The sequence below is a fragment of the Paramisgurnus dabryanus genome, chromosome 17 (assembly GCF_030506205.2).
Source record: "Paramisgurnus dabryanus chromosome 17, PD_genome_1.1, whole genome shotgun sequence".
In the NCBI taxonomy this organism is placed as follows: domain Eukaryota; kingdom Metazoa; phylum Chordata; class Actinopteri; order Cypriniformes; family Cobitidae; genus Paramisgurnus; species Paramisgurnus dabryanus.
In genome coordinates this window covers 15,443,971-15,516,059 of record NC_133353.1, presented here as the reverse complement: position 1 = coordinate 15,516,059, position 72,089 = coordinate 15,443,971, and the positions used below count along the sequence as shown (strand labels likewise).

At 42.3% G+C, this 72,089-nt stretch overlaps 1 protein-coding gene across 1 annotated transcript; it reads right to left on the bottom strand.

The window, feature by feature from the left end:
- Positions 1–29,888: 29,888 nt before the first annotated feature.
- On the bottom strand, positions 29,889–59,831 carry LOC135737375 (SH3 and cysteine-rich domain-containing protein-like). The gene is made up of 4 exons (XM_065255162.2): positions 59,756–59,831; positions 54,871–54,971; positions 30,191–30,272; positions 29,889–30,106 (listed from the first exon to the last, which is right to left on the bottom strand). The coding sequence occupies exons 2-4, from the start codon at positions 54,928–54,930 to the stop codon at positions 29,973–29,975; spliced, it is 276 nt and encodes a 91-aa protein (XP_065111234.2). The 5' UTR covers positions 54,931–54,971; positions 59,756–59,831; the 3' UTR covers positions 29,889–29,972.
- Positions 59,832–72,089: the final 12,258 nt, after the last annotated feature.

Genomic DNA, 72,089 nt, shown 5'->3' with positions numbered 1-72,089 from the left:
GCTGATACTCTCAGTCAGTGGATTCTCTGAGCGCTATTCAACACCTTGCGCTGTCCAGCCGCAGTGCGCTGTCCAGCGCGTAGTTCTGCTGAAGACGCTGACTGCATCTCTCTCTCTCTCTCTGTGCCCCGCCAGGAATCACTCTCCGTGCCTAGCCAGTATTCCCTCCCTGTTCCCCGTCAGGATTACTCTTCTGTGACTACGGAAATTGTGGATGTCCTACAGCCCTGCTGTGTTTTCCACATTTGAGACCTATCGAGAGGATATCGATGTGTTCCACCTCTTCAGTGTTTTTCTATTTCATCGCACCTTTCACACATGGACTCAGAGTGTTTTTCTATTATACATATTTACATTTCATCTGATAACATTGAGTGTTTTGTCTCCTATACATACCTTGAATTAAAGACCCTCTGCACTGGGATTCCTGTGTTGTGTAGTTCCTAACAGTACGGACACTAATGTCTATATTTAAATGTATTACTACAAACAGATACTGCATATTAAATTTCTTATCCATCTGTATTTTGATCTTATTGAGTTACTCTGTTAAACGGAGCTTTATCCTGTCATATTGTGTTTATTCTTTCTCTTTCATTTATTCTCTCCCGTTATTGATTATATACAGTGGGACTTGAAAGTTTGGGCACCCTTGGCAAATATGAGCAAAGAAAGCTATAAAAAATAATCTATGTTTCTTCTTTGAAGCTTTAATAAAAAAAAATCACAAAAATATAATGTTTCATTGAAGTAAAACAATTGAAAGTAAAGGGGAAATTACATTACAAAATAAATAATTTTCTTTAATACTCACTGGGCATAAATATGGGCACCCCATGGTATATGCTGGAATCATAGAGATGAATTTACTAACTTTTACTACCTTTTTACCACACTCAAAAAAATAAAAAGTTGGATTTACTTAAAAAACCTTCGTCAAGTGGGTTCCACATAGCATTGTTAAGTAATGTCAACAAATAAAATTTAAGTTGTATTTACTAAAAACGTTTGTGTAAAATTGACAATTTAAATGTTGCATGGACTAAAGAAATCCTAGTAAAGTCACTATTATGAAACATTTAATTGATGAAAAAAATTATGATTTAATAACTCCACAACAACGAATCAATCAATCAGAGTGCAGCTGCTCAATACAACCTTTATTTAATTACAGTTTATCAAACATATTTGAAATGCAATGTAACATTTCAAACCATTTGTTGGTTTGTTTTGTTCTAAAATATATCAGAACAAGTTAATTAACTAATATTTGGCTGCTTATTACTCAGGTACCTATCTAATTGTGCTACACTTTTGCAAGAGGGTACAACAATTCTGCCAGAACAACAATTTACCCATAATACACTGCAGCATCATCAGCCAATGAGATGCAAGTCTGTATTGGTTTTATTAATCTGTTACTTTTACGCAACAATGTTTTATTGGCTGAACAAATAATTTTGGAGTAAAGCTGACAAGACAGTCTTTTGTTGAAATTACTAAGTTAAATTAATCATATGCCATTACTTGTGTTTGTTAAGTAAAGTGAACAAGAAATTATTTAGTAAAACTGACTCCAACCAAGTTCATTTTTTTGAGTGCACCTCCACAATATTTTTTACTACCAACACAACATCAAGCAGCAGCCCTTTTTTTGGGCGGTGTGGGAGGGGTATGCAAAGCATCACTTACTACTTACTATAAGATATAAGTGTGACACTGGCTGCGTCCGAAAACTCTAAATTGCTGCCTTCTGAGGCAGCATTCCAAAGGCAGGAAGGCATCAAGGCATGTCCGAATCCAATGTTAGTTTTACTTCCTGACTCCTGAGATATCTCCATCTTCCTGTCCCACAATTCTATGCGTGTGTGCGTATATTACACATACAAAATGACTCAAACATTGGATGGAAAAAAATGCTCTTATGGATACTGTACGTACCACTATAAAATTAAGTCTATCCCTATCTCAAATAATAAAAGCAGTTGTTTCTGGCATTTCGATTCACTTTCAAAATTACTAGTTAAAATAACACTGGATTTTTAAAAAACACTGAATTTTTAGACTACTTGGAGGGCTTTCACAAACATCTTCTTGAAAGTTTCATTGTTCTGCTTATATACGAAAAATGTTAACGTTGTAGCAAATGGCTCGGAGTCAGATTGAGGCCATTTGGCGTCTGGACTGTAACAGCCCTAAAATTGTGATAATTAGATAACCCTGTCTCCTCTATCACCTATCAAGGCTGTAAAGTGGGCGACAATTAAAACAAATGCCGTCGTAAAAGGAGGTTCAAAGGAATTCCATCAGAGCCGATCGAACGACGATCGCCAGAGACACAGCAGGGGGCACAGACTATATGTCTGTGCCGAAACCACATTTAAAGATCACAATGAGCTGTTTAAATGTATATATATTTTATATCCCTTTACTGCATGATCGTGTATATGTGATGTAACTGTGTGTTAACACTTTAGTTAGATTTTGTTCACCGTAGCATGGTTCATATCTTACGTATGAAATTTTTATTCAACGTGATCCTAAACCCATGTCTTGTCTAGTATCAAATTAATCTACTTTCTATTTCCTAATCATTGCTATGTATCATATTACCTAGGGGTGGCACGGTTCACAAAACCCCCGGTTCGGTTCGTATCACGGTTCTATGCTCACGGTTCTCGGTTCAGTACGGTTCTTGTTGTTATTTTTTCTTTAAATTTTTAACACTCCAGAAATGTATTATCTTATTAAGTTATTAATTATCCATAATTTAGGATACAGTATTAAAAAAAAGTTATAGCATGTAATCATGCACAAACTGAATTTGACTTTAAGCACATTATTGGGACCATCTCTGAGGAAAGCCAGATGAGATTTTGATAGAGCAAGACGGAAGACATTGATGATTTCAACATGCTTTTCATTTATTTGGCAAAAAAGAGAATGTGTATTGCCATCTACATGAACTTTATGTGCATTTTAGCACACAAAGATAACTTGCATGTATTAAAATGCCAACTTCAGTGTAGCTCTTAGGTTTATCACTGAGAGGCTGCTTTAATACTGCAGAGAGTATATGTGGACGAGAGAGAAACACAACGTTTACACCTGTAATATTCAAATCCGTCTCTTTTGTGCACTTTTTACCACTTCTGTCCTGATTACTTTGAGGGGCAATTTCTGAAATAAGATCGCGCAACTTTCACACGCAAGCAAAATGAAACTACGCGGAAATCAGCCGCTTTCGTTTTTTCAATGAAAGGCTAAAAATAGCGCTGAATACGAAAAGACGTAAAATGTGTTCAGTACCTCAGGTAAATGTTCGGAGAGAGGGCGATCTCCTGGGGCTGTTCGAACACATTCAACCCATAGACTGCAGTTCTAACTATTGTTTTATTTCCGCTGTCATCATAGGTAACATGAAATAAAAATGTTTTCACACACCAAAATTATACGACGCTTGCGCATCCTCCAACTCCGGGCAGACTTCCTTTTCTCTCCCACTTGCAATTTCTACACGTAACATAACCTGCAGTACTTATACTCCAAACCAGTCACCTCTTCTTTCGCGCGAAAGGGAAACACGCTATCTGAGGTCACATACAGGGCATGAGACTACATTGCGCATGCCATGAACTGTTGAACCGTGCGGCACACACGCGCTCCGAACCGAGACAAGCGAACCGAACGGTTCAGATTTTTTTCATGGACCGTGCCACCCCTAATATATATATATATATATATATATATATATATATATATATATATATATATATATATATATTTTATTGCCGTAGCTCGTTGAACTGTGCGGACTCGCATTGGCTCTTTGTGTTTTCTCTTCTATCAGTGTGTCAACATGTCCAGATCAGGGGCGGTTCTAGGGTCAGTGGATATCCGGGGCTTAGCCCAAAGACATCCTAGCATGTGTAAAAAATACACTTTTAATAGCTTAAACATGATAAACGTTTTCTAAGTGGTATTATTTTTGCCAGATTAACTTTTTAATAGTCCTCATTAAAATAACAATGTTCCACTTAGTTAAACTGAGAACACTTTACACTGATATCAAAGTAGTTGTTCACCTCAAAATGAAAATTCTGTCATCTTTTTCTCCACTAATTGTTATTTTAAACCTGTATGACTTCTGCAGAACACAAAATAATATATTTTGAAAAATATTGGTAACCCTAACACTACTCCCCCATGACTTTGACTAATGTAAGTCAAAGGGGGGGCAACAGTTTTTTTAACATAAAATAAAATATGTAATTTCTGTAAATTACATATTTTTATATTATTTACCACAGAAAGCACTATTTATATTGCACTGTATATTTAACAGTATAAATATTTTCTTAACCTTATCTTAAATAACTTTATATTAAAATTTGGCACTAAACTAACACGTTAAATTCCTGAGTATGAATGTATTAATGATAATACATTTTCTGCAACCAGGTAGTGTGTCTGTTTTGATTTATTTAGGATTTTTTAAGTTACAGACTTGACTTGGTTATGTTCAATCTCTGTAAAACTGAATAAGGCTTCTGCTCTATGAGTAACTTAAGCACAGACACAGCAAGCAAAGTAATGATATATACTTCATACAATTCTTATATTGAGATGAGTGAGCTTCATAGCATACAGTCTTTTATTTTTGCACCTTTCTCCTCATCTTTCCTCTTTTCTTAACCTGGGCACTGATGACTCTATTTTTAATCCGTGTTTAGTATGTGTTACATCTCCATCTCTACAGTATTTGAGGTGTTGCCATTGAAGCTGTGACTTGGCGTGAACTAACCCCGCGCAGCTCTTTGAGTAACAGCTGAGTAACCCCACACAGGGGCGATTCCAGGATTTTATAAATGGGGGGGCACAGGGGGGACCAAGAACCAGTCAGGGGGGCCAATCAAAAAATTCAAATGAAAATAAATACTGGTTTAGAAAATATTAAGCATGGTTCTTGTGCAATGCAACGTGCTCTAATATAGATGGTATTAATTTTTTGTATTTTGCATGGATTAAACAACAGTTCTGTTCCAGAATAGTTCACTTTAAATAAATTGTCATAATTTACTCATCCTAAAGTTATTTCACACCTGTATGAGTTTTTCTTCTGCTGAACACAAAATAAAATATTTTGAAGAATCTTAGTAGCCAGAAAGTTGATGAACCCCATTGACTGCATGTTATTTTGTTCCTACATATGAAGTCAATGGGATCCATCAACTGATTTTGGTTACAGACATTCTTAACTCTTTTCTTTTGTGTGTTCAGCAGAAGAAAGAAACTCATACAGGTTTGAAACAAGTTTATGTATATGACCATTTAAATTAAGTGAACTGTTCCTTTAAGTACATTGCGTGTAGCTGGTATTAGTTAACATTCTGACATATCAGGATTTTGTTTTTCTACTCTGTCTGATCTGACTTTCATTGTTTATTAAGCTATATTGTATTTTAACACAACTGAATGCTATTTTTTACATATTATCTGTTCTGTTGTCAGACAACAAGAAAGAGTTTAAGCTAGTGACTAACACGACCCAATAACACCTCGTGTTTAATCCAACCAGCTGTTACTTTATACTGCTAAAATCCTAATTTAAATGTGACATTGTCTGATACAATTTACATTGAAGAGCTGACACGAGGTGATTTCGGATTACCTGTGTGTCTCATGCAAGGTTGCTCTTCTCATCTGATTGTGTTTATGAGCGCTTTTAATTTTAAATGCGAGTGATAGTTTTATTGTAGATCGCGCATAGCAATTCAGCGCAAATTAAAAAATATCAGAGAATACTGTTAAGCGTGCGCGCGCATACCGCACCATAGGGAGGGAGAGAGAGAGCTCGTACACAGAGAACTGGTGTGTGTGTGTGTGGGGGAAAACACTAACCTTTCGTTAAGTCATAATACTCGATCAACCGTATTCTCTATCAGTAACATCTGTTGGCTGTTAACTTTTACGTGAAAAGACAACAGAGGAACCCAGGTGGAAACACCGCCAACTTTTAACTCCCTCACTCAGTGTCAGAGAGGCACTGTCGAGGTTCCGCACGCAGCAGTGAGAAAGCGTGCACGCGAGAGAGAGAGAGAGGCGCTGCTGAGCGCTTGCAAAAGCACATGAAGCCGTTTTAAATAGTAAAATAAAATGTAAATGGTAATCATGGAAAATCTTTTTGATTTGTGCCAGTGTTGAGTCTGTGGCGGCTGTTGAGTCTGTGGCGGGGCGCCCTCCTTCTCGTTTGCACGAGTCTCAAATCAAACAGTGATTGACAACTGGTCCAATTGTGCGGTGGGTGTCGTGGTGTCTTTTTCTTCCTGTTTTAAAAACGCGCAACTACTGTGCTCGCTTCGCCTTCGCGTTCGAGCGAGTCTCAAATCAAACAGTGATTGACAACTGGTCCAATGGTGTGGTGGGTGTCTGACAACTGGTCCAATGGTGTGGTGGGTGTCATGGTATCTCTTTCCTCCTGTTTTAAAAACGCGCAACTACTCTGCTCGCTTCGTCTTCGCGTTCGCGCGAGTCTCAAATCAAACAGTGATTGACAGCTCTCTGTTCCAATGGTGCGGTGGACATTTTCAGGTTGACAGTAAATCTAGCTGGCCCAATGAGATTGGAGGGGGGGCACCAGGGGGGGCCAATCATATTCCAAGGGGGGGCGGTGCCACCCCATGCCCCCCCTCTAGACACGCCCCTGACCCCACAGACAGAGACATCTTCTCTAGACGAAAACTCCAAAGTCCCGACAAGATTAACTGATTGCATGGTGGCAATGATATGATTGACGTGTGGTGCATATGAGCAATTTAAATCCGATCACGCATTTAGTTTACTCGCCGTCACGGAGAGCGTGCTCACGGTTGCGTAGCAACGAAAGACGCGCTACCTCTCACGCGCTTTGGAAGGGAAAAGAAAAGTCTATAACACGCGTTTTAACCGTTTACATAAATAATCAAACGAGCAAGTTGACAGTTCTTGACGAGAGATTACAGTTCGGCTGTAATAGAAAATATTTTAACATATTAAAATTAGTGATGCCCATATTATAACAATCGGGGCTTTACAAAATAGGTCCGGGGCTCAAGCCCCGCTAGCCCACCTCTAGCGCCGCCCATGGTCCAGATCACCAAGCCCTGTCAACCACTGGGACCAGCTAGAGGCCTGGCTCAGCGCTGTGACATCGGAACTCCTGCCCAACCTCGCCAATGAACTGCAACACTTGGAAAGAGAGCAACTCGACAGCACCCTGGACAAATTCATAGCCCACGACCCAACGAGGAGCTACAGTCACAAGGATATAGCCAAGATCACAGGTGCCATCGCTCACAACCTCATCATCCAGCTTAAACTGGGCGAAAGGAACATCGCCCAACTGGAACAGGATGCAGCAGCTCTACAGCTCCAAGCGGCAGAGGCACGGAGGAATGAGGAGGACGTGCAGTATCGTCTAGATCAGCTGACACAGGGATTAGAGGATCAACACCCATCGACGGTGGAGGAACACTGGAGGCTAAAGGACGAGATTGGACAACTCCAAGAGGCCTTGTCAAAACTCCGCACAGACACAGAGCACAAGGAGCAACAGGAAAAGACAGCCAGAGAAGAGCTGTCTGGAAAGCTTCAGCAGGCTGAACATCTTCTGGTCAGAGCAAAGGTAGAACTGAAGGAACGTTATGCCAAGCTGAAGGCCTGTGAGAATCACCTGCGAGCGGCTCGAGATGAAGGTCGAGCTCTGGCTCAGCAACGAGACCAGGCTAGGGACGACCTTGACTCCGCCCAAAGAGAACTCATTTATGCATATAAACTGCAAGCTGGGCGAGTAAGGGAAAAAGCAACCTTTCCCTTTCATTCAACAAGTGAGCCTGCACCCCCCCACCAAAGCTTTTCTGTTGAAAAGGGGGGCGGGAGCCCACTGTTAAAGACATCAGCCAGCATCCCAGAACCTCTCACTACCACAGAGGGGTGGGGACAAACAAATTTCCCGAGGTCACTTGCAGACATGCCCGGCGTGGCACCCAAAGACCTTGACAAGCTGGCTAGAAATATCCCAACATTTACCCCAGACCCTGCAGGTGGCCATGATATCCACTCTTACCTGCAGGACATTGACTTTTATGTGCAAACACTGCCAAATGTAACCACAAGAGACAAACTGTATCTGCTACGGGTTACTTCCAGTCATGAGGTGAGGAGTTTCCTTGACCGGCAGCCAGAAAACGTCAAGATGGATTACGATCAGCTGCAAAAGGCTTTAATAGAAGAGTTTTCGGATCCAGAGTCAGAACAAGGACTAGTTACAGCAATGGACCTCGAACAGAGCAGAAACTCCACAGGCCTACTACAACAGACTCAGGCGAGCTTACTTTGGCTCACGGAATGAGCCAGGAATGGAGGAGGACTTTAACTTCAGGACCCTTTTCCTGCGAAATCTTCATTTCACAGTAAGCCAACACTTAGGGATTATGGCCTGCCCTCGCACGATGACAACCAGGCAGCTGCGGGACTTGGCCCATAAAGCTTATGGTAAACAAAGAGCGGCCTCTGAAAAGACTGTTAAAAACCCTGTCATTCTCCCTGTCTCTGAACTGTACCCTGAACTACCACTGGAGGGCGCTCGACAGCGCCACAGTGAAAGACCTTCCAATAGAGGGTCAAGAGACTTTACAGCCAGCCAGGAATGGTACGGCCATGAAGGGGCTCGTCCCATGCACCAAATGGGACGCGCCAAGAGGTCATGGAGCCGGCTAAACTCAGCAGACAACCAGAAGGGTGGCGGCTCGTGGGAACCTGGCCGACGACCTAGAGGTAACCGTCCTGCACCTGGCAGATCAAATACTGGTAACAGTCAACAGAGAGATCAGTCTCGATACACACAGAGCAAGGCTAAGTTTGAACTACCCCAGAAACAGAGTGACACAGACACGTCTGAATCAGCAGAGATTCTGAGAATATTGAAGGAGTTAATCCAAAAGAGGCCCCACAGGGAGGACCACGAAGACAACCCCGACTCCTTATTCATTTCACAAACCAAAGACTTTGGCGTACAAACAATATCTCAGACACCAACCAACCAAAGCCTGCAAGTACCAGAGAGTGCTGTGTTAACTGTCTCCTTCCCTACAGAGTCACAGGAAACCAGCCTTAACTGCCTTCCTGTTAATACAACAGCCCCAGTACCAAGCCTCCTGGGAAACCTGATCGAAAGAGGAGAAGCCAAAAAGCTATATCTATCCATCACCTTGGAAAATGAGGTCGAACTAGAAGCCCTCGTCGACACTGGAGCTGACCTAACGCTGATGTCATCCCAGCTTTTCACCAGACTCCAGAACAGAGCTAAGGCCCAAAATCTGACCCTTAAACCCTAAAGGTGTATGCTGAATGTGCAGTCTTACAGCCAGACTGAAGTTCAACTGCAACAGGTGATTCCCATCCACCTGACAATCGGTCCTATGAGCATCATACACCCTGTGTACATCTCACCAATCATATCCTCTCCTCATAGGCAAAGACCTGCTTGACCGCTTTGAACCCTAAATGGACTTTAAACAGTTAAAAATTTGGGCTCAAGTGCGAGAACCTTTACCTTTTCAATCAGCCAGATCATCTGAGGTAAACTGCCAGGTCACACAGGTCATGGACGACCCCCCAGCCAGCCGCGGGAACTTCGTCTCAGACCAAAACTCCAAAAGTTCACTGCTCTGCACTCTGCATCCAGCCAAAGACTCAGAGCCATACCCAGGATTTGAGGCACAAGTTCAACAAAATTTAAAAGATGCAGATGCCATGCAGGATGATGTAGATCATCAGAAACTACAAGCCTCTAACATTGCTATCCAAGCTATGTTAAACCACCTCTCAGACCCCTCCACCTACCCTATCACAAACTCTGACCTGTCTGCTGCTCCATCCTTCAAACGCCTCAACGATATCAAGCACCTGCTGCATATAGAACACGACATCCTCTGGTATGTCCCTGATGACCGCACTACACCTACGCTTGTGGTACCTCAGGGCCATAGGGGGGTCCTACTGATGTATGCGCATGACACAGCATGTGCTGGACACCATCACACAAAAGTCACGTATGAAACACCGAAACAGGTGGCATACTGGCCTGAAATGCAGCAGGATGTAGCACAATACATCAAGGGATGTCTGGTTTGCTGCCAGTTCCAACCGGCTAAGCCAAACCACGGAGCACCATTGCAAATAAGAGGTGTCAACTTCCCATTGTCAGACCTCCAGATAGACTGGGTTGGACCATTACCCAGGTCAACGAACACTTTCTTTTTTTGCAAACTTTATTTAACCAGGAGAAATCATATTGAGACTTATAGTCTCTTTTTCAAATGATCCCTGGCCAAGAAAGGCAGCACTTAAAATCTAATAACATCCCAGTAGAACATAACACAACATCTAACAAAACAAAAATCAATACAACAAAGTTTAAAATAACATAATAATCAAGACAGACAAAAACAACAATCTATATACATTCACAAATATAGCTGAAGGTTTCACAGATATATGATTTAAAATCCTTAAGTGATATAATAGTGCCTAAATTTCTCACGGTCATCTGCCAATTCACAAAGTTGGTAGAATGCTTTCCAGCACCCAATGACACCACCCAGACCACAGCATACACCACTCACCAGTATCTGGATGAACTTCATCTGGGAACGACCTTCGCTTTTCAAACGACCAAGATCTGGTACTACAGTTTCGCCCCGCCAATTCAGACAGCTCACCAGCAGCTGTCAAAGAAATTTCTGCCACACTGGACAGGACCTCATGAGATTGTGGACAAACTCTCTCCCGTTGCATACCGGATCAAGATGGGCAGGAGTCAGAAGGAACCAATTTTCAGAGGGGTCCACCGGTACCAAGTCAAGAGACACTCAACATTGTGGCATGACAGTAGAGGGGGGACTAGAACTAACCAGGTCAAACTCCCTCCACACTGCCCTCTTCACTAGAACTCTGCCACCTAGGGAACAGCCGCTAACGAAAAGACTCCTGGACTCCTGATCACGAACTGCAGAACACATAGCCAAAAAGTCTATGTCCGACTCAACCCCCGTGATGTCTACAGAGCACACTACACAGCATCAGCACCAGAAACCAGTTGGGCAGGGGAACGATGGGCGCAGAACGCTATGTTTCACGCAGAGGCTGACATCAAACACATGCTGTACCAACTTCAGAAGATGACTGTCACACAAGCAGATCTCAGCAGACAAACTAAGCGCCCCAAGCGGTTCCTGGGGGCCCTACTCGGAGCCGCCGCAGCAGTCGGAACTTTGTTCAACATTGGAGTCACCAGTGTCAATGCAGTCAGCATAGCCACGGTGAGACGACATGTGAATGAGATCCAGGAGGAAATACCTCAACTGAGAGAACAACTGACAGCTCAGAGCAAATCACTGCAAACCATGGGAAAATCCTTAAAAGATACTGTCGTAATTCTCAACACACACAGTGTCGCACTGAAACAAACAGTGAACTCTTTGAAACAGATTTTCTCAGTACTGCAGGTGGATCATGCCTATTCTCAACTGGTCGCAGCTCTGATGTCAGACATGCTGCGCGATGTGAGCTCCTCTGTGGACAGTCTAGCCATGGATAGAATTCCACCCTACCTGGTACCGCTAAGCCTGGTACAGACCATTTTATCCTCTGCCACTGCAGGGCCAACAAACACTCTGCAGGCGCATCTGGCCTACTCCCTAGGTAGCGCAATTCCCTTAAGCATAGCCCCTGAACAAGGCGAACTTGCTTTTCTGATAAACCTGCCAATCATCGAGTCACACAACATCTACAGACTCAAAGACATTGTCAATGTTGGCTTCTGGCAGGGAAACACCCACATCAGAATACGCACCCCCGCCGTTGTGGCTTACCATGACAGCAACGAACAGCTGTACCTTGCACCAAACCTGCACATGTGCAGTCTCACTAAAGACATTCATTATCTCTGCCCCAGCAAACCTTTCCTTCGGGACAACACTGACGGCATCTGTGGGCTGCGGCCCATGAAGATTGAATCTCGTTGTCCTGCCTCAGCTAAACCACGAGCCGAGGTCACTGACACCCAAGTTGAAATCATAGGTGACCGATGGCTGGTCAACACCCCAGCCAGCACAGCCATTTTGACCTACGACCAACACGACACAGCCACCCGCATCAGTCTACCAAACAAGACGATGTGGATTCAAGTTCCAAAAGATGCGATTCTTCACATCGATGAAGTCGCACTCTATCACCTTCCCAGTGAGGAGTACCACACCGAACTGGAAATTTCAACCTTTTTCAGGGACCACAACTTCACTTTAGACCCTGAACTGGAGATGAGGATTGCAGAAGGGGGGACCCAACTAATTGATGTCACGCCCATCGACACTGCCCTCCAGGCACTTGCTCGGATGCCAGCTATGCACAGCCTCCCTGTTGTCAGAGCCTGGACCGCCGCTGACACTGTACTGTGCCTCTCCACAGGAGTAGGATACGCCCTTACCCTTGGCCTCACTTTCATCCTGTACCGAAGAGTCAGCGGGATGCAGGAGACAGTGAACAAGTGCACAGCTGCCCTCCCTCGAGCCTTCAAGCGGAACCGTGGGAAGCAAGACACACAAGCCGACGAAGAGCCCAACCTCATTGAAATCACCCCTCTGCAGGCACGCCGCAGCGCTGCAGAAAATTAAGATACACCTGCCATCCAGACAAAATGACCTGTCCAACCATCGCCTATTGAACCATCGCCCACCAAGGTCTCTCAACACCTTTGTGGCCGTGAAAGGGGGGAATATGTAGCAAATGGCTCGGAGTCAGATTGAGGCCATTTGGCGTCTGGACTGTAACAGCCCTAAAATTGTGATAATTAGATAACCCTGTCTCCTCTATCACCTATCAAGGCTGTAAAGTGGGCAACAATTAAAACAAATGCCGTCGTAAAAGGAGGTTCAAAGGAATTCCATCAGAGCCGATGGAACGACGATCGCCAGAGACACAGCAGGGGGCACAGACTATATGTCTGTGCCGAAACCACATTTAAAGATCACAATGAGCTGTTTAAATGTATATATATTTTATATCCCTTTACTGCATGATCGTGTATATGTGATGTAACTGTCTGTTAACACTTTAGTTAGATTTTGTTCACCGTAGCATGGTTCATATCTTAGGTATGAAATTATTATTCAACGTGATCTTAAACCCATGTCTTGTCTAGTATCAAATTAATCTACTTTCTATTTCCTAATCATTGCTATGTATCATATTACCATAAGCCGCATCAATGTCATTTAATATCAATTTGAAGAGTTATGGAAACAACTTTTATCATTATGCAATTACGCAAATAATGATGTCTGAAAGAACAAAGGCTTGTTTCCCGCGCGATCGAACACTTCGCACATTGGTCATTCACCTAAAATGGGCTGGGCGCGTGAAAGGTCAAAACAGCCTATCGCCCAAGCCATCATAGCTCGGTAGCTCAGTAGCTCAATCGCTCAATCACTCAGGAGCGCTAAGTCGCTCGGTTACTCAGGTAACCCGTCAGCACAGTTTGGAAACTTGCTGAGACTCACCCAGAGTCCCTCGGATTCATCATCTTTTCTCTGAGCCCTGTCCTACTCTTCGGGACAGTAATTTCCTGGCTTGCACTTTGCACTTCGAGTTCGGACAATTTACGCGGAACAATCCGCCATACGAAACAACCAAACGGACTTACGAACACACCTGGATTCTCCCTCTCTCTCTCTGCTCGCACCCGCGCGCACCAGAAACTTCGTACTACATCACAAAGAGCCAAATGCAAGTATTAACCTTGTTCTACTCGCTGATGTTTAAGCTTTACCCCTTATGAAAATTAAGGCGATCCTTAGAGATTTTCCGATGGTTTGTGCAGATGTTAAGCAATAGTGCTATTGCCAACCTTTTACTCTCTCTCTAGCTTTTCAGTCTTTTCTTTCTCATCTATGTTTTATGTTATTGTATATGTGTATGTTTAGTTAGTCGTTGTGTGTACTTTGTTTTGTAGTTAATAAACAGGTTTTGCATTTTCACAATTGAATTGTTTCTGTGTTCAATGCTCACGAAATTAAAGTCACTATTTCTACCTTTTGATCCAGCTACAAGCTGCGAGAAGCACTGTATATCAGTGAGAAGGTTAATTTTAAAGGCCATGAAATTAACATTTCTTAGACGTTAATATACGATTATGGATATATGTCTTCGGTGGACGAACATATTAATTAATTGTTATTATTAATTCTGCTACGCCAGGTAAAACCTGATAAACTTGTATAGTTAATTACAGTTAATTATACATAATATTCCCTTTTGAGCTAAAATCTAAGATTCCCTTGGGAATCCCAGTAGTATTTCGGTCGGAGGTTTATAGTGTTTCAAATAACGTTGTTCCCCTCCTCCCGCTGAATCGCTACAACGTAAAGCAGCCTATCTCAGTCCTGCAATGGATACATTAACATCACATAACGTGTCATTTGAGAAAATTTCAAACATACACTGATGTTTTTCTGACAGTTAACATAGTCTTTATATTCACGTTCACAACACAAACTTATCAGCATCTGCCTTTAAACAAGCTATCAGTGTCAGGAAAAACTTCAGAGTCAAGTGCAAGTTAACAATATTTATTTAGAAAATAGAATGAGAGATCTGGAGAGCAAAGTCACTGGTAGATCCACACACGGCACACGCCCGTTGACTCACTCTGGATGATAACACTACTGTGGGAATGAAGCACTCCCACAGTAGGAGAGAGTGAGTCGGCGCTACACGATAGTCCAGTACAGATCCGAAGGGAGAGAGAGAGCCACCCACGCACTCCGTCGAGAACACCAGCACAGTCACCACACGCAACAGAAGGATGAGACACGCCGCCCTGAAGGTGGATGACAGGCGGAGATGGAAGGTGGTAAATCCAAATTCTCAGACGGGTAATCCACTGTGAAATCCTGATGTAGATGGAGCCACCCGGAAACCACTGGTCACCGCCTAAAAAACGAAGCGAACCAGCGGTTCCGAGAAACAACAGTCATTAAAGTCAATGTAATCCACAATGGTAAAAGGTGTACTCCACTCACGGGCGATGATGCAAACCGATGAGAAACAGAGACAGCTGGAATACCGCCTAGAAACGAAGCGAACCAGCTGTTCCGAGAGACAAACAAAGTCAATGGCCCTCATTTATCAAAAGTGCGTACAACAATTTTCCAGCGTACACCTGGCGTACACCCAAAACCACGGTGACTTTGAGATTTATCAATATGGACGTTGGCGTACGGCACGCTCAAATCCTACGCCAGCTCAGGAGGTGGTGTACGCACATTTTGAGTTAGTGCAGAAATGCGCAAACACTTCCTAACACCACAACGCACTGACAAACTAAAATATATGATATATTATGACCCACTGTAAAAAGAAAAAACTAAAACATAGTAATTATAAACTTCAGTGTTTATTTTTATGCAACATGAACTTCAATGTTGTGTGACTTTACCAAAGCATTTGATTTGTATGCATATGTATTCCTTAAGTTGCGAGCCGTTTCAGGGCAGAGCACGTGAGCGATCGGAGCGTTGAGCGGTGCGGTAATACCATCAGAGCGCCTTTTTCCGAAAATTCCGTTCGCTCAGGACCGCTCGTTTAATCCAGAACGCCCTTTGATAATTTGTTCGAGAATCTGTAGAAACGTCTAGCAATAAGTTATGGAATTCAAGCCTTATACATAAATGTAAAGTGAAATTCAAAGTTAAGATTGGACAGGAAGAAAACATTGAAAGGGACTGCGGAGAGACTGTAAAAGTTTAGTGGAATCTGAAGCGGCACATTGCAAGAAAGCACAAGGATCTGCTACGAAAACATGGTAATAATGCATCAAAAGGTAAGCTAGTTACATACCATTCGATGATAAATAAATAGCTACACATTAATAGGAAAGGTAAAATGCTTGTGTTGAATGGAGCCATAAATCCGATCATAACATGCGGACAAAATCATGGCCACGAATTATCTTTTATGCTACATTATGGACACTTCATTTTCTTATTTAGTCTAAGTATGGCCATAAATATAAAATTCGTTCCCAATATTCAACAGTTTGTTCCTTGGAATTAATTATTATAATATTTTGTAATTACTATTACAAGTATTATTACTTCAAATTATGAATTAGCCTAGTAAAACATGTGGATGTCTTGGAAACAAATTGTTAATTTGAATTATATCCGGAGCTCCGTATCAAACTGGATCTTAGCTAACAAACAACTGTATGTAAATACAGAAAAACACACTACAAAAGTTACTAGGCCTACATCATTTTAAAATATTATTTTTAAAAAACTTAAAGGTATAGCGGAGGATTTTCTTTTTCCGGGTGGATCATCAAGACTATTGGTCCTCCTAGTTGTCAATCAGGAGTGTTGCGCAATTGCATTTTTTTAAAAGTGGAGAAGGCGGTTCTTTTCTAAAATTTGAGAAAATCCTCCGCTATACCTTTAACCGAACCATTAAGCAGACATATAATTTAGATGTAGGCAACAGTAAATAATAATGATAATAATAATAATAATAATAATAATAATAATAAATAATTATTCTTCTAAATATCATTTAAGCGTCATTAATAATAAAAATAATAATACAAATATTACAAAATGTCATGCAATTATTAATGTCTTTAATCCCGCTCTTTAAACTCCCAAATAAAATAATTTTGTTTCTTTCCACTTCCCCGGTTTGTCTTCTTTGCTGTCTTCCTTGTGTCAATGTCGTAAAATGAGGGCGTGGGGGAGGCGGAGACTTGAATTTATATGGGCGTGTTATTCTAATGACGATCGTTTTCAGCCGCGGCATTTATGAAGGGCAGATATTGCGTACACCTGAATATCATCGGTACGCACAGTTTCATAAATCAGGCGGTGAGAGGAGTGTAAGCATAATCTTACGCCAACATATACGCCCGTTTCTACGCAAGAATGATAAATGAGGGCCAATGAGTTCCAGTAATCCACAAGCGAGCGGTCCGGGCGAAGACGAGTCCCTGAACGCCGAAAACCAAACCTGGGGTAACAAGAGGAAGAGACAGAGAGCGACTGACAAGACAAGGCAGGGCAGCAGGACTGTGATAAAACAATGAGCGCGCAACGAAAGACAGGACTACGTGCAATATAAAGGAAAAGGTAAACGAGACACCACCGGTGAACAATTACCGAAACAAGGGGGCGGAGTTAGTGAACACACGAGGAACCGGCACCACAGGTAAACAACACACACACACAGATCACACAGCCATCAATCACCCAGCAGTCATGACAGTAGCCCCCCCTCCACGACCGGCACCAGACGGACCGGGAGACTCACCCTGTCGCCGACGGAAGTCCTTGATCAGCCCAGGATCCAGCAAATCCCGACCCGGAACCCAGCTCCTCTCATCCGGACCGTATCCTTCCCAATCCACTAAATACTGAAATCCTCTGCCCCTGCGGCGGGAGTCTAGTAACCTCTTAACAGTATAGACAGGGGCACCATCCACTAGACGAGGGGCGGGGGGATTAGGGGCAGAGACAGGAGGGTTATAGCGAGCAAACATCACAGGTTTAACCTTGGATACATGAAAAACAGGGTGAACCCGACCAAGAGAAAGGGGTAACTTAAGCTTTATCGTCACCGGATTAATGACCTTAGAAATACTGTATGGCCCAATGAATCTCGGAGCCAGCTTACGAGAAGGCTCACGGAGAGACAGATCCTTGGTAGAAAGCCATACCTTTTGACCACAACTGTAACGGGGTGGAGGTCGCCGATGACGATCAGCTGCAGCTTTGGTTCGTCTGGAATTAGATAATAACAGTGTCTTAGCTCTCCTCCAGGTGCGTCTGCACCTGCGTACGAAAGCTAACGCAGACGGAACCGCTGCCTCGGGCTCCTGTGATGGAAACAGGGGAGGTTGATAACCGATGGAAAGTTCAAACGGGGATAAATTGGTAGACGTAACGGGAAGAGAATTATGAGAATACTCAACCCACGGGAGCTGATCGCACCAGGAATTCGGATATTGTGACGACAGACAGCGGAGCGTTCTACCGAGATCCTGATTAGCCCGTTCGCATTCCCCATTGGTCTGCGGGTGATAACCAGAAGACAAGCTGGCCGTGGCGCCAATTTGTCTACAAAACTCCTGCCAAAAACGAGAGATGAACTGAGGACCCCTATCTGACACTACGTCAGTCGGAATACCATGTAACCGAAAGACGTGATTAATCAAAACCTGAGCCATCTCTTTTGCAGAAGGTAGCTTGGGCAGGGGAATGAAATGAACCGCCTTCAAAAAACGATCCACCACAGTTAGAACAACAGTGTTACCATTAGATGCCGGTAAGCCAGTGACAAAATCAAGGGCTATATGAGACCAGGGGCGGGAGGGCACGGGCAAAGATTTAAGCAGACCAGCGGGTGGTAAATTAGATGCTTTATTACGAGCACAAACCAAACAGGCTAGTACAAACTGTCTGACGTCAGTGGACATAGAAGGCCACCAAAAACGCTGACGGACGGCAGCCAACGTTCTCCGAATACCTGGATGGCGGACAAACTTGGACTCGTGACCCCACCGGATGACATCGGAACGTAACCACTCAGGAACCCACAGGCGACCCGCTGGACACCCCTCCGGAACTTCCCCCTCCCGGCCGGCCTCTCTCACCCGCTGTTCGATTCCCCATACGAGGGCGCCGACCACCCTCCCCTCCGGGAGAATGGTCTCCGCCCTCTCCGAATCGAACTTCTCGAACAGACGGGAGAGAGCATCAGGTTTGGTATTTTTCGAGCCAGGCCGGTACGAGAGGGTGAAGTTGAAACGATTAAAGAAGAGTGCCCAACGAGCCTGCCTAGATGTTAGTCTTCTGGCCGAACGGATATATTCAAGATTTTTATGATCCGTCCAGACCAGAAAGGGCTCCGAGGTTCCCTCCAACCAGTGACGCCATTCACCCAAAGCGAGTCTAACCGCCAACAGCTCCCGATTCCCTATGTCGTAATTACGTTCTGCTGGGTTTAACCGGTGAGAGAAAAAAGCACACGGATGTACTTTCCCATCAATAGACGATCGCTGTGATAAAACGGCGCCTACCCCGACATCAGATGCATCCACTTCCACTATAAATTGTTTAGCCGGATCGGGAATAGAGGACAGGCGCAGAGATGAACCGGGACTTTAACACATCAAAGGCCTCCTGAGCCTCTCTATTCCAACGGTAACATACGTTAGGTGAAGTGAGAGCAGTAAGAGGCTTAGCGATCTGACCAAAATTTCTGATGAAACGCCGATAAAAATTGGCGAACCCCAGAAATCGCTGAAGCTCCTTCCGAGTGTCGGGTACTGGCCAATCGGCAACCGTCTTAACCTTAGCGGGATCGGGACGAATTTCTCCCTCGGCAATAACAAAACCCAGAAACGAAACCGACTTCCTGTGGAACTCGCACTTCTCCGCCTTAACGAATAGTTGATTCTCTAAAAGCCGTTGTAAAACCATGGGAACGTGCTGAGTGTGTATCTACATGGAGGGAGAAAAGATGAGAATGTCATCGAGATACACAAAGACAAATCTGTTAATCATGTCACCCAGCACTTCATTGACCATGGTCTGGAAGACAGCTGGAGCGTTACAAAGACCGAACGGCAGAACGGAATATTCCCAGTGTCCTGAGGGTGTATTAAAGGCTGTCTTCCACTCATCGCCCTCTCTAATACGTACCAAGTGATAAGCGTTGCGCAGATCTAGCTTGGTAAATACGCGCGCTCCCTGTAATAACTCGAATGCTGATGACATTAATGGCAAGGGGTACTTATTCTTAACAGTAATGTCATTCAGCCCTCGATAATCAATGCACGGACGAAGAGACCCGTCTTTCTTCTTTACAAAGAAAAATCCAGCACCAGCTGGAGACGAGGAGCGGCGAATGAGACCGGCTTTAAGAGCGTCATTAATGTATTTATCCATAGCCTCTCTTTCTGGTTTAGCTAGGGAAAATATACGACCCTTAGGCGGAGAAGTGTTGGGAAGTAGTTTGATCTCGCAATCATACGACCGATGAGGAGGCAGAGAAGTGGCCCGGGACTTACTGAAAACCTGATACAGATCCGAGTACTCCGCCGGGACCCCTGAGAGATCGACAGCCGGAACCTGCAAGACAGAACAAGAAACAAGAGAAGGAGCAGGACCAAGACAAGAAACATAACACGAAGACTTCCAAGATAACACAACATTGTTCTGCCAATCAACGTGAGGATTATGTTTGGATAACCAGTCATGACCTAAAATGACTGGTGATTGTGAATCCTCTAAGATGTAAAACTCAATTTCCTCACGATGATTGCCAGAAACAAATAAACTCACAGGGGGTGTGCGGTGCGTGATCACAGCCATATGCTGGCCCTTCAATGTCCAGGCAGACAAAGGAGAGGAGAGAGGGATGAATGGGATACCCCAGGACTTGGCCAACCCAGCATCCAAAAGACACGCCTCCGCACCGGAATCCAGCAACGCCTGTGAATGGAAGGAATTAATAATGACAGGAAGTGTTGTGCTGCTTACGGGAGACTTAAATGACGATGCGCCCACCGAGACTCCCAAGTTCATCGGTGGGCGTGAGCTTTTTACCGGACATGTGGCCGCCAGGTGCCCCGGCTTGCCACAATATAAGCAGAGGCCATTAGACAGACGACGATTTCTCTCACCAGCAGAGATACGAAACTTGCCCAGCTGCATAGGCTCCTCGGAGGGCGTCTCTGAAGCGGTCTCCCCTGGTTCCGACATCAGATGGCGAAATGAGCGACGCAGATCTCTCAACCCTTAGAGCCAGATCGATGGCAGCGTCCAGTGACGTGGGTGGCTCCCTCAGTGCAATCTCGTCTTGAATGCCCGGTGTGAGACCCTCGAGAAATTGCGCTCTTAATGCCGCGTCGTTCCAGTTGCAGCAAATAGCGAGAGTCTTAAATCTTATAGCAAAGTCAGTAACGGAGTCATTACGTTGCCGTAATCTCACCAACTCAGCCGCTGCCATGTCTCCCTTGAGTGACCGGTCAAACAATCTTAACATCTCCTCCTCAAGAGCCTCGAATGAAAATGTAAAAGGAGCTTTAGCCCCCCAGGCGGCCATACCCCAGTCTCTCGCTCTTCCCGTGAGTAACGTCAGAACATAGGCCACCTTGGAAGTGGATGAAGAAAATCGACGGGGTTGGAGAGCAAAGTCACTGGTAGATCCACACACGGCACACGCCCGTTGACTCACTCTGGATGATAACACTACTGTGGGAATGAAGCACTCCCACAGTAGGAGAGAGTGAGTCGGCGCTACACGATAGTCCAGTACAGATCCGAAGGGAGAGAGAGAGACACCCACGCACTCCGTCGAGAACACCAGCACAGTCACCACACGCAACAGAAGGATGAGACACGCCGCCCTGAAGGTGGATGACAGGCGGAGATGGAAGGTGGTAAATCCAAATTCTCAGACGGGTAATCCACTGTGAAATCCTGATGTAGATGAAGCCACCCGGAAACCACTGGTCACCGCCTAAAAACGAAGCGAACCAGCGGTTCCGAGAAACAACAGTCATTAAAGTCAATGTAATCCACAATGGTAAAAGGTGTACTCCACTCACGGGCGATGATGCAAACCGATGAGAAACAGAGACAGCTGGAATACCGCCTAGAAACGAAGCGAACCAGCTGTTCCGAGAGACAAACAAAGTCAATGAGTTCCAGTAATCCACAAGCGAGCGGTCCGGGCGAAGACGAGTCCCCGAACGCCGAAAACCAAACCTGGGGTAACAAGAGGAAGAGACAGAGAGCGACTGACAAGACAAGGCAGGGCAGCAGGACTGTGATAAAACAATGAGCGCGCAACGAAAGACAGGACTACGTGCAATATAAAGGAAAAGGTAAACGAGACACCACCGGTGAACAATTACCGAAACAAGGGGGCGGAGTTAGTGAACACACGAGGAACCGGCACCACAGGTAAACAACACACACACACAGATCACACAGCCATCGATCACCCAGCAGTCATGACAATCAGTAAACAAAAAGACTGTGTGTGTCTGTTTGTTATCATGTTTTTATATGAATAGGTTATTTTCATTCCCATTACTGAACATAAACAGGAGCTTGATAAAAATGCTGATTTTAGAATTTCATATGGAACTTATCTGTTTTTGCAAATCAACTCAATAAATTTATTATAATATATAATACATGTTTCTTTAAAAACATACTTTATTCTTTTATTTTTATAAGTATATACATACTTTAGAAAGGCTGTAAACAAAATAAAATCCTGTTTTTATTTGTATGTATTTTCTACACTTTAGTGAGGTTTCCAGATTTGTGTATAAATGTAAGACGTCACATTATGCTTTTCATTTTGTTTAGTTTTCTGAGGAAAGGATATTGAAATGTGCAGATGGGAATGTGTGTTGTTTCTAAGGTTTACAGGATTTGCTTGTACAAGACCGCATATGACAAAACACTTGGACAGTGTGTGAAATAGTTATACAATAATAAAGTGCCAATAGTTACCTCATGAGGCAGTGAGATAACAAGTCAGCTGCCTAAGTTTTTGGACGCACCCACTGTCACACCCATCATACATATTAGGTACACTAATGTATTTATTTATCGTAAATCTTATTAATTTTAGCATTTTAATTTAACTCTTAACATTAGTTAATGCACCTCAAACTAACATTAATTACTGTAATGACATAAACAAGAATTAAATAAATGCTTATATACAATATAATGTTATTTTTTTGTTAATAATGCATTACTAATGTGAACAAATACAACCTTTTTGTAAAGTGTTACAGAAATTTGTATTTCATATTATTCAGTACAAATAAACATATAATTCAGGGTCTTTTTTCACAGTCATAGCTCTAATACAGTATGAATATGAACCTTGAACAACCAACTCAAATCAAACTTGTGCACAATTCGACGTACTACAAAGATAGAAAAGTGATTTAGTTAAGAGCAGTGACAGATTTTCTCTCAATCCTGTTTGATTAACACGAGTGACAGACAGGAGCAAAATTAGGTAACTTCCCCTTTAAGGCCAAAGTCCAGATCTATACTGTTACACATACGTTTTCTCTTTTAACTGTGTACTTTCTCTTAAGACCTAAATTGTCGTGTTTATGAGGATACTAGCAAAAGCCGGGAATTTTGACGCATGTGTGTATTTAAGGCTAATACAGCGGCAAAAATACTCACAAGCTCAGTGAGAAGCGGATGCGCGATGCTTGCACATTCCTCTCAAATAGAATCAGCGTGCGCATATAGCACTGTTGTTTGTGTTTCAATGGCTTAAAATCATTTAATTTAAATCTGCGGTGCTTAAATATGTATACAAATGTTAAGCTTTTGTGACCACGCGCACAGCAACGAAACATTGGGCGCATGACGTAAAATGAGAAAATACTAAGAGTTAAGTGTGTGCGCTCAATCTGCACAGACTGCTTAAACTTTAACTCCGACTCACTCAGGTCCTGTTAGCACCATATTTTTAAATTATGCTAGATGAAGTTAAAACATTATTAAGCAAAATTACAAATATTAAGCAAAAAAATATACTACCAAGTCAAATTGTGTTTGTTACCTTTTACTGCCTTTCAAGGGCCTTTATTTTGGTAGATTCTTTTTACTACTTTTTACTCCTGCGCAGACACCCTGCATCCCTTTATTTAATCCTCTTTGCTACCTCCATTTATACCAGCTCAGAGGTTGATGAGGTTTAAGAATTCATGGCAGGTGATCCTAGATTATTCCTTCATACAGAATTTCTCCAGACCCTTCATATGTTGCTGCTCTCTACTCTTCAGTCATTTTCTGTATGGTTCAGGTCAGGGAACTGGGATGGCTATGGCAGGATCTTGATTTTGGGTCAGGGACAGCATTTTTTATTTACTTTGATATTTGTTCTCAACCAATGTCTTGATGAAAGATCCACGACCCATTACAAGATTTCTAGCAGAGCAAGTCAGGTTTTGACTCTTTTATCTGTGGGTATTTGATATAATCCATTAAGCCATGTGTCTGAATAAGATGTCCATGACCTCTGGTATAAAATTTGGTTAAAAACAATAAAGATCCAGCAGTATATTTAACTGTAGACATGGAACACTTTATTGAAACATATGTTTTTTTTATTTAAGCTTAAAAGAAGAAACTTTATAGATTATTTTTTATTGCTTTCATATTTACAAAGGGTGCTTTGAAACTTTCGAGCCCCACTGTATGTTCTAGAGAGGCATTATCTGACACTGACCATTACTTCCTTTCAGGGCGTGTATCAGAATGTTCCTGTGTTTAATTCAAACCATAAAACAATATATCTGGTCCATTCGGATGACCTGTTTTTTCACAACTGTACAGTAACATTAGCAAGTGGTGCTAATGTTCCAACCCAGACTTCAATACACTGTTCTAACCAATTTTTTTACTCAAATCATAAAATCAGGCAAAAATGATTCTAGAGATTATTTTGACATGTGAAATAAAAAGAAACACAGAGTATATTTATAACAACAATATAAACAGTTTACAGTGCATTTTTGTTTTTAACGGATGGCAGTAGAGAACAGCATCCCTGTGGTTTTCCTCTGTTCAAATTTTATATAGAGATTGCAGAGAAAAAATTATGTTGTTAATTTAGACTTGAGCAGAGAGCAGCTTGGGGATATATAACTAAATTGTCTAAAATAAATTATAAACCCGATGGCCATTTTGACACCTAGTTTACTGTAAACAAGTTCACTGTTTGCCCAAGCTCACCAAATATTATTTTGCCTTGCTTTGTTTACTAAGATCAACCTTGCCAAAATGCTCTCCTGCCTACACAGTAAAACACACTCACTCTAGCTAGTAACACTCTAACAGTAACACAAGCAAGGCACTTAAAGGAATAGTCTACTCATTTTCAACATTAAAATATGTTATTACCTTAACTAAGAAGAGTTGACACATCCCTCTATCATCTTAGTGCGTGCACGTAAGCGCTGGAGCGCGCTGCTACACTTCGATAGCATTTAGCTTAGCCCCATTCATTCAATGGTACCACTCAGAGATAAAGTTAGAAGTGACCAAACACATCAACGTTTTTCCTATTTAAGACGAGTAGTTATACTAGCAGGTTTGGTGGTACAAAATAAAACGTAGCGCTTTTCTAAGCGGATTTAAAAGAGGAACTATATTGTATGGCGTAATAGCACTTTTGGGAGTACTTCAACTCGCCTGAAAAATCCGCTCCCCTTCTCCCTCTCATAATGGGAGAGGGAGAGTGTTACTGCGCCGAGTCGAAGTACTCCCAAAAGTGCTGTTCCGCCATACAATATAGTTCCTCTTTTAAATCCGCTTAGAAAAGCGCTACGTTTTATTTTGTACCACCAAACTTGCTCGTATAACTACTTGTCTTAAATAGGAAAAAAGTTGATGTGTTTGGTCACTTCTAACTTTATCTCTGAGTGGTACCATTGAATGAATGGGGCTAAGCTAAATGCTATCGAAGTGTAGCAGCGCGCTCCAGCGTTTACGTGCACGCACTAAGATGATAGAGGGATGTATCAACTCTTCTTAGTTAAGGTAATAACATATTTTAATATTGAAAATGAGTAGACTGTTCCTTTAAGGACACAGATATATAGTGATTGTTTGGTTAAACACAAAATCATGACATGTCAGTAAAAATTTAAATGTATTAATATTGCAAATTCTGTCTATATTATTCAGTGAAAGATGAATTTGCGAATGAAATAACTTTAGATTATATACATTCAGTCCCAGAGTGGGTAATCAGGAGAACCGGGAGAATTCCCGGTGGGCCGCTTCACTTTTGGGCCGGTCAAGTTTTTTTTTTTTACATTTGTCACGTGAGTGATTAATTCTTCTCTTAAATAACACTACACATGTTCTGCATTCTGACACCACAGCGCGCAGCCTCTGCATACTGTATGTGTACCATGTGAGGGAGTTCTCCCCTCCCATAGAGTTGATTCGGTCCAGAGCACATCTTTTCCAAAACTTTTCTCAGGTAGGCTGGGCCGGCCCTACCGTAACGGTACACGTCTGAGAGGAAGAGGCCAGGAGGGTGTAAAAAACAGGTTGATGAAAAAAAACCATTGGAGAAGGATGCTGCCAAATGTGCCAAACTTACCAATTTATTTTCAAGAGGACAAACAAAAGTGGCAACAGGTAACTTAAAGAGAAATAAGCCTGTAATGATTAGCATTAGCAACATAATTATTCGGCTAATACAGTTGAATTAAACTTTTTTTACCCTCAGGTTGTGTTTAGAACAACATGATCTCACAAAGTTCCGTGGGATAGTCACGGAATTTTTTGCTCATTTTTCCGTGGCATTCTCACGGATCTCCGCATATTTCTGTGGCCCTGCCACGGACTTTCTTTTCCGTGGCATTCTCACGAATTGGTTTACTATTGGTTTTTCCTATTTTCAAACCATTGTCGCTTCGGTTTAGGGTTAGATTTGGTGTTTGCATTAGTTTGTCACTTTAAGTATTGGTTTATACTATTTTTTCTGATGTATTCTTTTATATTTTCTAAACTTTAATCAATTGTTGCCTGGCGTTGGGGTTAGAGTTGGGTTTGGGTAGGGATGTCATTTTATGTAAATCTAACCCTAAACCGAAGCGACAATGGTAAGAAAATAGGACAAAACAGTTGAGTTACCAATCCGTGAGAATGCCACGGAAAAGAAAGTCCGTGAAATATGCGGAGATCCGTGAGAATGCCACGGAAAAATTAGCAAAAAATTCCGTGACTATGCCACGGAAATTCGTGAGATCAGGTTGGTTTAGAACCCTTTTATGTTCCCAGTCAAAAATGACCGGCCTAAAAAAAGCTTATAAATCAATTGTTATGCTATATATTTACCAAATATTGGTTTCAATATTTTTGTCAAATTGTTTTCTTTCAATTAGGACTGGGTTTTATATTTCTGTTTGCATTTGATTAAACATAGGCCTCATAGCATTAGCAATGCTAATAATGTATCAACCTTTCTTTGTGGAATAGTGGAATATTTTTGTTAACTTCTCATCTTAAGTGAAATATTTTTTAAACTTTACCTTATTTGTTTTACCATGATATTAATAAAAACTACACAATAGTAAGAGCTGAACTGTTGCTTCATTTATCCAATCTGAAAAAATTACACTCTGGAAAAAGTGGGCGGTCTTGGTCCTGAAACTCCCGGGCTGTAAAGTGGCCTCCGGCCCTGTATGCATTACACTTCAGGAGTTCTCAAAGTCCGGACATGAAGGGAATTTGATCCGGACCCACGTCCACTTCATATTGCAAGTGCATTCATTTCTATGTGATCGATTAAATGTGTGCATTTGCTAATTTAAAGTGCCCGTATTATGAAAAACTCCCTTCTTCTGGGTTTTGGGGTGTTCATTTGTGTCTCTGGTGCTCCCACACGCATACAAACTTGGAAAAAAATCCATCCATGCTGTTTTGAGTGAGATACAGGTTTCTGAATGTCCTCTGCCTTGAGTCTCAGATTGCGCTAGTTAAAACTCAGCTCCGTTGTGACGTAACAAACCGTTTCGTCACATTCAGTTTGAATTTTCCCGCCCACCACCCCACTCGCAGGTCTCCACCCACCAGGTAGCTAGAGAGCATAGAGCAGTCACTTGAATGATACCCTCTGTGCTGTTATCATGTCTCACGGAAATAACAGCGCTATTGGATATTATGGATTATACTCCCACCTACTTTTAAAAACAAAGTTTTAACGCGTGGTTATTGGAACCCGGAGTAATCTTATATACACTGTGTTACGACGCAAACAGTCCTCAGATTGTAGGCGATAAGACCTTCATGCGAAATCTGATGTAAACAGCAGACTATGTATCTATATTTCACGGATTATAAGCATTTGTGGACAAAAATGGTAATTGGATGTATTTTATTGGACTTTCATGGATCATTCACACATCTGAAACAGACTGGATTCGATTCGCGATCGCGTTGTTTCATCACAAAAGGTAAGAAGTCACGTTATATTTTGCATGTTGTCATCTTCTGTCACAAAATACTACATTTATGATGCTAGAGCTAAAAGCTTTTTGCCAAACTAACCGAGACCGCACGCCCCGGCTTTTCTGACGAGGCGAGCCTCTAATAACTTTACGGTCCGCATAGATATATACAAAGTCCGGACCTCCCGCTAGCTTCATGCAATTAGCACGCGGTCCACAAGCAGTATACATCCCCCGCCGGGTCTTAATTTCTGTAATTTGCGAAAATAATGCGTTTGAAAATGTTTATAATGGGAATATGTTAGTATTGTCCAGGGAAAACGAGTGTATTGTTCAGACTGCTACATCACAATTTACGCTGGAATCTTTGTGTGTCATGATGAGTTTGACACACTGAGACCGGGCCTTACCGCCCCGGCTTTTCTGACGAGGCTAACCCCCGAGCCTCTTATAACTTTACGGTCCGGACCTCCCGCTAGCTTCTAGCAATTAGCATGCGGTCCACAAGCAGTATACATCCCCCGCCGGGTCTTAATTTCTGTAATTTGCGAAAATAATGCGCTTGAAAAATTTTTATAATGGGAATATGTTAGCATTGTCCAGGGAAAACGAGTTTATTGTTGTGACTGCTAACGTAACATCACAATTTACTCTGGAATCATTGTGTGTCATGAGTTTCTTCTCCTGTAGTGTACTTATTAGTGATACTTTTCTGCATGATTTGTCTGTTGGCAACATAAACCGTTAATAATAATAATATATAAAATAATAACACAGTATGGTCTGTACTGCTCACGATACCACTGAGCACGCGCACGGGCACATGACGTTGGTAGTGGGGCGTGATCAAAGGAGCAGCAGCTCATAAATATGTAAGACTAGCTCAAAACAGCACAATCTGAACTGCCCTGAAACAGAGGCTAGAGATGGGTAACAATCTTTTCCTACAAGCTATTTCGAGCAAACAACTTTTGAAACATGCTTTAAGGAACTCATACACCTATATAACTTGTGGAAAAGCAGTCATAAGATGGGCACTTTAAAATGCATATTAAACTTGTCAACCATTCCTTAGTTTTTTTTCTTTTTAGAGTTAAGGGTATTCCTGGTCTGAAAATAAAACAAGTTATTAAAAAAATTCCTGTGTGATGCTGTATGCAAATTTTATCCACAGCTATTTCATGTACTATGGCTTTTGATCAGTAACTCCTTACATACAGAACAAGCAACACTCCTCAAACATACTTATTATACATATTCTTTATTATCATGAAAATACCTGAAAAGGTTTGAAGAACAGCAATATAAATATATCCTTAAGCTATTTCCTGGAGCTGCGTGTCATAGCTGCGTGTGTATGGTTTTTCGTCTGCAGCGCATATTGAGTTTCTGCACAAGAGCGCCCTCTGGCTTTTGGATGTAGCTGCATTTCACCTAATTTCATTGAGAAGCATAGCAAGCATCATCGGCCAATTTATAGGTGCACCCCTATTTTAGGTCAGTGTCTCCGTCTACCAACCACACCTTTTTTTGCCACGGTTAATGCATCTGATGGAAAATGTATCTAATTAGGTTGCTCTGTATTTTGCACCTGGTTATTTTGACATGTTTCATGTTTAATTTTTTTAAACTTTAAATGCAAAATCCTCTTGTTGTGTATGTACGTTAATAGAAAATACTTTTTTTCCAAACTATTTCTGTTGATTTGTTATATAAACAATTGATTTTAATAAAATTATAACCATGCTTGACAATTTTTCTAATAACCATTTTTTCTGGACCTATGAAAATTATGAGATTTCAGATTTGGACCTTTAAGTGTAAACTTTGAAAAAAACACTGCACTAGATACTGTAGAACAAACTCATTAGAATAATTTATTTGCGTTTCTTACAGAGTTTCTCTGTGGTGATTCTGATCCACTGGCCCGCTTAGACTTCTGTGCCAGAGAGGTTCCAAACCTTAATGTCTCATACACTGGGTCAACCTTACTGCCACAAGCTAGAACAGAACAAACACCTGTTAAAATACTACAAAGTAAAGCTTTTATCTTGACAATGTGCTGATGTTAAAAAAAGTGCTTACCAATGGGCATAACCTCCCTGATGCAGCCAAACTGTTCCTGAATTAGCAGAGGGGAACTGGAATATCTTCGAAAACCTTTGGGCTGCCATAACACACAGAGGATTGAGTGAGGGGCTCTGCAGTTTTAATACCACACTGTTTATGCAACCAGACAATTTCTGTCTTTCAGTTTCAGTACATAATATACACCTTCTAAAAAAAACAAAGTCATAATTTGAATTAGCATGCTGGAGCAAACAGGTTCGGCCCTCAGAAAGTATGCCCTTATTTGTATATGCTGTGTCGAGCTACTAATAGTCTATGCAATCTACATCACAAATTTGCTTTGAAGGATTCTTAGTACCTACGACTGAGGTTGGGGATTAATATAAGCACCACTCTAACTCAGCACAAAGCTCTGTAGTGTTCCCACATCACACTTCTCTTGCAGCATGTGAAGGGACATGTAGGGTGATGAAGTTGATGCTAATAACTGCAATTGCCTATGAAATACTGAAATGACTAAACTGAAAAGGTTTTTAATGCAATTTATTTAATCAACTAAAAGAACAATAATAGATCTGCCATGCAATGTTTACGTGCTCATAAAGGAAGTTGTTAGGGTAGTAAACTACTCTTTAAAAAGCATTCTTAGCTCAAAGATTCTCACTGATCTGTAGGGCCAAGATAAATAAACAGAGTTTAAAAATAGCAAACTTATAAGCAAACGTGGAATTAAATCCTGTGGGGAATTCTTCTCTTTTTTAAGTCAGACCCCTCTCCACAGCTACATTTTCCATCTGCGAGAGCCCACTACATCATCAGGAGACTCGTGGTCCCAAGTCCCAACCCACCAAACACCAATCTGTAGGCCCAGGACTGATACTACATTTTTAATTTCTTGTGCTGATCATGTTATCCTTGGGCGCTAGAATCAGAAACTCGTTATAATAATAATATAGACTAGTCAAAGGGTGATCCTACTTAAAGTGTCTTCGACAAGGATATTTTTTGTGGTGTCTGGTGAACTCTTAGGGGCGGTTTCCCGGACCAGGATTAGCTTAATCCAGGACTAGGCCTTAATTTAATTAGGAAATACAACTAATTTTAACAAACATGCCTCGCTAAAAACATTACCTGTGTGCATTTTGAGGTAAAACAAAGGGCACTGATGTATTTTAAGATATGTCAGTGCAAGTTGTTTTCAATTTGGAGAGCTCTTAAAAGTGTTTAAGTCTAGGACTAGTCTAATCCCTGTCCGGGAAACCGCCCCTTAGATTTCTAGATTACTAGAATTTTAATTTTAATCAATAAATCCGTCTTGAATTTAGATGACACTACTTTTACACATTTCTCAGACATTTTTATCCAAATCAGTGGCGGAGTGGCAATCGGGAGAGTCGGGACTTTTCCCGGTGGGCCGGTAGTGTTTTAAGGCCGCGAAGGACGGTCTGATAATAGCCGTGCTTTCAGTCTTTAGTCATGCACTCCGGCCACACTAAAAACTATTTATCATATATTTAATATGCTTCAGCGCTCAAAATGTATCTGGCCGCACCGCTCTCTCTATCAAGCCCGTCTCTCCTGGAGTTCTATCAGCCAATCAAAAAAAAAAAAAGAGGGTACACAATAGCCAATCAGAAAATAGCACTGTTGTATCTGGGTAAGATTTAACGCAACAACCAATAAAAAGCATAGCCTCGCACACCCTCAGAGGAATGGAGCTGCAGTCCGAGCATCACTTTGAGCAGCACAGAGTAAGTCTGATCTTCTGTTTTAATGTTACAACAAATACACAACTTTGACACAAACAATGACAACTTGACTGCTGTTAGAGAATGTTTCCCAGATAATCAGCATCAGTTATTCACGAGTGTCTGTAACTTAGCCAACAGTTTACAGCCTGTTCACGGACAACACCTTCTCAGAACATGTAAGTTAGTCTAATGCTGCGTTCCAGGCAACCGGTAACCCGTGAATCACGACTTCAAAACCACGACTCACGACTCTGAACTGGGAGTACATCGATCTAGTACGAGTTCACGGGTGGGAAGTCACGAGTTTGACTGCCGTTCCAGTGCACTTTCACAGGTAGAAGGAGGTAAAAACACGGGTTTCAGGCTGCCTGGAACGCAGAGTCGTGGTTTTGAAGTCGTAATTCACGGGTTTACAAACCTGCCTGGAACGCAGCATAAGCCTCGTTATATTTTCGTTATCACACAATGACTGACATTTTGTCACATAAAACATCTCTCTCAAAACAGGCTTAATAATTTTATAAGCAACTGCTTTGCAAGCATAGTAAGCTTAAGTTTACCTAAAACTAGGGAACTGTTGTTGACTTTAAGATCTTTTAAATAATAATTATTACACATGGTATTTCATGTTGTTGTGCAGTCATTTTATTGTAATTTTAGATTTCAGCATTTGCTTATTTACAGGGAACCATTTTCTTTTTTTCTTTTTTTGACCACGGAGGGCTGATGGTCTATGAAATTTCCCGGTAGATTTTTGGGTCCCACTCCGCCCCTGATCCAAATGGATTCAAGCTAAACATTTATTCATTATCCCTGGAAATTGAACATACAACCTTTTGCCTTGTTAAAACAATGCTCTACCAACTGTGCTACAGGAAAACTGCTAACTAGAACCTAACTGCTGTGAACTGGTTCTCAAGGTCATCCACTTAGTTTTAGAGAATCCTGGTATACCCTGGAAAACACAGGAAACTGAATGGAAATTTTAGCTTTTCCTTTCACTTTTTTTATCTGTGTGTGGGGTCCTGTAAATATCCCAGAAGAGACAAGACTTGTTGGCCCCGCGCTTAATGCACTTAGGTGTTTACATGATAGATGTATCCTTCTTATCTGTCTCACTCCCTCACATTCTTTTTTTTAATTTTAATCCAAAAAGTTAATGTAAGATGTTTTTCCAAACAGGCCGGCCCATGAGACACCTAATAAGCAGCCCATTGGTTCTTTTTATTTGATATTTGGCTGGCCAAATCATGGGCCAGATTTATTAAGGGCAAAATTAGTATCAGAGCGCAGTTCCAAAAATGTGCAGATTGGAGTGGTAATATCTGCTGTTTATTTACTGAAAAAGCGCAAATTTAATAACACCAGCGCAACAGCTGATTTCCATAATGACCAACACAACCTATTAAAAGTTAAGTTCAGGTTTATAAATAAGCAGAAGTTTATAAGTTTATAATCTGCTAACCATTAATGGCCTTGGTTCAGCACCGCGGATAACGCAGCTAACTAGGTTTGGGTATCGTAAGAAATTTTATTATTCCGATTCCGGTTCCAGTTCTGCCTAACAATTCCCGGTTCCGATTCCACATAATAAAACTAATGCACAATACTTAAACAATTCCATTTGTGTTTATTAATCACTGTCAAAAATTTTAAATGTAAAGTGAATTAATATTTTCAGTCACTATATTTTTGTTCCCTTTATTTAACCAGATAAAACCTTCTGAGATTAAAAATCTCTTTTACAGAAGTGACCTGGATAAGATGAGCAACAGAGTATTTAAAATAAAAATAAAATAAAGACATCAGACACAGTATTAACACATCATTAATACAGATTAAAAAAACATTTACAAATTGTTTCTTCCTTTAACAGCTCAACAATTGAAGATTTAAAAAAATTAATCCACAGTAGTGTAGCTAATTTCAAGGACTTATGTAAAAAGTTCCACTCGCTGGATGCCATGTACCAAAATGCTTGTTTTCCAAATTCATAAAGATGGTACTGAAAGAATGTACCAATCTTGTGATCGCAGAAGATTTAAGGCGAGTAAGGGAGCAGAGATATTGAGGCAACTGTCCCAAGATAGAGTTATAAATAAAAAGGTACCAGTGCTTACGTCTGCACATTGATAATGACAGCTATCATACTCTTTTGTACAATTTACAATGGTAAGTGCTATAGTTACAATTTAATATAAACCTAAGTGCACCATGATATAAATTATCCAAAGAATTTAAACGTTTGGCAGTTGCTGATTTATACAAAATATCTCCATTATCAGGGACAGGAATAAAAGTAGGATAAAACAAATTTTCTTTTTGCTTTAAAAGAGAAGCAGGATTTATTTCTAAATAAAACCCTAATTTTATTTTTAATTTTTAAAATAAATTTAAAATAAATTAAATTTTTTATTTAGTCCCTACCAAGAACCAAGAATTTAGTCCATAATTGATTAACATGAGATTTAAAAGACAAGGAATCACCCAGCATAAAACCAAGATATTTATATTCTGTCACTACCTCTATTGTTGTGCCATAGGGGTTTAAGGGGTGGATGATTTGCCACTTGTTTTTTTGATCTATAGAAGAACATTACATTAGTTTTAGTCTCATTTAAAGTATATATCATTGGAAAGCTCTAAGAATGTAGTTTTCATATTTTAAAACATTTTAGCAGTAATAATAATGCAGTGAGAGTAATTGAATAATTTGTGACATGAGTATGGAGCAAAACGTTGACACATAGGGCTCTATCTTACACCCGGCGCAATGCAGCGCAATGCGCGACGCAAGTGCTTTCGCTAGTTTCCACCTTAATTTTCACGTTTAGGGCCGCGTTGTTTAAATAGCAAATGCATTTGCGCCCCCTTTTGCGCCCATGGGCGTTCTGGTCTGAAAATGAGGTGTGTTCAGGCGCATTGTTGGCGCGTTGCTATTTTGAGGCAACTAAAATAGACTACGCCATTGACCAACAAAAACCTGGTCTAAAGTCTAAAGTCAATGGCGCAATGTGTTTTATGTTATTTAAAGAGCGCATTAGTATGCGCATATAAACGGGAGGACAACGCGGGTTTGCTTATCACAAAGTACATGAATGCGCAGCAGCACAAAAATGCTTTTAAATATGAAAGATTAAAGGACTGAATGTAAAAGATTATTATTGAATCTCTTGGACATAAATGAGGACTAATTATGAGATGTTAGAAGGCGCAAAGAGTTGCTTCACCTGCAGCCTGGTAAGTAAATAAATGCTTTGCTTTAAACAAATGCATCTGTTTTTAAATGTTTTTTTAAATGCTACCTCACGGATTTATTATATGATGACTCTGTACCTGCGGATATGGTGAGATGAGAAACATTTTTAAGTCATGCTTAAAAAAAAACTCTTTGCTAAAAAAAAACGCTGTCCAAAGTGCTGAAACGCGCATAGAGCCGTTTGTAAATTCTTTATCTCCTGTTTGTTACAAATAAAGTATTTTTAGAGTACAAACCTTTTCTTACATCCTTGTAAATTATTTTTTGATGATATTGGATAGCCATACATTTAAAGCAATTACAAGCCTGCATTTTTACTTACATGACTAAAAGAAAACGGGTTTTAAAGGTTTTAATAAAAAAATAACAATTTCAATACAAGTGAAAAACAACACAATTATTTAACATTAATCTTAAACTGGTAATCTTCTTCCTTCGCTTAGTTTTTCAGTTTACAAAGTCCGTCATCTAAATAGGGATTAGACATAGTGCCAGCGCAACTTGCTTTTAAAGGGAATGAGAGCTGAGACTCTCATTGGTTTACTGCACGTTACGCCCAAAATACTCCCTTTACAATAGGACCAACCCTTTTCGACCATGCGCTCGGCGCACAAACCATTTTTCCCGTCGTTAAATTAGCAAAAGTGGATTCGGACACGCACGTTGCGCTGTGCGCTTTAGACAATGCGCTTAGATCGTTAAAATAGGGCCCTTAGTGGCCTTTGTTGGTAAAACGACTAAAAGAGTGACACAAACCACATTTAAAAAGTAAAGGCCCCAAAAGTTAACCTAATCTGATAGATGTCTTCCTGTGCCATCAATTTCAATATTCATTTCTTTAGTTCTGCACTGTAAAAGTCATTCTGCAGGCTTGTAGATTTGATGAAATTGAATATGTAAACTTTATTTAATAAAATTAATTTCATTTAGTTTGGTAATTTTTTTGTGTTACAATTATTTAAAAATGACTGGAATAAAAACAACTTATTGTTTTTGTGAAGGATTTAGCTATTCTTATTGTGTATCTGCGAATGTAGCGAATACTGAATAAATCCAACATAATACAAATGAGCTGTTTTAAATTAAAAACCATTTCAGGTTGATACAGGTAGTGAGTGCTGAGCAGACGGATTTAGGAAATATCTTGTGTTATTGTGCCACAATTCAAAGTTTTGAAAGCATTTCAGTCGAGAATGTATGTTTTTTAAACAAGAATCTGCAGTAGGTTCATAAAGATATCGCCTATTTAAACATTTCCTTCAAGTTTTTGGCGATGGGAGCTCCAGATAATCAGCGGGCGCTCAGCGCTCATATATACCGGACAACGGCGCCTCACCTCGGCCAGTCTTGCTGAAAATCACCGCTGGCTGTGACGTCAATGTAGTGTTTAAACTGTGGATAAAATTCATTTCGGGTAAATTTAACGGGTAATCTTTGGTCTTATAAGTCTATAAGCAGTGTTTCTTTGTATAATTAGTTTGTAATTTGTAAATATTAATTTCAATAAGGATTAATATGAACTGGGTTTGGACGTAACTTCAGCTTTAGGACCTTAGGAGGTCGCATATCTAGGATGCATTCGTCATCATGTCTTATTTCAGAATATTAACAAGTTGACTTTTATTCTTAGTTAATCGTAAATTGTTGTAATATGCGTATGACTTGCGAATGTAACACTTAGTTAACTTAAACAAACTAGGCTTAATGGCGTATGCAGTCTGCATGTGACCTCCGCAGTCTACACCCTTCGGATTCAGAAACGGCCTGCGATTGGTGGTCCAGCTGTAACTCATTTTGAGTGACAGAAAAACTGACCAATCATACTGTTCCTCTGAATGGGTGGGTTCTCTTATCACGAACTTTCATAGATATGTATGTATCTATTATGACAAATTCTGCTCGCTCGCTCGCTCGGTTCGTGTTTTAAAGATAAACGTGACTTTACTGCGGTCTTTTTCGGTTTATTTAGCTTTGTGTTTATTATATCCACAAAGTATTCGAATAAATTGGTAATGTAAAACTATTCTCCGCTGTAAATAAATTGTGTGCTCAATTGCGACGCCCTGTGTTGAATTTTCCCGCAGAAACATGAACCATTGCTGACTGAATTGTTTGACAAAGGCCTCTTTTACTGGAGTTTTCTTCTGCCCACCGAAACGGGGAAATATAACATTATTCATTTAATTCCACAAAAGGCGAGGAAGATATAAAATGTATAAGTTATCTTTTTAAAATGTTTAAGCTTTCTACATAATGTAAATTGAACATTTATTATTATTATTATTAATTTTGCGACCTATTATCTAAATTGTGTGTTCATGAAGGCCTGTACTGCAGTTTCCTGCAGGCAACATGAAACAACAGGAGAACTTTATTCACAACAAAAGGTGAGGAATATTATTAAATAAATATATTGTACATATTATATTGTGTATATAGTGTATGTGTTTGTATATACTCTGAACCGGTTCAAGGAACGAAAACGAAAACCGGAAACGAACGAAATTTTAACAGGAACAAAAACGAAAACGAAAACAAAATCAATTTTAATCGTTCTGAACAGAAACGTTTATTTAAAATGACCATTAACCGGTTAATAACGTTATTTTATCGTTTTCTTTAATATTGTACTTATCAGTGACCAATCATGATTTGAACAGTACAACACGTGACTTTGACGCATCAAGCGTGAGTGACTTTGACACATAGCGTGAGTGAAATGCCCGCGCAGCAGTCATCGAGTCTCCGGCCCGATAGCATTTGTCTTAAATAACCACAAAGCTACCCATCAAATGTTCAGAGTTATGTTTAAGTTAAAACTTGCTTGGAAATATGAAGATGCAAACTGTAACTCAGAAAAGCCAGGGGACTTATAACTTTTTAGATGGGTCGCCACCAAGAAATTCCTTTTCGTTATTATTTTTCTTACGACAAGCTGTCTTAACAAGTCTGTCTGCAATATTGAAGGATGTGGGGGAGAAGTACAGTAGCCGGGAATCACTGAGGTAACTTACAGAGGCACATTTAACATAAACATCCAGCAGAGTATGCTGCGGTTTCAACCAGAAAAAGAAATGGTTGAAAACGGGTCGTTTTTTCAGCTGTTTATACTTAAAATGAATGCAGGTATTTCTTTTGTGGTTTTAACAATTAATGAAATGTTGAAGTTTAGTTATATCATGTGTTATGTTATTATTTTTGTGTGAAAATTAGTCTGGATGCATGCATTTGTTAAAGTATACCCTGAATTAAAATAACGTTATTAACCGGTATTTTTTCTAAGTAAACCGTTTTCGGAACGTAAATGTTCAATGAGGAACGCAAAAACGGAAACGTTAAAATATCGATTCTGCTCGGAGTGAAACGATTGATAATTTTTTTCGTTTTTAAGCCCTGGTATATACACATGTGAGTAACTTGGTTAACAAATAAATATGTGACTGTATCCTATCGTGTTATTTGTATTTTCCAATGAGAATTTATTAACAGTTTTCGATATTACTGCAGATTTCAAACATTTATAATTAGCCACAAACTCAGATGAACTCCATTGCACATATCTTCCAGTTCCCTTTCAGTCGGTCACTACGACGTCACGTCGTGACCGACGAATTGGGAACCGCTCCGCGGGTGACCTATCTACTTCGAGAAACTATAAAAACGCCAATGAACTTGGCATGCAGGTATTTGCATAATGCCGGCGCCGCCCCGCCAGGTGCGTATATAAGCCGCAGGTGCACAATACCAAATTAGCTTTATTGCTTCGAAGCCGGCAGCCATCTGCTCTCGAGAAGCGTATACTGATCTTCGTAGATCCCTGTTCTTGGAGGAAAAAGATCTCAGCTTGCTGAAGTTGGTTGGGCAAAGACACCTCAGCGGAGGCTCGCAGTGTTTTTCTCCACCCTTTCTCTCTCTCTCTGTCTCTTTAATTTAGGACTTGAGTTCGAGTGAGTGCGTTGCCTCTCCCTGTGTGTTTCACCAGCTCGCACAAAAGAGTGATTTCCCTAAAAGAGCAGCACGTTTGAGCTTTGTGTCTTTTTAAAGACAGCCACTCATTCGTGTCACGGTCGGGGTCGTCTTTTTAAAGATGGATTTCCGTCCGTGCTCGGTTTCTGGATGCGGTGTGTTCATCGCCCCCCGGGATGGCCACAAGCATTGTCTTTTGTGTCTGGGGCTCCAGCACGCAGAGGCAGCGTTGCTTGATAGTTCATGCTCCATCTGTGAGGGCATGACTATGGCGGATTTGCGGAAACGGGTGTCGTTTCTCCGGGAACGGCGCCCGCCTTCCAAGTCTGGTGCTGCTAAGGGCGCAGCTACCAAACTTGCAAAGGATGACCTCCGTATAACGGTGCTGGGTCGGTCTGCTGGTTCGTCCAGCAGCTCCCAGCGCCCTGATCCGTTGCCAGCGGAGGTCCCCATGGAGACGAGCGGCCCATGTTCTACGGTGTCCTCGCGCTCTGTCGAGCCTCCACCCGACGCGATGTCCACCGTAACGTCGGAGGGGGGGTTGTCAGCCTCGGACGTTGATCCGGATCCGCTCCCGCCTTCGGGCCAGGTTGCGGCTTCTGCGTTCAACCCCGAGATGGCAGCCATGCTCGCTCGGGCGGCGGAGGCGGTCGGGTTGGAGTGGACTAAACCTCCCCCACCTGAACCGTCCCGCCTCGATGATTGGTTCTTCGGGGGTGCCAGGGCTTCTCAGTCCTCGCCCCCGGTGCCTTTCTTCCCCGAGGTGCATGAAGAGCTGACGCGGTCGTGGAAAACCCCGTTTTCCGCCCGGAACCGGCTGTTTCAGCCTTCACCCCTCACCTCTCTCGAGGGTGGAGATGCCAAGGGGTACACTGGTATCCCGTCAGTGGAGCGGCCGGTCGCGATGCAGTTGTGTCCGGCCGGTGTCGCTTCCTCCTGGCGGGACCAGCCTACTCTCCCCTCACGGGCCTGTAAGCAGTCTTCGGCGCTGACCGGTGCTGCTTACAAGGCTTGTGGGGAGGCAGCCTCTGCCCTGCATGCCATGGCATTGCTGCAGGTTCACCAGGCTAAGGCTCTGAGGGACCTGCACGCGGGAGGTCACGACTCAGCGGAGTTCTCCGAACTGCGTGTGGCAACTGATCTGGCGCTCCGTGCGACCAAGGTCACCGCACGCGCCGTCGGGCGTGCGATGTCTACCCTGGTAGTCCAGGAACACCATCTCTGGCTGTGTCTGGCAGACATGAAGGATGCTGATAAGACCCGGCTCCTGAATGCTCCGGTTTCCCAGACCGGCCTGTTCGGCGAGACGGTCGAGGAGTTTGCCCAGCAATTCTCCGCGGCCAAGAAGCAGACTGAGGCCATCGCTCAGATCATGCCACGTCGGAAGCGTCCTGCGCCTGCCCCGTCTACGTCGGCGCCTCAGCCTGCTCCTCGCCGAGGGCGTCCTGCGGCGGCCGCCTCCGTTCCTCCTCGGGGCTCTTCTAAGAAGCGAGGAACCGGTCGTCAGCAGCCCGCCCCGCCCGCTCAGCCCGCTTCAAAGGGTGGAAAAAGAAGATCGAAGCGGGCCTGAGACGGGCGACCTAGAGATGGAGGGGATCGCTCTTCGGGAGATGGTGAAGGCACCACTCCCCCCACCGGAGGAGGGCCGGTTGGGGAATCTTTTGTTTCAATTTTCTGTTCTGCCGACTTTTCAGTCGGCACCCACAATTTCACTAAAAGAGCGAATTCCACTTCCATCTCTAGGTCTTCAGATGAGCACCGGAGACACGAGCGGGCTCATAACCCCCCCTCGTTCTCCGACTCATCAGAGGAGAACGAGAGTGACGCACGGGCTCATAACCCCTCCGCGCTCTCCAACTTCTCAGGGGACAGGAGACAATCACGGGCTCATAACCCATCATCTTCCTCCCCCTTCGCCAGAGGGTGCATCGAGTGGTGTGAGGTGTCTTCAGCAGAGCCTCCCTTACTCACCCACCCAGCAACGGACTCAGGTGAGTGTTATCACACACAACACTGCAGTCGGTGCGGCCAATACGCACACACCGGCGATCACCTCCGTTGCGCCCGCCGCGGGTACACCGATCGTGCCTTTAGTCCCTCTCGCACGGTGTCTGGGGGTGTGGGTACAGCTTCCCAGCCCGTCGCGTTGGCTTTTACGCACGATTTGTCTCGGCTATGCGATTCAATTTGCCCGGCGTCCCCCCAAATTGTCCGTCGTTCGTTTCACTGCGGTGAGAGCTGCCGATGCGCACGTCCTCCGTGCGGAGATCGCTGTCCTATTGGTGAAGGACGCGATCGAGCCGGTCCCTCCAGCCGAGATGAGGTCGGGGTTTTACAGCCCTTACTTTATTGTACCCAAGAAAAGCGGCGGCTTGCGACCGATCCTGGACCTGCGTTCACTGAACCGTGCACTTCACAGAATGCCGTTCAAGATACTGACGCCCAAACACATATTTCCATGCATTCGTCCAAACGATTGGTTCGCATCCATCGACCTGAAGGACGCGTAGTTTCACTTATCGATTCTCCCCCGGCACAGGCCATTTCTCCGCTTTGCGTTCGAGGGGCGAGCATACCAGTATAAAGTCCTCCCATTCGGGCTCTCTCTGTCGCCCCGTGTATTCACCAAGGTAGTGGAGGGGGCTTTAAAACCCCTGAGAGAGAAAGGTGTGCGCATTCTCGCGTATCTAGACGATTGGCTCATAAAAGCGCAAACACGTCAGACGCTGTGCGATCACAGAGATTTAACTCTAGAACACCTCGCTCGTTTGGGTCTTCGGGTCAACTGGGAAAAGAGCAAGCTTTGCCCCGTGCAGAGAATCTCTTTTCTCGGGATGGAACTGGACTCGGTCGATTTGACAGCTCGTTTAACAGAAGCGCGTGTACAGTCAATTCCGACTTGCCTGAATACATTCAAGAGCAGGAGCGCGGTCCCGCTGAAACAATTTCAGAAGCTTTTGGGGCATATGGCAGCAGCTGCAGCTGTGACACCACTCAGACTGCTGCATATGCGACCGCTTAAGCATTGGCTACACGACCGAGTCCCGAGGAGAGCGTGGCTGCGCGGCATTCACCGTGTTATCATTACACCCGCGTGTCGTCGCACTTTCACTCCGTGGTCAGACCGTGCGTTTCTCCGAGCCGGTGTGCCTCTGAGACAGGTCTCCAGGCATGCAATAGTATGCACAGATGCTTCAGACACGGGGTGGGGGGCCACGTACGAGTTACGGGGCAAAGATGTATTAGTTCGCACAGACAACACTGCGACCGTGGCGTACATCAATCGTCAAGGCGGTTTACGCTCGCGTCACCTGTCGCATCTCGCCCGTCACCTCCTCACTTGGAGTCAGAAGAATTTGAGGTCTCTTCGTGCCATTTACATCCCGGGCACGCTCAACGTAGAGGCGGATGCGCTTTCTCGGGCTGCGCATCCCGGCGAATGGCGACTCCACCCCATAGCGGTTCAGCAGATTTGGAGACATTTCGGCAAAGCGCAGATAGATCTGTTTGCTTCCCCAGAGACGACCCATTGTCGCCTGTTCTATTCACTAGCCGACGACTCGCTCGGCGTGGATGCATTGGCACACAGCTGGCCACGAAACATGCGCAAATACGCGTTCCCTCCGGTGAGCCTCATTGCGCACTATGCAAAATCCGGGAGGACGAGGAGAGCGTGCTGTTTGTGGCACCGTATTGGACAACCAGGAGTTGGTTTCCAGAACTCTCTCTCCTCGCGACAGCCCCTCCTTGGAAGATTCCCCTGAGGAAGGACCTTCTTTCTCAACAAGAGGGCACATTATGGCACCCGCGCCCCGACCTGTGGAACCTTCATGTATGGTCTCTGGACGGGGCACGGAGGATATGAGTGATTTACCGCAAGAGGTATCTAACACTATCTAACACTACGTGACGTCGTAGTGACCGACTGAAAGGGAACGTCTCGGTTACGTATGTAACCCTCGTTCCCTGAAGGAAGGGAACGGAGACGTCACGTCCCGTCGCCACAGTTTGCAGTTCCATTGCTGTTTTCAGGCCGGGCACTGTTGCTCGGCTTCTCAGCAATAATATAGATAATTTGGTATTGTGCACCTGCGGCTTATATGCACCTGGCGGGGCGGCGCCGGCATTATGCAAATACCTGCATGCCAAGTTCATTGGCGTTTTTATAGTTTCTCGAAGTAGATAGGTCACCCGCGGAGCGGTTCCCAATTCGTCGGTCACGACGTGACGTCTCCATTCCCTTCCTTCAGGGAACGAGGGTAACATACGTAACCGAGACGTTTTCTTTAAAACATTTTAATATACAAGTTTAATGTGTGGATTATTTCAATATTCAAGCTGTATGAATTTATAAAGGTTTTAAGACATAATTGCTGTTTAATGTTGCAGGATAATGATGAAGAGGCGGGACTTGAGCAGCTTGTGATGGCTGTAATTGTAAAGAATGGATCTTCTAGGAGTGGCAGCTCAAGGGATGCTGGAATTGTTATCGATGCCTTAAAGATGTTCCCAGGGCATGCTTTATCCTTCTTGGATTGGATTGGATCTATGCATTGAATCTCCAGTATCCCTGGCATCTTTTCAGGTGTTTCAGAAACTTTTCTTGGAGCTGGATTCTTCAAAGTTTATAAACTGATTACAGTACATTAAGTCTAAACTGCTGTCTGATTTTCTGGGTGTGAATCAATGTAACAGAACACAAACATGGAACCTTTCGTCGGGAAATGTGGACGGTTTTCTTTAAAGACTGTAAAATACTTTTTGAAGTTTACACTGTTACAAATACACCATTAAAAATTAGATGCTTTCATGTTCTTTTGACTGCAATAAAATAAGAATTTATTAATCTTTGTCTGTCTTTATAAAATCAGATATTATACTCATTATTACTAATAGTAATATTAATGGATACATTTTAAATCATGATGTTAAATTAAAATAGTATAATTGAATAGTATTTATTGTATAGTGCTATAGGTCTTTGTCCTGTATACCCAATATTTAGTTTAAATGTAAATTAATTTCTAATTGCAAATTGCAGTTCACCTTTTTGAATGGTTTACTATTAAGGAGTTTATGGAGTGATTCTAACTCAATTTTTATTTGTTGAATTTAATTAATGATATTGCTTGTAATCTGTTGCCACACTTTTATTAAGTAGATATGGCATAATATTTTTTATTGTATAGTGCTAGATCTTTGTCTAGTATACCAAATATTTTTGTTTAAATTTTAATAATTTTTTTAATTGGAAATTGCAGTTTGTCTTTTTGAATATGTTAAAGCAACACTATGTAGTTTTTCTACCTTTAAATAATGTCTCTAAAATGATTTCAGTGATAGAACAACTTTTAACTGGACAAATTGTACTGTTGCTGCAACCTGAGCAGCCTCCTAGCTGCTACAAGCACACTCTGAAAGTGGCGGTGGAGGGTAGGAAACACAGCCCCGCCCCTCCCCCTGCCTACAGAAGAGTGTCTGATACTAGGCACTGTTGTGCTTTTCAACCACATGGGGGAGCTGTAAGTCATTTTTACATGGAAACTACATAGTGTTGCTTTAATATTAAGGAGTTTATAGAGTAAATCAAAATACATTTTTATTTGTTGAATGTAATTAATGATATTGCTTGTAATCTGTTGCCACAATTTTATTGAGTAGATGGGGCATATTGTTTTTTACAGTGTGGGTACCCAACAGCAAAAAAGTGATTATTAAAACAGTTCAACATCTCTCCTTTTTCTGAAATTTTTTATATCATTTATTCCTGTTGAAGTAGGTCTCGTAAGATCCTACCTGGTGAAGTGGACATGTTAGGAGCTGTAGTTCTCAAACACATGATTTGAGATTTATATATGCTGGAGCAAGTATTTTGTCATATATCCTGCAAAGGCTGCTGTACAAAACCCCATTCACACAGACCTTTTGTCCCAGAAAATACCCGTAAAATTGCCAGACAAGCATCTGTGTGAACACAAACACGTCCCGTAAATCTTCTGAGAACCTAGTCAGATTCATGGAAAAACCTCTGTGTGAACAAGAAGCTGAAACAATGCCATAATGGGCGTGTCGTAGTGAGGACGCGAGCGTCATCACAACAAAAGTTATAGTTCAGCTCTTTAAAACGAGAGATCTACATGTATATCAACATTCACAATGAGAAATGTCGCAAACTAGATTGAAGCAGTTTTCAGGAAATGATAAATGAGACACATAAACATTGACACGCGTATGCGTGTGTCATGGCAACATGAAGTTGTTTAAACTTAGGGATTTACATGCAATACAACATTCATGACAAGAAATGTCAGCAAACTGGACTGACGCAGATATCAGGGTAAGTTAGCTTGTCACTTACTGGGCTGAAGCAGAGTTCATTCAGCAGCATAAAAGAATATCGCGTCACATGCTGTATGAGCTTATAATAAACAAAAATGCCCGCTCTATCCCAACAAGATATATATCGTTCAGCTCCTAAAATTGGGGTTTTACCTGCATATAAACAATCACAATGAGAAATGTCTGAAAACTGGATTAAAACAGGGATCAGGGAGCTCGTCAAATATCCACTCGATCATTCACCAGCATAGAACAGCGCGTCACACGCTCCTTTATAGTCTTATCATAAACAAAAATGCACGCAAGTGGTTTCTGGAGAGAGAAATAATAAATAATATGCAAACTTAAGACGCTGCGTAGAAGATAGGGCAGGACTTTCAACAGGTCACGTGTCTTTCCAGGACCTTTCAGATGCCGGCAAATCATTGGCATGATGAATGAACAAAAATAAACCATCCTGTGAATGAACAAAAATAAACCATCCCGGAAAAATCCAGGATGCATTTTCCAAGTATTTTCCGGAATGTCTGTGAGAAAAGGGCTCAAGTAATAATTTTTATGTACATGCACACATTGGTGCATATTGGCTTATTTTTAATGCATACATATATTTTGAAATATAAAAATGTAAACAAGGATTAGATATAAATTTCTTAACAAACGTGCATGTTCATAGACGTTGGTTTATTTTTCCGCTGGTGGGTGCTGTCACAACGTCAAACAATGCCTAAATTACTTATCAACGACAGAGCACCCACACGATTTAAAAAGAAAGAGGAAAGTGACGCGGTCACGTTTTCTGCGTTGTTTTAGATGTGAAGCAAATGCGAATCCATTGAGCATATGTGCTTGGCCATTTTTCGGTGGGTGCTCGAGCCTAACCCGGGAGCACTTACGGGTCCGGTGCCTATACGTGCTGTAGCACTTCTTTCCATTAACAAACAACACTAAAAAAAAAACTAAAAAATAATTCCCTGTGGTAAGTTTTCCATTATGAACTTAAATTGCAGCCGATGCCACAAAAAGAATATGCCATTTTATCTAGGGATGTCCCGCGACCACTTTTTCCATTTCCGATCCGATTCCGACACCAGAATTCTGAGAATCAGCCGATAACGAAACGTGCCAATCCAATACTACTGTAATTTTCTTGAACAATTTAAAATTACACACACACACACACACACACACACACACACACACACACACACACACACACACACACACACACACACACACAATATTAAATGTGTATAGTGCTTTCGGCTACATCTAGTATAATTTTAAATGTAAAAACTAATAATTTAAAATGATTTACAAGTTACAAGAACATTGGTAATTATTAATCATGGCAGTGTTTAGGAGAATATATAATACCGTAAAACTTCAAATAATAGTCCCAAATAGACGCCTGTCTCTTTTAGACGCCTGGTGTGACGACAGGTTTGGATAAATAAACGCCTGTCTCAAATAAAGGCTGGGTCTGTTTTTTAGTTTCGGGTTGTATTTAATCTTCTAAAACCCATCATATCGTCTGTTTCAGCCAGTTGTATGGTGCAGAATGCACACGCTGAAGTTTTGATTACTGGTTGATGTCATGTCACAGACGCAGTCGTTCCCTTACTCATCACTATGACAACACAACAAGGTTCGTCTTCAGGATTGAAGTGATGATGACAGTAGCGAAGTGGCAATCGGGAGAGTCGGGACTTTTCCCGGTGGGCCAGTAGTGTTTTGAGGCCGCTGATAATAGCCGGGCTTTCAGTCTTTTGTTCATGCATGCACTCCCGCCACACACTGTATTTCTCACGCGGAAATACTATTTATCATATTTAATATGCTGCAGCGCCCAAAATGTATCTGGCTGCACTGCACGCTCTCTATCAAGCCCGTCTCCCCTGGAGTTCTAGTCGAGCGAGCCGATCCAAAAAAAAGAAAGAGGCTAAACAATAGCCAATCAGAAAATTGCACTGTTGTATCTGGGTAAGATTTCACGCAACAACCAATAAAAAGCATATCCTCGTTTGCTTTATTTATGCTGCCAATAATTTAAGACTGTTATTCTTACACAAACTAATTTGTTAAACATATTCAAATTATAAATAAAACGTAATATGTGGTAACCTCCTGCTGTCATGCTGGAACAATTAAATTAAAAGCCTGTCTTTTATAGACGCCTGTCTCTTTAAGACGCCTGGTGTGACAATAGGTTTGGGAAAATAAAAGCCCGGGCTTGTTACGTCTTTGGGTTCTTTCTCTATTTTACCTCTTCTCATTTACTCGCTTGTTAACCTATTAGCGCTTCCCCCAGGTGTTCCTCATTTCCTCACCTGCTCCTCATCTTGTTATTTACCTCCCTATATATAGTTCCCTCTTTTTCCCTTCCTCTGTTGGATTATTATATGATGGTCACGTTGTGTTGTGTCTCACACTGTGTTAGATACGGAGCCGTGCTCCTGTCCTGTCCTGTCGAGTCTTTGTTATTATCAGTGATAAGCAGTTTCTCCTGTGTGTTACCCAGTCTGCTCTCTGTACAGTTACTCTGCTGAGGAGGTGTGTGGAACGAGCCTAGGCAACGCAGGCGCTCCAGTATTTCCCCTCTCTCTCACGAGCCCGTCGCTGCTGCCGCAGCCGGTCACAGCCTGCTTTTGAACGCCGCGGAGTCGGCCAAGTCTGTCTGCCTACCCTTGGTTACACAGCCACGCGGACAAGTTTTGCTTTACCTTTTAAAGGACTGTGACCTCCTAAGTTACATAACCTGAGTGGCTTTGCCTATGTTTTGTTTTTGACTCTTATTTCCCAAGTGCCACTACCTGTACGGCTCGAACTGTATATATTAAAGCAAAAGACTCACCTGCTAATTTGCCTTTGGTCCTCTTTGTTCTCCGTGACAGAATAATCCAACCCTACCACATGAATCCCGCGGAGGATAATCCTTTCCAGGCTGCCATTGAGCTGCAAGGTGCTATGCTGGGCAGACATGACGAGGAACTTGCTGCCACCCGTCATGTCGTTGATTCTCTCGCTGCCCAAGTAACCGATCTCTCCCAGCAGCTTCACCGTCTCCGCATTGAGCCCTCTCCTCCGAGACTCCCAGAGGCTCCGGAGCCTCGTGTGAATAATCCCCCGTGCTACTCTGGTGAGCAGACTGAATGTTTATCATTTCTGACGCAATGTGAGGTTGTTTTTTCGCTTCAGCCTGCCACCTATGCCAGAGATCGTTCCCGGATCGCCTACGTCATCTCTCTTCTCAAGGGACGGGCTCGTGAGTGGGGAACGGCTGTTTGGAACACCGATGCCGGTTGTCTGGCTCAGTATATCCTGTTTAAGGAGGAGATGTTGCGGGTTTTTGACCGGTCTGTCCATGGGCCTGAGGCTTCCCGCCTGTTGTCCAGCCTCCGCCAGGGCAGGCGCTCGGTGGCGGATTTTTCCGTGGAATTCCGCACTTTATCCACCTCCTGTGGATGGAATGAGCCGGCGCTGGTGGCTCGCTTCATTGAGGGTCTTAATGCTGATATTAAGGATGAGGTACTGGCTCGTGAGGTTCCATCTCGTCTCGACCCTCTCATCGACCTAGCGCTTCGTGTTGAGAAACGTTTCGAGCTGCGCCGGAAGACGCGTCACGTGGAGACGTCACTCCTCTCTTCCCCGGCTGCCGTTTCCCCTTCCTCAGTCGTCCCCGACACGGAGCCGATGCAACTAGGCGGGATTCGCCTTTCTGCTGCCGAACGCCATCGCCGCATCTCCAACCGGCTTTGCCTCTACTGCGGCTCGGATGACCACTTTGCCTCCTCCTGCCCTTTAAAAGCCAGGGCTCACCGGTAGAGAGAGGGATACGGGTGAGCGCCGCCTCTTTTCCCCCTCCTCCTCTCTCTCGGACTACCTTACCGGTCTCCCTCCGCTGGCCGAGTTCCTCGGCTTCTTGTCTGGCCCTCATTGACTCTGGCTCCGAGGGTAGCTTCGTGGATGAGGCATGGGCTTTACGGCACGGCATTCCGCTGGTGAACCTTCAGGAACCCACTACTGTATTTGCCTTGGATGGGCGGATACTAGCTAAGGTTGGTCGTGTCACTGCACCTGTGAGTCTCATCGTGTCTGGCAACCACCGAGAGACTATTTCTTTTTTAGTTTTTCACTCCCCCATTACCCCTATTGTTTTGGGCCATCCTTGGCTGGTTGAACATAACCCTCAGATTAACTGGTTAAAGAGCTCCATTCTGTCTTGGGGCCTGTCATGTCATGTGAAGTGTTTAGTTTCTGCTGTGTCTCCTGTTTCTTCTGTTTCTGTGTTTCAGGAGGAACCGGGGGATTTATCTGGGGTCCCTGAGGAGTATGCCGATTTGCGAGCGGTTTTCAGTCGTTCCCAGGCTGCCTCTCTTCCTCCGCACCGTCCTTACGATTGTTGTATCGAGCTCCTCCCGGGTACCACGCCCCCCCGGGGAAGCCTTTACTCCCTTTCGGGTCCCGAGCGTAAGGCTCTTGAGAAATATCTCTCTGAATCTTTAGAGGCCGGTACTATTGTCCCTTCCTCCTCCCCTGCTGGTGCGGGGTTCTTTTTTGTGAAGAAGAAAGACGGTTCATTGCGCCCCTGCATTGATTACAGAGGTCTTAATAGCATTACCATTAAGAATCGTTATCCGCTACCGCTTATGTCATCGGCCTTTGAGATCTTGCAGGGGGCGCAGTTCTTCACAAAACTGGACCTACGTAACGCGTATCACTTAGTACGCATCAGGGAGGGGGACGAATGGAAGACGGCTTTTAATACCCCCCTTGGTCATTTCGAATACCGGGTCCTCCCCTTCGGGCTCGTCAACGCCCCCTCCGTGTTTCAAGCATTGGTCAATGACGTTCTCAGAGACATGTTGAATATTTTCGTGTTCGTTTACATTGATGACATTCTAATTTTTTCCCCCTCTCTCCAGGTACATGTGCAGCACGTTCGCCAGGTCTTACAACGTCTCCTGGAGAACAAGTTATTTGTTAAGGCTGAGAAATGTACATTTCATGCGCGCACTACTACTTTTCTAGGCTCTGTGATTTCCCCCCAGGGCATTAGTATGGATCCCTCTAAGGTTAGTGCCGTCACTGATTGGCCTGCCCCGGACTCTCGCGTCTCGCTTCAGCGGTTCTTAGGGTTTGCCAATTTTTACCGTCGGTTTATTCGGAATTTCAGTCAGGTAGCAGCCCCCCTTACTGCGCTTACGTCTGTTAAGACCCGCTTTAGTTGGAGTAACGCTGCCCAGTCGGCTTTTGATCACCTTAAGTCTCTTTTCTCATCAGCCCCCATTCTTATTTACTCCGACGTCTCTAGAGAATTTATCGTTGAGGTGGATGCCTCCGAGGTGGGTGTCGGGGCTTTCCTCTCCCAGCGCTCGCCCGCTGACGGGAGGATACACCCGTGCGCTTTTTTCTCCCACCGGCTTTCGCCGGCCGAGCGTAACTATGACGTGGGGGATCGCGAACTTCTGGCCATACGTCTCGCGCTCGGGGAGTGGCGTCACTGGCTCGAGGGGTCATTATTGCCGTTCGTGGTCTGGACAGACCACCGTAATCTCGAGTACATCCGTTCGGCTAAAAGGCTCAATGCTCGTCAGGCCCGTTGGTCTCTCTTCTTTACGCGTTTTAATTTCACCATTTCCTTTCGACCCGGTTCAAAGAATATAAAGCCTGATGCCCTCTCTCGTCAGTTCGCTCCCCCCGATTCTGTTCCCACCGTGGAGGGCATAGTTTTGCCGCAAATGGTGGTGGGAGCGGCGGTCTGGGGAATCGAACGTCTGGTTAAACGCGCTCTTTCCAACACTATTACCCCGCGTCTCTGCCCTAAGGGCTTACTTTTTGTCCCGTCTTCCGCTCGACGTGCCGTTCTCCAGTGGGGACATGCCTCCAAGATATTTGCGCATCCTGGAGTCAGAGGTACTATTGCCTCGATCTCCCAAAGATTTTGGTGGCCCACTCGAGAACGTGACGTCCGCCGCTTTATCGCGTCTTGCTCTGTTTGCGCCCAGACTAAGTCTAGCAACCGGCCCCCCGCTGGTCTCCTTAGACCTTTACCCATTCCGTCGCGACCATGGGCTCAGATAGCGCTTGACTTTATCACTGGCCTCCCGCTGTCCGGAGGCAAGACCGTAATTCTCACCGTTATCGACCGCTTCTCTAAGACCGCCCGTTTTATCCCGCTCCCTAAGCTTCCCTCCGCTAAGGAGACTGCGCAGATAGTCGTTGACCACATTTTTAAGATCCACGGTCTCCCCGAAAATGTCGTGTCAGATAGGGGTCCACAATTCTCCTCCCTGTTTTGGAAGGAATTTTGTCGCCTCATCGGGGCTTCTGTCAGCCTTTCCTCTGGTTTCCATCCGCAAACCAATGGACAGGCTGAACGCGCTAATCAGACTATAGGGCGCATCTTACGCAGTCTCGCTTTTCGCAACCCCGCCTCTTGGTCCGAACAGCTCCCGTGGGCAGAATATGCTTATAACTCCGCTCCATCTTCTGCCACCGGTTTATCGCCCTTTCAGAGCTGTCTAGGGTACCAACCCCCGCTGTTTTCCGCCTCCAATACTGAATCTAAGGCGCCCTCTGTCAAGGCTTTTATCGAACGCTGCAAACGCACCTGGAGAGCGGTTAGGTCCGCTCTTTGTAAGTCTCGGTCCGCTACCCGTCGTGCTGCCAATAGGCATCGCATTAAGAGTCCGCGTTATACGTGCGGACAAAGGGTTTGGCTTTCCACCCTCAATCTCCCTCTCCAATTCCCCTCGCGCAAGCTCGCCCCCAAGTTTATTGGACCATTTCGTGTCGTTAAGATTCTTAGCCCTGTTTCTGTTAAGCTCCGGTTGCCCTCTAACCTGCGTCGCGTTCATCCGGTGTTTCATGTCTCATGTCTCAAGCCCGTCATTCGCCCCCCCCCTCGCCCCGTTACCACCCCTATTCGCATAGAGGGTTCCCCTGTCTATCGTGTCCGTAGACTTCTTGATGTACGCCCCCGGGGTCGTGGTCATCAGTTTCTGGTAGATTGGGAAGGTTACGGTCCGGAGGAGAGATGCTGGATTCCTGCCCGGGACGTCCTGGACCGCTCGCTTATTGATAATTTTTATCGCTCTCGCCAGTCCTCCTCTAGTGCGCCAGGTGGCGCACTTTGAGGGGGGGGGTACTGTTACGTCTTTGGGTTCTTTCTCTATTTTACCTCTTCTCATTTACTCGCTTGTTAACCTATTAGCGCTTCCCCCAGGTGTTCCTCATTTCCTCACCTGCTCCTCATCTTGTTATTTACCTCCCTATATATAGTTCCCTCTTTTTCCCTTCCTCTGTTGGATTATTATATGATGGTCACGTTGTGTTGTGTCTCACACTGTGTTAGATACGGAGCCGTGCTCCTGTCCTGTCCTGTCGAGTCGAGTCTTTGTTATTATCAGTGATAAGCAGTTTCTCCTGTGTGTTACCCAGTCTGCTCTCTGTACAGTTACTCTGCTGAGGAGGTGTGTGGAACGAGCCTAGGCAACGCAGGCGCTCCAGTATTTCCCCTCTCTCTCACGAGCCCGTCGCTGCTGCCGCAGCCGGTCACAGCCTGCTTTTGAACGCCGCGGAGTCGGCCAAGTCTGTCTGCCTACCCTTGGTTACACAGCCACGCGGACAAGTTTTACTTTACCTTTTAAAGGACTGTGACCTCCTAAGTTACATAACCTGAGTGGCTTTGCCTATGTTTTGTTTTTGACTCTTATTTCCCAAGTGCCACTACCTGTACGGCTCGAACTGTATATATTAAAGCAAAAGACTCACCTGCTAATTTGCCTTTGGTCCTCTTTGTTCTCCGTGACAGGGCTATTATTTGAAGTTTTACGGTATGTGAGTTTGATCAAATAAGTATGCTACTGTAAATATATTTTCGTTAATTGCATAAAACTCATAGTAAAAAAGCTTTAGTGTGCAAATGGTTATTTTGGGAGTTATGCGCTTGACCTGAACTTTAATGCACATCCCGGATGCAGAATTGATGCGACTAAATCATCCTGAACACTACGTTTAAGGGCTTCCTGGGTGCAGAATTATTGCACTTGAATCATCCTCACATGGGAATCCTCTGACCGAAATGGAAAGTTAATAACACAAATAAAAAACAGATGGGTCAGGTGCTCAGCACATAGTGAATTGCATCCATCCTTTATTAAATCAGATCATTAAAATAGCCGACATTTATCGTTTCTGCATGTGTCAATGACGAGTTTTATTCGTCCGCTTCACCAGTGGGTTAACCCAGTGGCAAATACAGAGTTTCTGTGAAGTTAAATATCTTTGAATGTGCGTTTGTTCCTTCACATGAAGCTATCCAGTGAATTAAGAAGACTTGTAATACAGTATACTGCATAAAAACCAGGCATGTGCACAATTCAGAATTGAATTGAGAATGACTCCTAAATTCCAATTCAATTCTTGAATTGAATTTGAATTGATGTCAAAAACAGGATCTAGAATTACAATTCAAATTTGAATTAAAGGAAGCAGAATTGAAATTCAATAGAAATTCAAAGAAATTCATATGCATATTATACAGTAAGTGAAGTGTTAAAATGAAGCTTTCAGTATTAAATGTCAGATATGATTGCATTACATAAATTATATTCGTTTGAAGTACTTGTACAGATTACATTAACAGGAAATGTTTTCCCCAGCAATTAATGTTAAAAACTCTAGTCACATAACAAATAATTTGATTATTTAAAAAAGTTTGATTTTTTTGTGGACTTTATTTTCCAGAATGCTTTACTTTAACCAAGTATTTAAAATGGTTACCAAACAATTTTTCAAAGTAACTTTCCTAACACTGAATGTATGTGAGATTCTTTCTGTGAGATTTTTTGACTTTGGAATTTCTTTGAATTGACATGAATTTAATTCCACTTCCTGTCATTCTAATTCCAATTCAAATTCAACTTCCTGTTGGGCGGAGTAAATTCAATTCAAATTCCAATTCATGAATTGAATGTATTCCAATTCTGAAATTCTGAATTGTGCACAAGCCTGATAAAAACGTTTATGGTGCTTTTATAATACTTTGTCCTTTAAATATTAATAGCTTGTCAGTAACAGCCTCGGCTAGCGAACAGTATGGGAATTCGATCGGTCCTGGATCTGATATCCAAACCAGCCAAAAAGCCGGGATCAGCCCTGATACCGATCCAGAATATGCGTTTCTTTTCCTTCGTCACTAGCAGCATTCGCCATTAATGCTAAATCTGATATCGCAATAACAAGAAATGTATAACATCGTTACATCCCTGGTCGCTCCACATTCAGTTTCCAGAGTAGTACTTAAAATATTAATTATTATTATTATTAAGTGTAACACAAACAATAATAATTTACAGAGTGTAACAATTTCTAACCAGTTTTCCCATGCATTTCTGCTGTCCAACTCCATCCAGGCACTTGTGGTGGATGCCCATCTTGCAGGCCTTGCATCGGAGACCCAGCTTTGCATTGGGACCTGTCAGTTTAAGTCATTTTCAGGCTAAATACAGTATTGAAATTAGATATTTGCACAAAACAGAATAAATACACAAAAATACACTCAAAAACAGTACTTTGTATACATTATGTTCTAGTTGTTTCTAATAAGCAGTGTAATGTATTTTACAGTATGTGCACAAAATCAACAGGTAATTACAACTGTTTTGGCTAAATTTAAGCTATTTATGAAGAAATGTTTAATGAGGGTTTGATATCAAAGGAAGTGCCATTCTGCACGTGCTCAGGTTATCAGAATTTTTTTTAAAGTGAAGCTAAAATTCAGGGTCACATTTGTCCAGGTAAATAAACATTTCTGTTGTCTTTAATGAGCCCCTATTTTGCTTTTCACGATTTTACATTTCTTTTGGTGTGTAAGTGTGTGTTAGTACATGTTAACGATCTGCAAAATTAAAAAAAACAAAGTTTCCCTTCTGTCACTCACTCAACGTTGTGTCGATGAAGTGACACTAGGGGTTTGACCTTGGGAGACCAATCACTCTGATTCTCAATGAAAAGGGCCAATGAAAATTGGCGAATGAAATACGAATGCAATTTACATACCTTGACTCTGCCCGGAGATACGGTTATAAAACAGAGGCTGGTAGGTGTTTCATTTAATTTATGTTCTTCGGAGCCTATCCTGATGAGGGTCTTATATATCGCCTGAAGATTCTCCTGCTCTGTGGCTGTTGGTGTAAAGACGCAATCTCTCCTGGCTATTCAAGGAGTGTTAAGAGCAGGGCGGCCCTTTTTGGTCCACGTGCTCATGGTTTGAGTTTACACTCCTGGTGACCGTTCCTCCCTGGCCAGGTCCCCTTAAGGAAGGAACTCTGCACCCTCAACCAGACCTCTGGAATTTCATGTCTGGCTCTTGGACGGGATGCGAAAGACTTAGCTAACCTTCTGTCGGCTAACCCAAAGGTGTACGTGGCTGCCATTTTGGCTAACCACGTCTTACTGGACGGGTAATCTGTAGGGAAGCACAACCTGGTTGCCAGATTCCTCAGAGGTGCTAGAAGTCTTAGCCCTCCTAGGTATAGCCTCAATCCCTCTTGGACCTTTCCGATGTCCTTTTGGACCTCAGAAGCCTCCCTTTGAGCTTTGGTATCAGTCGAGCTTAGTGCCCTCTCTCAGAAGACGGCCCTCCTGATTGCCCTCAAGAGGGTTGGGGATCTGCAAGCTTTCTCTGCCGCCAATGGGTGCCTCGAACTGGGGCCAGCTCTCTCTCACGCTTTCTTGAGACCCCGGTCCGGCCATGTGCGAGTCTTGGGTCCACATGGTGTAGCTGAGGGCTTGGTCTGTGTAGGACGTAAAAGTTTGACGAGTTTCTTGGGAGGAGCAACAGAGGGTGGACAGAAGGGAACAGGGCAGGGTTTAAGGGTTGAGGGGAATCAGAAAATGGGAAAGGTGAGGGTGAGCCGGGAACAGAAGGTGGTCTGAGGCTCCTCGGGACAGGAGATGAGCAGCTGGATGGCATAGAGATAGTGACTGAGGACCAGGAGGAAGGGCAGGGTGATGAGGGTGTGGCAGACGGTGAAGTCAAAACAGCGACAAAAACAGGGGATGCTGCGGGTGGCAGCGGAAGCGAGACAGGCGCCAAGACAGGGGGCGCTGCGACTGGCTAGAGAGCCGAGACAGGGGAGGTTGCGGCTGGCTGGAGAGCCGAGACAGGGGAGGCTGCGGCTGGCTGGAGAGCCGAGACAGGGGAGGCTGCGGCTGGCTGGAGAGCCGAGACAGGGGAGGCTGCGGCTGGCTGGAGAGCCGAGACAGGGGAGGCTGTGGCCGTCAGTGACGCCAATGCTCCCTTTCTCCGCTTCTTCCTCCGTGGCCGCAGAGCCGAGAAAGAGGCAGTAGAGATGGGCATTGAGGAGGAAGGGACCGGCTCCGTGGAGGATCCTTCTGATGTCGACTCCAACGAAATCCTTCTCTCGCGTTTCCTTTGGAGGTCGACAGGCTGGGTAGAGCTTTCGGGAGCAGAGGTGGTGAAAGCAGAGTCCACAAACGTTGCAACAGCCAGGACGTGACCCTCCGGAATGGAAGGGACTGCGGAGGAAGGGACAGGCTCCGTGGAGGATCCTTCTGATGTCGACTCCCACGAAATCCTCCTCTCTTGTTTCCTTTGGAGGTCGACAGGCTGGGTAGAGCTTTCGGGAGCAGAGGTGGTGAGAGCAGGGTCCACAAACATTGCAACAACCAGGATGTGACCCTCCGGAATGGAAGCAAGAGGGGCAGGATTGGAAGCTCCAATAGGGCCCCTGGACTCACGGTTCATTAGGAACTCCACAGTGTCGGGGAAGCACAGGGGTTTCACTATCTGCTGCTCATACTTGGTGAGGGGCTCATCCAGGCAACTGCTAAAAATAAGCTGTAGCTCTGGCTCGCGAAAGCCAGAGCCGCTCGATGCTCTCAGGAACTCAAAGGCAAAGTCCTTGACATCTCTGCCCTTCTGGCACAAACCAAATAACACATGAGCCTGGTGGGCTCTTCTGAAAGACAGGTTGGAGTCCATATCGTCTGCTGGGTTCTATTGTGCTACATTCATTCTGTCAGGAATTTTCAATGAACGAACCCAAGCGCAGACACACATAGAAAAAACACTGATATTTATTAACAAGAAGAAACAAAAACCCACGAGGGGGCAAACAACAAGAAAACTAAACACTAACAGGACTAGACTATACTATGCAACATTAAACAAAAACACTGGACAAAACTAGACTTATCCAGACAGGATTTAACAGGAGCAAAAACAGGAACTCTACACAACAGGAACAGAACAAAATGAACGTAGACAGAACACAGAGCACAAGGACTTTAAATAGGGAGAACTAATGAGGACAGCAGGTGAACACAACAACAAGCAAGGGAGCAGGTAAAAAGTGACGAGACACGGGAAATACGTGGTTTAGTATACACAATACAAACCACGCATTCCCCATAAAAACATTGTACTGTCAGAACCCTGCCATACTGGACTAAATATTAAAACAAGACAAGGTTTTGGCAGGATCCTGACAAGCTGGTCCTAGATTGGCTCCTCAGCATTAAAACTTAATGAAATCACCTACCGGCCTCTGTTTTATACCCAGATCTCCTGGCGGAGTCACAGTATGTAAATTCCATTCGTATTTCATTTGCCAATTTTCATTGGCCCTTTACATTGAGAATCAGAGCGATTGGTCATCCAAGGTCAAACCCCTAGTGTCACTTCATCGACGCAATGTCTCCTTCTCTCCCTCAGGGAACGGAGGTTACAGTCGTAACCAAGACGTCTACGATGATGCGAGTTGGACAAACTGAAATCTCTTTTCTTGGACTACAATGAATGCAAGAATTGAAGGCAACAGTTTACTTCCGCAGCGAGTTGATGTGGACTCGATGCACATTATGATACTTCCACCATAATATCCTAACCCATATCTATCTGTTAAGTTCTGCTTAAGCCACGCTGGCAAAGTTGATCAATCAGCTTGGTCATTTGCATTTTCTGGATCAGATTCAGGCTTGTACTGATAAGGTAAAAAGACAATATTATCTCCTGTTGGGAGCTGATCTTCCAAATATGGTAAGTAGTGTCACATTTCTTGAACACGCTTAAGGTATTCAGCCAATCACAATGCATTGGAACGCTGGCCAATCAGAGCACACAACACTTTCTCAGAACAATAAGCTTCAAAAATCAACAAGTTTTAAAAAGACAGGGGCATAAAGGAGCAACAATTATGTATGTTATGTGGAAAATAATGTGTTTTTTTACCATAAACCACATGAACAACATAAACAAAATAACGTTCTTTTTAGTAATGTGATAGGGGCTCTTTAAAGATTATTCTTTATTAGTATGGCTTCAGTTCCCAGAAACACATGCAGAACATTTTCTGCAATATTAGTATTACTGGAAACAGGAATATGCAGATGTTAATGCTTAGCTAAAAGAGAAACAGCAGAGGACAAACATAAGCAAAGCATACAGCTATGGATGGCACAGGCTATCAGTCTAAAAAAGATTATTAATCTTTTTCCTCCATTTTGTCACACTATATTACTTCACCTGCTTGTGCAAGATGCACAAATAAAACATGTTGATAGGGTGTATATTTAAATCTAAATAAATATACTATAAATATGTCTTAAAAAAACTTGAATAAAACAATAGTTTCTAAGTCCTTTAGTAGAATGTTTCATTAACTATTTGACAAAATGCCTATTTCTTTCACAAAATATCTGACACTCTGATGCATTTTTTAATTATCTTTGGGGAGACGAGAATTATAACATCTAACTGCTTTCAGAAATTAAATAACTGGCTCTGTGTTGCCAGCAGCCATATCACCCTGTATCCCAAGACTGGTTACCCAGCTAAGCACACTCTAAAAATGCTGGGTTATTTTCTCCCCTTTCATATTTAAAGTGATTTGAGTGCTGCTGCAGAAAGGTGCTATATAAATGTAATTAATTATTATTATTATAAACAAATAATAAATACTAATCAAAGGAATTATTATCGTTTAATGTCAGCTTCCCTATGCTCCCAAGAAAGAAGCAAAACTGACAGCAATTTATTAAGAGAAATTAATTATATGTATTAAAATATATTATCAATAATAACCACCTGAGAAGCCACTTTACCATACACATTTTTAGAGCGTGCTGAACAGGTCATAATGACAACAGCAGCGGGGTGAGGGTGGGTGGGGTGTGAGAGTGAGGTTATGGTACTTCTGTTTCTAGAGGAATCTATTCATCATTATAGAGACTTACCAAACACTTTGCCTGCTCCCCCTTGGCAAGCTAAAAATTACAGGAAAGAATCCCTCTAGCATTACAAATATTGCATACATCAATACAAATCTACTCCGTTTATTGTCTAAAACTGCACCCAAAAACAAACTGTAGAGAAAAAAAGGAATGAAAAACAGCATTACAGAGGTTGCAAAATCAAGCGCCTTACTGTAGTACTGAAATATGCACTCACTATTTTTTATCTTGAGGACTTTTACACATAAAACTACAAGTAGTACTTACTGTTTAAAACTATGCCCACTCAAATTAATTCAACAGCTTAATAAAAGCTTATTTTTACATAGATTGGGAATTCTGTTTAGTTTTAAACAATACATCACACAACCATGTTGAGACCGGCTGAAAACTATTGTATTTAATCTCTGTGCAACACTTGGTATTAAACACCTTCACTCGTGAAATGCAAAATGCAAATGCAAAGTTTGCTTTTCCAGCAGCCATTTACACATGGCACCAAAACTTAATTGCTATATAAATGAAACTATTGCATTTATAAAATGGGAGAAACATTCGGCCTCACGGTTTAATAATTTTGCCATAGTGCTCATTTGCCCCATCTGCTACAACAAGCTGATTCCAGTTATCCATCGATTAATCAAACATCACATGCACAGTGCAGACTCTCTAATGCAATCCTATAATAGTCACTTCAGCCTCTGAAAAAAATGATGCATCTTTAATGTGTTTTTGTAACAATAAACAACTTTATTGGAAACATTATGAAGACAAAGTAGGTGCAGTCATTAGGAATTTTGCACTGCAATAACCAGGGTTGTTGCTATACACATTAAAATTTGCATTGATTTTTAGTTGTTGTGCACAGACATAAGTTTGTACAAGTAGGATGTGCTGATTCAAATTCTGCTGGGTTATTTTTAACCCAATGCTGGGTAAATATAAGACAGAACACATGTTGGGTTATAAATAAACCTATGCTGGGTTGTTTCAATTAAATGCTTACAACTAATGTTTGGGTTAACAACAACCCAGCATAGGTTTATTTTATTACCAAAAATTTATATTTATATTTATAATATATATTATATTTACCCAGAAAAAAATAACCCAACAGAATTTAGAGTGTTGGGTTAGTGCTGTATTTGTCCCACCCTTCCTCCACTTTGATTGGCAGGACTAAATAAAATTAGATCCTCTTATTTTCAACATTTCCAGATTTGGCGAGGTCTATGTATACTTTTGACCACCACAACCACAATATTACGCTAAAGACTAAAACTAAATAAAAACTAAAAGTAATGATTTAAAAAAAAAAAATAGAAACGAAATCAAAACAATTTATGCACCACTAAGAAGAACTAAAACTAAACTGAAATAAAATAACACATTACAAAACTGAATAAAAATAAAAACTAAAATAACCCTGGTGTGTGTGTGTCAGATGACCCCTCCCTCCTCTACTTCAAGGCACCAGCTAAATAATTTCACTTTAACAATAAGAATTATCTAAATAGATCATTCAACAAATAAGAAAATATGTAAATTAGAGGGAGTTTGTCATCTAATTTATCTGAAGGATTTTGTGAGATTTGGTCCAGCTTGTAGAACCCTTTAACTGTATTATCAACACAAGGAAGACACAATGGTAATACAATTGAATTTATTAACAAAAGATAAACAAAAAAAACTAAAAACACTACTAAATGATACTAAAATACTAAAGAATAGAAAAAGATTTAGGGCCCTATCTTGCACCCAGCACAATTGACTTTGTCAGTGAGCAATGTATCATTCGTATTTTGCACCGGTGCACAGCGGGTTTTTCCCTCCACAGACGCACGTCGGCAAACTAGGGAATGAACTTGCGCTCCCTGGGAGGTTCAGCGCAAAAAAAGAGGCGTGTTGCGGCGCAAACCATCCCTGATGCTATTTTGCAGTTTCAAAAAACAATTGCGCCACTGACCAGAAAAAAAAAGTTTAAAGTCAGTGGTGCGTTGCGCGTTGTTCATTATGCTATTTTAAGGGCGCATGCTTGACCATAATGTATAGCGTGCACAACGCGCATACACTTTGCATCTAATCTACACAGATGCAACAGTTATTTTTGCAAATCATAAATTGTTACACTTAAAAATATTAATACACGAGATAAGGGGAATCATAGTGGTGAGCATTGTGGTGATAGTTTTTAATTATTGTGTGGCTGCGTTAAAAAATTCTCATGCAAATAACGATTAAAATATTTTCATAAGTTTGTTGTGTGGCTGTATTACGTTTATTTTATGTAAATAATAATTAAAATGTTTTCATAAGGAACCTTAATGTATATGAACTTGATTTGTAAGAGTACTTTGGGGTTGGACCTTGCTTGCGTTTCTTGGGTCCGATTTCAAAGCCCCCAAACCCTTTCAGCGGTGAGGGTGGACACATGGATGTCATCTGCTGGCGTCTGTGTAGAGACAGATCCACCTCCCGTTACACGGCGTGCCCGATTTATGCTGGCAAGCTTGGGATTCCCCGTCTCCTGACATCATTGTAGCACTTGGCGCAACGATATGCCAGCTGATGAGACTGTGGCTATTTCCTCTCACGCCTGTTTAACCTACGCTGATTTGGGTGGGTTTCTCCTATCCCCATACAAAATAACTTCTCTGTCTTTGACTGCTCTTACAAGAACGTGGGTCTCCTCGGCTGTGAACTGCTCCTGGCGTACGCCTGGTAAATCCGTCATAATAATAGCAACCCGCCATGGAACTTGCGCCCTTGCATTTAAAGGGAATGTTGGATAGCGTCCAAGATCCGCCCACAAACTCACTTGCGCGTTGCGCTTCGCACTTGCGTTTCAGATCGTTAAAATAGGGCCCTTAATCTAAAATGCAAAGAATAGAAAAGTGACTGAGTTGAATTTATGGCAGAATGCTTTCTCTTTCTGATAAGATGAAAACCTTATTTCTAATAACCCAAATAATCAAAGAATTATCTGATAAACGTTAAAGAAATCAGTTATGCAATTTTGTAAGTGTCTATGGTAAATAGTTACTAGAATAGACCAATGTCATGGTTTCAGGAAAGATTTGGTTGTGTTATATTTACGTTCTGTGCGGTCGAACAGCCACCGGTGGTGGCCCGTCGGCCATGTATTTTTTTGGCTTTTGCATGTGGTGCAATGGGGAAAGAGTCAGGTTCAGTTCAACAGCCTTGAACACGAAGTGTTTTGAAAATGCTGATCTCCGGGGAGCACCGAGAGGATTCTAGCGATCTGGAACACTTATAATAATAAAATAATACTCTATATAATGTAAAGTACTATTATCTATAGTCATAGAAATTTGATTAGTTAGATAATTATTGTCACACTACCCTATAAATTTCAACATATTTAAAAACAGATAAACTTTATTCTTCTTAATATTCTCCTGTCTTTCTAACAGGTCTGTTGTATGCATATGCCGCAGCTCTTAAAGGTCCTGTTTTTCCTTTTCCCATTTTTCAAACTTTAGTTAGTGTGTAATGTTGCTGTTAGAGCATAAATAATACCTGCAAAATTATAAAGCGCAAAGTTCAATGCCAAGTGATATATTTTCTTTAACAGTATTCCCCTTTTAAAGCCTACAGTGAATGGCCGATTAGAACTACTACAGTCCTCTACTTCCCGGTTGAATGACGTCAATATTAGAGTTTTTTACTAACCTCCGCCCACAGGAATACGTCAGTCACCAGCTAAGCTCAAACGGCTCTGGCTAAGCTAAGCTGCTGTCGAATCACAATACACTAAATAAACTACACAATCAGAACTCATTATGTATTTCTGAAGGAGGGACTTCAAAAAAAAGGAAGACATTAGCCATTTTTTAGGACAGTGGTACAATACCGATACCTGCTGATCCGATACTACTGCAGTGTGTTTTTCTTGAACAATTTAAAATTGCATGCACACACACACACACACACGATAACTGTAAGCTATTTTAAAGATCTGATTATATAAAGTCTCAGTCAGCCGTTGGATGGATGCAATTCACATGATGTTTTAACAGTTATGAATTTTCCATTGCGGAGCGAGGGTTCCCAGGAGAGGATGCTTCAAGTGCATCAATTCTGCACCCAGGAAGCCCATAAACATAGCTTATATGATAATTTAGGCGCATCAATTCTGTACCCGGGATGTGCAAAAGGTCCGGTCAAGTGCATAATTCCCAAAAAAACCATCTGCACACTAAAGCTTTTTTACTGTGACAGTTTTGCGCAGTTGACCCCTTCAGGCTCTGCATCCACTGGAATGGACATACAATTTTTTGTGGGGTTCAAACCAATAAAAATACTGATCAACCAATCAAAACCAGGTGCACCGATTAAACACCTAAAAAATCAAGTCTGAAGTGGTTAAGGAAAATATATTTAGCATGCTTATTTTAATAAACATACATATTATGTGTTCTTAACACTGCCATGATTAATAATTATAGTGTTCTTGTAACTTGTAAATCATTTTAAATGATTGGTTTTACATTTAAAATTTTACAAGATGTAGCTGAAAGCAATATACACATTAACATTGTGTGTGTGTGTGTGTTTGTGTGTGTGTGTGTGTGTGTGTGTGTGTGTGTCTGTGTGTGTGTGTGTGTGTGTGTGTGTGTGTGTGTGTGTGTGTACCTGGTAATTATCACGTTGTGGGGACCAATTGTCCCCACAAAGATAGGAATACCAGTGTTTTTGTGACCTTGTGGGGACATTTTGATGTCCCCATGAGGAAACAAGCTTATAAATCAAACAGAATGATGTTTCTTGAAAATGTGAAGTATCAGAAAGTTTTCTGTGATGGTTGGGGTTAGGGAATGGGGTAGGTAAGGGGAATAGAATATACAGTTTGTATGGTATAAAATGCATTGCGTCTATGGAATGTCCCCACAAAACATGGAAACCAGAGTGTGTGTGTGTGTGTGTGTGTGTGTGTGTGTGTGTGTGTGTGTGTGTGTGTGTGTGTGTGTGTGTGTGTGTGACCTGGTAATTATCACGTTGTGGGGACCAATTGTCCCCAAAAAGATAGGAATACCAGTATTTTTGTGACCTTGTGGGGACATTTTGATGTCCCCATGAGGAAACAAGCTTATAAATCAAACAAAATGATGTTTTTTAAAAATGTGAAGTAGCAGAAGGGTTTCTGTGACGGTTGGGGTTAGGCAATGGGGTAGGTAAGGGGAATAGAATATACAGTTTGTACAGTATAAAATGCATTACGTCTATGGAATGTCCCCACAAAACATGGAAACCAGAATGTGTGTGTGTGTGTGTGTGTGTGCGTGCGTGCGTGCGTGCGTGCGTGCGTGTGTGTGTGTGTGTGCGTGTGTGTGTGCGTGTGCGCGTGTTCTAAACCTAAACAATCTTGACAAACTATATATCGTTGAAAAGCTCAAACAGTGTAGTTTTCATATTTCATCACGTTTTGGGAAAATTATGACAGAGACATAATTAGTCAGTTTCTAAAAGGTCACAGGTAGGGCAAATTTGTTTTTACATATGTGACCAGTCACGGAAAGTAGGGACACAAGTCGGATCTGGCGCATTTTGAGTTATTCATAGATTCTGAAAGTGCAGTTTCTAAGCTTTCTAACGATGTGTAACACATGGAAATCTGATAAGATTTGGAGAAGTTGTGGCCATTTGAATGTAACACATTCAAGAAAGAGAATGCTGAGAAATTTGAGAAAGAAAAAAGTTAACACTTTCCCTTTTCCCTGGCTGGAGAGACAATAGGGCTCATTAACATCTCATTTAGCTAAGCCATACCCCCTGTAAAGCCGTTTTGAGATACAGAATCTAGCATCATATGTAATATTTTATTACAGAAGTCCGAATGAACAACATGCAAAAATAAACAGGACTTTTACCTTTGTGGGGATCACAAGTCGAATCCAGTCTGTTTCAGATGTGTGAATCATCCAATGATTTTTGTCCACAAATGCGTATAATCCGTGAAATATAGATATATAGTCTATTGTTTACATCAGATTTCGCATGCACTTCTGGTAATACAATATAATATACAATCTGAGGTCCATTTACATCGAAACATGTAAGGGTATATCAGATTACAGTCCGGTATTTGCGTTCCGTTAAACACATGAACCCGCCTTCAAATTTTGTATTTAAAATAGGGTCTCTGTGTAACTTATGAGTTTGACTTCATGCTGCGCTGCAAGACGTCAAAGTACCGCGAGAGCGAGTTGAAATTAAACTACTCCGTAAGATTTCTTGAAGAGCTTTGACGTCATCCGACTGCGGCGCCCCATAAAGTCAGTGACGCGGCTGACGTACGATGCGGCTGACTGTTATTTGTTCCGCCCTAGCTTCTTTTATTTTTCTTTTTGTTTTGTGCGCCCGAGCTTCATTTACAGTCTGGGGAGACGCACGCTATAAGTTTGAAAAAAATAAATAAAACTAAGCAAACATGTCTGAGGAACAGGGCAGCCGCGTCACTACAAGTCACGTGACTTCACGCTCGAGCCGGAAGAGAAGACAATGCTGAATAAAGTCGTAATTCTTGCTATTTTTGGACCAAACTGTATTTTCGATGCTTCACCACAATCTTACTGACCCACTGATATCACATGGACTACTTTGATGATGTTTTTATTACCTTTCTGGACATGGAAACCGTACATAGATTTTCAATGGAGGAAACAGAAAGCTCTCGGACTAAATCTAAAGTTAAAACATCTTAAACTGTGTTCCGAAGATGAACGGAGGTCTTCCGAGTTTAGAACGACATACGGGTAAGTCATTAATCACATTATTTTCAGTTTTGGGCGAACTATCCTTATTCAGTAGTCACGCTGTTCCCTTTGGGGGCGGAGGCGAAAACACAAGCTTATCCAGTATGTAAATATACACACAGACAATGACGCCATCCGCTGCACGCTAGAATCTCTGGAAAAACAAGCCTATTTCAACCACAAAATGTACGCTTTAAAATATACATAAACTGCTATTTCAAACATGGAGAGGCTTCTTCGTGATCTCAAGTAACAGATTCTGCAATAAAACGAAAATCAAAAATTTTGAAAAAAAAAACTTTGATTCTCATTTTCTCGAAACTTGTGCTGCCGACTTGTGTCCCTGGTTTCCATGACGGGTCACATATTTATAACCCTAAAACCCTAATCTAAACCTAAAAAATCATGACATATTATATATCACTGGAAAGCTCTCAGAATGTAGTTTTCATATTTCAAGGTCATCTGATATGACAAAAAACACTAACACTATATCCTATTATAAATCTTCAAAAATGTTGACAAACTATGTTTTCTCTTCTCTCTTTTTTGTGAAAACATTGTTTTTTTTATCTACAAAGTGTGCTAAAAACGCCTCGGTTATGTAACCCTCATTCCCCGGAGGAAGGGAACGGTGACGTCACGTCGTGACCAACAAATTGGGAAAGACCAATCTACTTCGAGAAGCTAACAAAATGAAAAAGGCATGCAGGTATTTGCATCTGCTGGCGCCACCCTGCTGGTATTAAATTCGGAGCAGGTGCATTACCAAATCAGCTATATTATTTGCTGAGAATGCCGAGCATCAGTGCATGTCCTGGTTAACAGCAATGGAACAGAAAACTGTGGCGATGGGATGTGAAGTCACCGTTCCCTTCCTTCAGGGAACGAGGGTTCTATACATAACCGAGATGTTACCTTTCAGTATTGGGAATCCCTATTAAAGTGCCACTGAAGCTGAACCCTTCCAGTGCCTGCAAAAGCCCTCCTCCCTCTACGTAAGGGACAGACCTGAGGCTTTCTGCGGAAGGCCGGTCGCTACCTGTACCTTATATCACGATAGTGAACCAGTGAACTGGGGAAGCGACCTAGTCTGGGCAGACTAGGAACACTGCGGAAACCATCCCCTAAGGAGGTTTAACTGGATGACATATAAATATGAAACACGGGGCTCTGCTAAGGGAAAACTTTGAGGATTTTAACCCCACAGAGTTTACACACATATGAACCCGGCGTAGGGGACACAGTGTCGGCACCTAGTCTAACAAAGGATTACAGAGAATATATCTGTGAGAGGCTGACATCAGCTATCGAGGCGGTGGAGTACACATTTTTTTTTTTACATTTATGCACTAATGGCCTTCCAGTGGCTCTAGCCACTGGGCCAACCCCCTGTGCACAGCCCTGATTATTATTATGATACGCAGCAGTTTCATATAAAAAAGGAGAGAAAAACACTCACCTGCTCTCATCTTTGGATTGTTCCCTGTTCTCACTGGACTCCCTAAATAGCGAACCGGAGTGATTCTATTCTCGTCTCTCTACCCTCCTGGAGTTTAGCTTTATTAATAAAGTCTGTTTTACAGTGGCAAGAAAAGGTATATGAACCCCTAGTAATAAACTGTCTTTCTACAGTGATTTACCATAAAATGTGATTTGATCCTCATCTAGGTCACAACAATAGAAAAACACAATGTACATAAGTTGACCACACACAAATCATTTTAGTTTCTTGTGTCTTTTCTGAAAACACCCATTAAAGGAATAGTCTATCCATTTTCCATATTAAACTATGTTATTACCTTAAAGGATAATTCAGGTATTTAGCACTTTAAGTCTCATTTCTGGTTTGTTTTGGATGAACTACAGTGATGGACACAGAAATTTTGACAATGGGTCGTGTCTTGACTTTTTGACTCGTTTAGAAGCATCTCTTGACTGCTTCAGAATGGAAGTCAATGACAAACCAGACATGAGACTCAAAGTGTTAAATACCGGAATTATCCTTTAACTAAGAAGAGTTGATACATACCTCTAACATCTTTGTGCGTGCACGTAAGCGCTGGGGCGCGCTGCGACACTTCGATAGCATTTAGCTTAGCTCCATTCATTCAATGGTACCAAACAGAGATAAAGTTAGAAGTGACCAAACACATAAAGTTTTTCCTATTTAAGACGAGTAGTTATACGAGCAAGTATGGTGGCACAAAATAAAACGTAGCGCTTTTCTAAGCGGATTTAAAAGGGTAACTATATTGTATGGCGGAATAGCACTTTTGGGAGTACTTCGACTCGGCGCAGTAACACTCTCCCTCTCGTCTTAAATAGGAAAAACGTTGATGTGTTTGGTCACTTCTAACTTTATCTCTGTTTGGAACCATTGAATGAATGGGGCTAAGCTAAATGCTATCGAAGTGTCGCAGCGCGCCCCAGCGCTTACGTGCACGCACTAAGATGATAGAGGTATGTATCAACTCTTCTTAGTTAAGGTAATAACATAGTTTAATATGGAAAATGGATAGACTATTCCTTTAAACATTCACAGTGCTGGAGGAAAATGTAAGTGAACCCATAGACTAATTACTTTAATGAAAGCTAATTTGTGTCAGAAGCTGGCAAACTGGAGTGCAATTAATAAAATTAGTTTAAAGGTGTGGTTTAGTGCAACTTTGATTGATTAAAAGACACTCAAACATTTTAAGATTGCTGTCCTTTAGATGCATAAGCTCTTATGAACCTATCTACAGATATCTGATCAAGAGCCTGAAGTTAACCTTTTTGACCACCTGCCACAGAGACTTTTTACCAGCCAGTTTTTTTTTTTTTTGCCTGAATAGTGAATGATAACACTGTCTTTATTGTATGAATTAAATATAAATTTTTTTCAGAGCTACAAACGTGAATTTATCTTTGTCTTAGGTTGTTTGATTAACATTAATGACACAGACTTAAGTAGGTTAATTGAGGTTATTGTCTCTTTAAGACCAGCACAGACTCGTTTTTGACTCTCTATACATACACTTAAGACATAAAGAAATGTTTTATTAGAAAATTAATACTGTTGAGATCATTTTGTTTATATGTGCCCTGTCAAGAGCAGAAAGATTTTATGTAGCATGCTTTTAGGAACGAGTCTCTCCGATGTGCACTATTGAGTCCCCTTAAACCCCACGCTCGCACACAGAGACAGAGGGGGCACAAACTGCGCACATAAACGCCGCACATACGTTGTTTTTCATTCGCAAAATGTATGTTAATGTTCTACAGTATAAGGCATAATAGGGCAACTCTCTCTAAAGTTTACACATCAAGAGTTCTGATCCGTCACAGCAGCACTACACATCTGTGCAACTGTGATTATACTATAGTCTATGTCAACATTGCTTTCTCATCCTATCTCACCAACAGTTTTATACATCAAAACGTAGTCAGAGAAGTGCCTCATCTTCTTTCCAATCGCATGAACGTTGCTAAACAGCAGTCGCATCCTCTCAATGAATCACTCAATTTGCATCAGTGATATGCGCAGGTTGATAAGAAATGAGTCATCCAAAAATATTTTAATGATATTCAGGCCGCGGTCAGTCGGTCGAGTTTAAAAACTACTTTGAACAATTGCAGGCGGGTTAGTTGAAAATGTCGGTCGGGAGTGGGTTGTTTCTACAATGACCCGCGCATCACTGATTCACATTGGCTACCCGCCAATGTGGCTGGTAGCTTGACAGTGTTACCCGCCAATTGCAATATCCACCCGCATTTGGCGCGTGGTCGGGTGTTAATTTCATGCCCTGGTTGTTGCACTCCATAAGTCTGAAAAGGGATATCAAACAATCTCAAAATGTTAAGACATCCATCAATCTCCAGTTTGACAAATTGTTTATAAATGGAGACAGTTAATACATTAGCTACCCTTCCTAGAAGTGGGCACACAGCCAAGATGACTCCTAAAGCATAACGCAGAATATGAAGAATCCACGAGTAACAGCTTAAGGATTGAAGACATCATTGGAACTGGCACACATCTCTGTTCATTAGTCTACCATACGCAAGTCTTTGAACAGGCATAATGTCTATGGCAGAACACCATGGATGAAGCCACTGCTCCCCCGGAAAACATTGCTGTGAGCCTCAAGTTTGCAAAAGAGCATCTTGGCAAACCCCAGTGCTACTGGGAAAATATTTTATGGACTGATGAAACAAAAGTTGAAGTTAAAGCTCAATAGAAGGTAGTTGATGCAGCAGGACAATGACCTTAAGCATCAATGTAAATCCATTAAGAAAAACAAAATGCGCCATTTGGAGTGGCCTGGTCAAACCCCAGACCTTAACCAGTGGAATGACCTTAAGAGAGCGGTTCACATCAGACATCCTACAAATGTGTCTTAGTTTAACCACTTTTGTAAAGGGGAATGAGTAAAACTGATGTGCAGGTCTGATTCAGTACTGAAAGCGCTTGCTTGACGTAATTTCTGCCGAAGCAATATATAAAAAAACATTCATAGAAAACAGCTTAGATCAAAGTCAACATTTAGACCGTAAGGAGCAAGAGTTTAAATGTATGTATCCAGTAAGCTTCACGTTTGAGTAAAGTACGATTAAGATACCCACCTCTCCTCTGTAAAAGAACTCACTCAATACCTACATAATGGGATGGTTAGACTCAACAAAATGTGCAGCCAATGGAAAATTTGGAAAATTCATGTTTCTACATCGAATTGTGCTACAATGCTCAGCAATGCACGTTTTTAGCTTGGGAGTTGTTTTACCTTCTTTGATTACCCACAGATCCAGAAAACTAACTTCATTTGGGTCAAAATCCATAGTAAATATCAAAAAATCAGAGCAAGAATTTAAATATAGAAAAAAAGGAGTAAAGCTGTGTAAAATCACCTTTAAAGAGACAGAAACAATCATCTAGATTTCTCTTCCAAATCAATATATTAGTAGAAAAAATCTTCTGGAAGATTTTCATAAAAATCCAAATCTGAAAGTTGTCTTTATAGTGAACAGTGTACAACAAAGCATTCCAGACCCCTCCCAAATTGCTACATTAGGACTGGATTTTTGGTGGGTTAACACAAACAGGTGTCCAGTTCGATTAGATAAGACAACTGACTGACATCTATTATTGCCAACCTCAGTGTCAAAGTTGAGAGGAAAAGGACAATTTGATTGGTCCACACCATTTCTTCATATCACTCTTCGAACCCCTTCACCCTCATTGAAAGCCGGGATGATCGTAAAAATTCTTTAAGGAAACAGCATGGCTTTGCAAAGTATTGGCTTACTAAAGAACAGATCTTTACATTCTTTCACCATCAAAATGAACATAAAACCATCACTTCATTCTCGTTTAAAGAAAATAGCATTCTGAATAAAGTCTCTATGTTACGAATATGTTCTAATAATTACAGTTATTAACATATGAATGAATGCATGCATTATAGGGGTGTCAACAATAATCGATTCGGCAATGCGGGCATGCACGATTCAGCATCGATGCAGCAAAGTGCCATAATCGATTATGTATGTCACTGTTTATTTTCTGGCCTCGAGTGGAC

What these genes read in the sequence shown, in the direction of transcription:
- LOC135737375 (XM_065255162.2), bottom strand. Translation starts at nt 54,930, where the DNA reads ATGGGCATCCACCACAAGTGCCTGGATGGAGTTGGACAGCAGAAATGC. An exon ending in AGAAATGCATGGGAAAACTG is followed by an intron (nt 30,273 to 54,870) that starts GTTAGAAATTGT and finishes GTGTTATGGCAG; the next exon opens with CCCAAAGGTTTTCGAAGATA. An exon ending in CAGGGAGGTTATGCCCATTG is followed by an intron (nt 30,107 to 30,190) that starts GTAAGCACTTTT and finishes GTTCTGTTCTAG; the next exon opens with CTTGTGGCAGTAAGGTTGAC.